This window comes from Semicossyphus pulcher, unplaced genomic scaffold (assembly GCF_022749685.1).
Source record: "Semicossyphus pulcher isolate SPU_LCO1_2020_fin unplaced genomic scaffold, fSemPul1.0.p SCAF_12, whole genome shotgun sequence".
Taxonomy (NCBI): domain Eukaryota; kingdom Metazoa; phylum Chordata; class Actinopteri; order Labriformes; family Labridae; genus Semicossyphus; species Semicossyphus pulcher.
The window spans coordinates 21,428,073-21,500,161 of record NW_027211626.1 but is presented as its reverse complement, the minus strand read 5'-3'; the positions used below and the strand labels follow the sequence as shown (position 1 = coordinate 21,500,161).

Genomic DNA, 72,089 nt, shown 5'->3' with positions numbered 1-72,089 from the left:
CCTGATGGCAGAGAACCAACGCCTGACGGCAGAGAACCAGTACTTGAGAGCAAAGAACCAGCTTACTACAGATATCACGACCACGCAATACCCGGAGTGGTATACACAGTGGCCGACGGTACAGAGATACAGAACCAGACAAGCGCACCCAACAATAGACCGGTGGACTGAGCCTTTCTTTACAACCTATCCATTCCGTTACAGAAAAAGTGTGTCAATATCTCTCCATTCTGTTCCATAATTACCATAAATGTCACAATACAGTAATCATATGCTATGGTCAGTTGGTTACTGTTTTTTTTTTTTTTTCAGAGAGACAAAGTGAGCCTTGTCAGACAGGCTGGCTTTACTTCCAGTCCAGCTGCTACGCGATCAGTCACCGTGACCCTCCTGATCAGAGGACCTGGGAGGAGGCTCGAGATGATTGCAGAGAAAAGAATGCAGATTTGGTTGTTATCGAAAGTCCAGAGGAACAGGTATCAAAAACATGGGGAATATGGGAATTGGTGACCACAATATGGGCAGTTTCGTCACTACACTTAGTGCGAATGTGTTGACAAAAAACATACTAACCACATACCAACTCTAACCAATATGATCATATAGGTAATTTGTTCCCACCCTTTCTACCACACACTGACCCAAAGGAGAGGTAACATTGCATGTGAGACGTAAATGGTGTTATGTCAGTAATGTTACGTACACAAGTGAAGTTACACATGTACCTTAAAGAAGTGCACACAGGACTCCAACTACAGTATCCTCCGTATCCTTTTTGTTTGTTCGCCCACACATCACCTGTAACTGTCACCCGCCACTACATCGCCTGACTTTTGTCATAATGTAATAATTTCTATGCCAACTATAAACATGAGTAGGGGTTGTTATATGCATAGACAACCTAAAGAGTATTGTTTTTGGTATGGATCCAAGCTTCTGTTTTTATCTAAAATTCTGAAAAGTGTAGTTAAAAAACATATTCTATTTTTTTTTTTTTTCTCAGCAAGATTTAGATATTTCTAGCATTTCAATCTGGTTTTAGGGAGCACTATAGCACTGAATCAGTTCTTGAAGTTATTAATTAACAAAGGGAACTGTGCTTTTTAAATACTTTTAGACCTTAGCGCTGCATTTGACACAGTCGATCACAACCTGCTTATTACCAGGCTTAAAGATTGGGTTGGGATCCAGCTCTAAGTCTTACCTGGGAAAACAGAAGTTTTAACGTGAGCTTGAGGGATACCTTATCCTTATTGCCCCCCTATACCTGTGGGGTGCCCAGGGTTCTGTTTTGGCACCTCTTCTCTGTACTCCCACTGGGTCTACTTATAAAGAAGCACGGCATCTCATTTTACTGTTTCGCAGATGATACCTAGTTATATCTTACTAAAATGCCACAGCCCTTACTCTTTACAACCGCTGCTCAACTGCTTCCCAGACATTTAAACCGGATGGCCCAAACTTCCTGAAGTTAAATGAACAAAAAACTGAATTCCTTATTCCCTAGCACAAGCAATTTTATCTCATATTTTACTGTGACTATTGTTAGCAGAGTGAGGTTTGGGGAATGCAGCTTTGGTAGAACAAATGTGACTGATAAAAACATTCATGTTCATTACGTTTTCATTTTAATATAGTGTTAAAAGTACTTATCTCTTTTGGTAATCATCAGGGATTCATCTCAAACAGCAGCTTGGCCAGTTTGGCAGGCGATGACTTCTGGATTGGTCTCAGAGTTGATGGGGACGGCTGGAAGTGGGTCAGCGGTTATCATCTGACCGAAGAGTAAGACATGAATCTTAAAACCATGAATCATAAACTCTGAGTCAAGATCTAACCACCATGTTCTTCTCTCAGCTACTGGATGCATCAACCTGCTGACAACCATCACTGTGTGATTTCTGTCCAAGAAACCAAGGGATGGAAAGCTGTGGAGTGTGAGGTCAAAAACAGATGGATCTGTGAAATGGGTGCTACATCTCTTTAAGAAGGCTATTGCAGGTAAAATAGTTAGAACTATACTTGCTTGATTGCACTGCTTATGATAATGTGAAATAACAAAGCTCCCAGTGAGAATAATCTGACATCAGAATTTTCAATCAAAATTGTTTGTTTTGTCACTTTTCTTTTTACTTGCTTTTATACTTGTTGACCTTTGGTGTTTGACATGAGTTCTTGACTTTTGTTGAAACTTCTTGAATACTCTCTGTTTGGCCACATTGTTGAAAGTTATTTAATCTGTTTTGTATTCTGTAATCTTCCCAAGTTCCTGCCTTTGCTTTGTCTGTCAAAGCACTTAGTAAACATTCTGTATTTAAAGGTGCAAAATAAATGAAGTTATTATTATGGTATCCAGTAAATTTTTTGTGTCAACTCCACGAGGTTACAAGTGTGCTGATTAACTAAAGTATAAACATTGCAGACCACTGACTGGTAGGAGCTAAACAACCCTTGCGCTACAGGCACATCCTGTGCAAGAGTTGATATCAGCTCGAAATATCAAAGCTATCGGGCCGTTTCCTTTTTTTTTTTTTAATTATCACATCAACATTCCGGAACGTATCAACATTCTAGAACGTATCAACTTTCCGGAACATGACATTCCAGAACATATAAACATTCCAGAACATGTCAACATTCTACAATGTATCAACATTACGGAACATATCAAGATTCTAGAACTTTAACATTCTAGAATGTTGCGGAATGTTGATACCTTGTACATATTCCGGAAAAAGCAAAACCTTTTAATAGTCTCATGTCAGCATGTTTTCACCGGTCTGTAAATGCCAACCCGCTTCCAAATGACGCCATTACGCAACCACCAACATCAAGCCGTGATGTCTGTGCTGCTGATAAAGGAACAGTCAATCAACATCCTCCAGTTAAAAGAAAGCACAATTGCAACAACAAATGGAAAATCGGAGATCAGCCAGAAAAAAAACACAAGGGCTTCAGCTACCACCTTCAATCAAGATTCAACTCAATTGCTTAGTTCAGACAGAGCACTCATAACAGAAATTCTGGAGCCCTGCACCTCCAACCAAGTCTTGCAACATCAGCACCGCCAGCTTACATCAACCAGGGGAATTGACATCAGGATATCAGTGCCCCCCAGCATTCAATACCAGCAATCTCTTATACCAGCTCTAGCAGAGGAGCCCAGCACCGGAATGACAGTTCCCCCTGCTGCCTACCACCAGCAACCACCACAGGGTCCCTTGGCTTACTCCACTGAGTGTGATTATGCCTTCTCTCTCTACACCGATTTTCTTTGGGAATGGACGATTATATGGCCCTCTGTTGGGAGACAATGGTTTTTACCAATATCATATCCATTTTGCTTTAGAAGACGCTGCCTGTCTCTAGCAGTTTAATGAGGACACAAAATTGGACACTTTTGACAATGAAATCTACTGCCGCATGTTGGCCGCCCATGCAGCTCTATCCGATGCGGTGCCCTGTCTTACCACTAAACCATATCGCACTTGCTATCAATCTCGTCCTCTGTCCCATCACTCCTGAATTTCATTTCCGACGCCAACAAGAAGTTCAACAACAATTTCAGGATTATCAATTCATATTATAAATATAAATATATATAGTTCTTGCTAATGAACACTCGTACACGTGGTTTTAAAACATGGTCAAGAAAAGTAACATGAAATTATTGAAATATCTAAAAACTGTGTTTTTGCAGTTCTGCCTGTGTGTCTGATGTGTGTGTTGTGTGTCACAGACAGAAACAGAGATTCAACATGAACACACACACACACACACACACACACACACACACTCACTCACTCACTCACTGGGTCATGCTGGGGTCTGTGGCCGAGTCAAGCAGGCCTCAGCTGCATTCCTGTATGGAGGTTTGTGTTGATACGTGCGTCGCAGCACAGCGCTGCTGTCTGGGCTCCCAGCCTGTGAATCCAAACAGGGAGAGGTCAGGACCTTGCAGCATTTGTTTAATGCCGAGATAGGTGTCACCACGGCGGGGTTACAGCGAGGCAGCACCAGGCATAACTGGCTCCGGAATGACAACAAACACAGCCTGAGAGTTGTTCCGGCTAATTTGCTGGTGTTTTCCCAAATCCAGGGCTTAGTTAACAACACAAGACGTTTAACTCGATCAGTGTTCCGTTTTTTATCTGTTTTATTTTTCACATAACATGTTTTTGTTGCCCTCGCTGTCCCTTCCCCCAGAACTTAACCCAGTCCAGCCGAACCCGGTCGGGCCCTGGTTCTGTTTTAATAGCCTCCTTTCATCGGCTTTAAATTGTTATGATTGGCTGTCATAACTCAGCAGCCTCTGAATTAGATAACAGATAACAATGAACCAACATGAAAACAAAAGAGGACATGAACTGAGAACCACCCATCCAACGATTTTATCAGGCTTTAATGGAAATTTTATTTCAATGTTATCTTTATTGTCTTGTGCTTTTTGTTACCCTTTCTTACAACATTTGTGTGCAAATCATTTTAACATTAAGTTCTAGTTACCACTAACATAGAGATACAAGCACAGGCTGTATCTGTGTCAACACAGTTTGTCTTTACACCTGCTACTATGCCTATTTTTTATAACAAGGTTTAATTTAATTGTATTTTAACAGTAGACAAAGTAAAGACAAATCAGATTACTCTGAGAAAAGGGTGACAACCTCTTACAGGTCTTTTGTGAGATGGTTTATGCAACCCATGTTTATGTTTTATTCTTTGAAGGCGAACACTAATGGATGAGACTTTCATCTGTGTCCATGTGCTGTGTGTAAACCAATAGTCAGTGTTACAGTAATAATCTCGAAGATTTTGTTTTAAATAAATGTCTGTTAAGTCACTATCTATCGCTGAATGAGGTAACACAATGGTGATTGAGCCTATGGCCAATTGATGAAAACCTTTGCATTTGCAGTATATAGTATTACTGCAGACTGGCTGTCTGTGGCGACAATTGCGGAAAAAATCACAAGCAGCGCCCAGTTAGTGACGCGTTTTCCATCAGCCAGCAGTGGTTGGTCTGCCAGAGAGGGTAGGCGGAGCTAAGCGACTGCTTTTCCAGTCTCTGCAAGTGTTGCAAGTAAACAGTAATCTACTATGGCTGAACAAACAAAGAAAAGATCGATGACTGCAGATACAATTTCAAAAATAAGTGAAAATCCAAGGAAAAAGAAACAAATTTGACGCTCAGATGAAGGCAAACAGTCTAAAAAGCGAGGAAAATCAAGAGTTACAACCGGAGCCAACCGTGGACATCTGGTTGAAGTGGCAAGTGTACTCCTGCAATTACCGTTTATCGTCAAAGGCGTCGCCAAAGAGTACGAAACTGATATCTTTGAGATAACATCTTCACGAGTGTAACATAACTTACATAACTCATCTGTCAAAACTTGCACACTAATGTTTGACCCAGAGCCTGATCTCTTATTTCCTAACCAAGTTATTTTGTGTTTTAATCTAGCAAAGCTCTTGGTTCTGCTGTTCTCTGATATTTTGGGTTGGAACTGAAACACACTCTTCCACACCCGACTAATGATATCATGTCACAGAAGGTGCCGGTGCTTGAACTTTGACAGCTGATGAGAAACACCTGCTGAGACACTGAAATGATGCGTTGGCAAACATGCAACATACTTGAGGATTTTCACTGCTGTAGGGGATTGAGTACGATTCAAAAGTGATCTGAAAAGTGTGAATTCTGTGTGATATGTTTGAAAACAGATGTGACCCATTCTGAACCTGCTGCCTGTCTGAACAGAGCTTACATGAGCGCTTCAGTGTATCTGTCTGTCCCTGCTGTAAAAGCAGAGTAGGCTGTCTGTGTGTCTTTGTGTCAGTGTTGTTGCTGAGTGCAGTGACCTGGGGTTACACTCTCTCTGTTCCCGTTAGGGTAAATGTCCCTCTATTAGCATCAAGTGGTCTGAAAGCTCGGATCCTCTCTGAGCTGCTGGAACATTTTAGCCGGAGATAAGGAGAGCAGCTCCGTCTGTTTAACCCTTGCAGTGCTGGGCCAAAGAACAAAGGCAACGACTGGACGAGCACGTATTTTTTGCTTTATGGAACTAATGCTTGCAGTCACTTAAAATCAACACACAAGTGACGGGTGTTACAACAAAGGCTTTCAATTCTATTTCTACCTGTTTGAAAAAACAATACCATCCACAATCGATTTATAAATGAACAAGTCACTCTCTACCACCACGCAGCGGTTTTGAGTACACATGCTCTGCAGAGAAACACAAACACATGGTAGTCCTGTGGTACCTCTTTCTTCAAAATGCATTGATTGAGGTGCAGACTCTCCTGTTTAATATGGACCTACTTATGCTGTTGTTTAAGAGATTTCAAAGTGTCGTAGATGTCATTCAGTCTGGTTTTGACTTTTTGGATCCCCCACGAGCCTCCACACATGGCTCAGCTTCTGCTGTAAAAACTGAATTGTGCGGAACAAACTGAAATCACGAGTTGAGTATTCGGAAGAAGAAAGTGCACAAAGAAGAGACATACAGGGAGAGGGAAACAGAAAGAGGGGAAACGCGCCGTTGTGAGCACAGAGAAAGCGTAGGTGGAAAAAGGGTGAGCAGATAAAAGTAGTTTGTGAATTATGACTACCGCAATGCGTCTCACAAACAATATTGATAAACGCAAAAGACAGCGGCACCCCAGCTAGCAGGGAACGTTCCCATAACGTTGGCTAACATTACCTACAAGTTCTAATTAGGTTTCAAAGAAAATGTTTTAATCTAATATTTAAAGAACGTTTTAAGGATGTTTATCATTTCAAATAAAGTTCTTATAACGTTAAAACTGAAACAGGACAAAAAGTTTTAACTGCAACATTGTGAAAATATTTTCAGGATGGTATTGAGGCCTGGGATGTCAGAACGCCTTTTGTGAGCCATTTGCTCAATGTTACATAAAAACAAAGGTAGGACATGCTTACTGCAACATTCTGAGGATCTTTTCAGGATGTCAGTACAGCCTGAACTATCAGAACGTGATTTATAAAACATTCCTGAAATGTGATTTGAACATTCTCACTGCAACATTCTGAGGATCTTTTCAGAGAACGTTCTCCTGCTATTAAAAGGAACATTCGGGGAACCAAATAAAAACTTCCCGCTCAAAACATTACCAGATCATCGCACGTAACATTCTCATAACGTTCGTAGAACAATACATTTTCAGCTGGGACACCAGCACACATTTAGTGTAATCTATGAGAGAGGTTTCAGTCTTCCTATGAAATTGCATTAACTCACTATTTTAAATGTAGTGTGTAGTATCCTAACATACCGTATTGGTCTGAATATAAGATGACCCTGATTATCGAAAAAGACATTTTGAAGACCAAATTTGTTTTCATAAAGAAAACATTTTTATTTTACCTTTTAAATAAAATCACATTTTCAGTATCTTTTAAATTAAGTTATCACATTGAAATTAAATTAAATGCCTTTCAAATTGTGAAGGTGTATTTGTAAAGCATCTTGAAACAGATGGATGACAGTTCTGGTAATGTGCAGACCTTCGTTTTGTTTTTCAGTAACACACTAACACTCTCCTGTCGATCACTTGGAAGCGGCCGCTTTGAGGACCACGGTATATTACGACTTTATTCACGTAATACTACGACTTTATTCTTGTAATATTATGACTTTATTCTCATAATACAATTACTTTATTCTCGTAATAATACGACTTTATTCTCGTAATCTCTCTTTTTTTTTTTCTTTAATGTGACCCTAATACTCTGTCGTACAAATGTTCATATCTATCACATAAGAAAAAAATCTTCAATACATAAATCTTCATACAAACGTCGCATTCCCAGTGTGGTTTCAAAGAAATACTTTAAATGACCACGACTGTTTACAATGCTTGACGTTTTAGTGGTTTAAATCAAGTGGCACCAAACAAAGTAGCTGAATAAGACTTCACCCAGTTGTACTTTCTTTGACCCTTTGCTCCATGTGACAAAAACACAACCACAGATCCAAAATGGCTCCTGTCTGTTCTTACTGTAAATATTTATGACTGTGATGTCCTCATCTTCCTGTAGCTCAGTCATTCTCAAAGCGTCACTGTCAGACCTAAAAGCTCTGTGAACACTCCAGTCTGACACTCACACAGTTCACTTCCTGTCTCCTTTACTTGGTCTTTATGTCAGGTGTCCATCTCACCCAATGACTGTATGGACTCTCTCTCATTGTTCAAAAATGAAGCCAAGCCAAGCCATGAACCTAGATGCTGGAGCTGCCATCTTGCACATTTGGAATCTGCACAGTAGAGATCGGCTGATGGAACAGCGGTATTGAAGTCCCGCCCCTTCCGCTTTATGACCGATACTGCAGCCAGATAGCAGGGGGCGATGGAGATGTTCTGGCTTCACTTTTAGGGAGCTGTTCATCTTTTCATACAGTCTGTGGTCTCACCCTGCTGTTTGTCATTGTGAAAAGCTGTAAGCGGATTTGATGTTGAACTCACAGGATGAGACACCACAGATTTCAAAGAGACTTCTTTCAGCAGCCTGGGTGTACAGACAACCTGTGTGTATGTGTGTGTGTGTGTGTGTGTGTGTGTGTGTGTGTGTGTGTGTGTGTGTGTGTGTGTGTGAAAGAATGTGAGTGTGACCCTGCTGTGTGTTTGCTGTCAAATGAAAGGATTTATGGCCAGACCCCTCGCTCTCTCTCCCTCTCTCTCTATGGGAATCATGGAGGCAAAACAGACTACATATACTTTGATGAACACTAACAGAAACTGAATGTAAATTACCTTTGCCATTTTTTTACAGTCTGATTAAAATCATCCCGATTGAAGATTGTGTCCGACTGTTTTCATGGGATTTGATCAAAGTTGCGTTTGCCTTCCTCAGCAGCTCCCTTTCAGCACCAACACATTCAACAATATCTCTTGGGCTATTTGTGGTGATTATTTGGAGAGTTTTTATTCCTTTTGTTCTTTTCTAATGATTATAACCAGAGAAGTAACATTAAAGCTCATGTGAGGAGTTATGAAACGGACTGAAATGAACTCTGATTACTCTATATGAGCGACAAAAGCAGATCAGATCTTCAGTGACAAGATTGATTATTTCTATATAGTTATTTTTAATGCTGGCGGGGGATAGGTGTCAGGTGTAAGATGAAGCTGCGACGAATTCAGTGGGAACCGCAGTAAGGAGCCTGTTAGTGAGATATCGATCAAATCACTTCCTGGACAAGTTACAAATAAAGTAAAAAAAATAATAACAACAATGGCCTGGGAAACACTTCAAAATAAAAGCATTGTGTACATACTAGAGGAGTCAGAATTCCAGATCAGGCTTTTACTAAAGCATACCGGAAGTGTTGACCTACTTTACTCTCCATGCCTGTGACTTTTACTACAGGAAGAGATGTTAATTTTGCTGTCAGAGATCAATAGGACTCATCACAGTTCATTTTCACCGTGTATTTTGGCCGAGAACCGCATGTGGCTCAGTGTAAAAATAGACGAGCCTCCTATTCTCTACATTTTCGGTGCGTGAGTCGCGCGAGATACGCGTGTGTCACGCCAGCAGCGTGAAGACTCTCATCTGTTTTCATGCATTTCAAATGAAAATTAATAATGTCCCGCAGCCGTCACACAAACGGCTGTTTTTCTAAGTTGTCATAGAGGTATTAATTCAATGATATTTCAGGGTCAAGGTCATAATTGGTGGTTATCGTTAGCCTAACCCTAACCCTTCAAATCAAGATTTATTACATTATTATTATAAACAATAAGACAAGAACTCAAACATGTCTGCTGAACAGCTACATTTTTTTGGGCTCCTGAATTCTTTTCAACCTGAGAAGGAAACACGAAATCCCCTAAAATCTATAAATACCCTGACAGTGAAGCGTTTACAAAGCTTGGAGCCAACACGGCCGATAAAAACCATTAACTCCAAAAGACATGAACCCTGAAAACTAGGATAAGATCTAAAACAAGCATGGCAGACGTGATAACATTTCCAACACTCTCACACACTTGTTCTCCTGGGTCATTATTCTTCCGCGGTTCAGCAGTGGGTCACCATCGACCATTTTTTCTTCTCTTTCTACTTCTGGTCTCCCTGCACTTGTCTCTTACTCTCCTTTTGCCCACTTTTTTAACACCTTAAACCCTCACCTATGGCAAAAAAAAAACCTGAAACCTTTTGACCTGACATCTTAACTTTCTTAACCTTTTTTTTAATTTTTTTTTTTTTACAAATTTGGGTGTTGAAATGACTGGAGGGCATCTACTGGACCGATTGTAAAAGTTTTAGTTCCTATGAGTCATTTTGACACCCAAATTTGTAAAAATAAATAAATAAATAAATAAATAAAAATATATAAATAAAATAAGGCCCAGGTTTAAAAATAAAGAAAGTTATCCTTTAAGGGAAAATAAGGATTTATTTTTATTCATTTTGAAATGACAATCCTGGGTCACATTGTCCTCGTTCCTGCTTCAGTCTGCTATAATCTGACTGCTAAGTTTTACCTGGAAGACTTTCTGGAAGAATTCAAATCTTATTTTATAGTTACAGTCACTTTTTATTCTGCTACATGCCACATTTCTTTCTGTTTTAAACCTTGCATGTCTTAGTGAGCTAAAGTGTCATCTCCCTCATTCCTAGTGTGCCTGCTGTTTTCCCTTTCCCTGTGCGTGTTGTTGGTCCCATGTTTCTCCTCCGTGTGTGTGTCTGGGCATGGTGAGCATTACCACCAGCACAGCTGTGACAATCCATTCATCAAGCTCCTGCAGGATAAATACCCAGCTCTATTCACCAGTCTTCTCCAGATCGTTCAGTTCACTTATGTGGTATCGACGCTGCGGCCTCTTGAAGCTTTTTCTAGTTTAGCTGACTGTATTTTTGAAAGAATCCATCTCTGCTTCTGGCTCTGTCTTAGGATCATCCTCCAGTTGGATCTCTGTCTGCCAGCCATGCTCCAGTTAGTCTGCCTTTCTGCCCTCCGCTCAGCACCCTCTGCCTGCCCCGCTCCACCAACTACCTTCATTGCACATTTCAAGTAAACTGTAAGGTAAACTGTTACCAGCCGAGTCCGAGCCTGTGGTGGACCATGACCATGACATTGCAGAGGAAGCTGTCCTCTTCTTTCCATTTGCATGCAAGAGTTACTTCATCTCTACACTCATTTTTATTCATTAACTCTCATGGTGTTAAAGGAGTGGGAACGAAGGTAACACAGTTTGACAGAATATTCACTTATGCAGTTCTTTTTAGATAAACGGAGATGTCTGATGGTTTAGGTGGTGCCAATTTTTTATTCATTCAACAGTTAAAGAACAGTTTAATTTGCAACTGATTGGTTCATCTTGAACGTGCTGTTACTGTATTTGCACAAACAATTTTTCCATGTGAAAACTGATAATACAGTTTTCAGGCGGGTGTGGCTCAGTGAGAGAGGGTTGTGAACTAATTGGCGAGTGGGTGGTGTGGGTGGTGCAGACAGCTTTGGTCCTGACTTTCACACGAAACAAACTCTGATCTCCTGTGTAAAACTCGTGTGTTCACTGCAACCCCAAGTAGTCATGTTAGTGTTTATACTCTGTCATACGGCAGTTGGAGCTGTAAATCTCACCGTCTAATACTGACTGTGCAAAACCCTGCTGTTACAGAGCCTGATACGTCAGCATCAAAACACCTCGGGTAAGAGCTCTTAATTCTCATTTACAGAGGTTACATACAAATTATAGTGCATTGCTTTTCAGCCTTGCTCAACTGACCACTCATGTTCCTGCCCTAGATATCATCAGTTGGAAATTTTATGACACATTCTTGTTAATGTTTAGTCCATGTTAATGATAAATGTACGGTTGTCGACAAGGGCAATGGCGCTGCAAAAGACCAAACGGACTGCAAATTCTGAAACAATGTAAATTCCAAAACACATGCAAAAGTCAAAAACAAATGCAACAACGGAAACGTGCTGCAAATGGAAAAAATGTGCTGCAAAAAGCCAAACCAAAATTGAATGCACTAACATCAAACGCGCTACAAAAACAGAAACGATACAGAAATGATGCAAACCCAGAAAACGTGCACAAGAAAAACGCTGCAAATCCGGTCCACACAACGGGAGGGGGGCCTGCTCGGTGTGACAGGTTTATTATTAACGGGATGTAGAGCGGGAGACGAGACAATGAATTTATTACTTATCAGACTTTGTAATGTCAGATGCTGCTGGAGTGTCTCTGTTGTTCATGTACCACTGACTGCTGTGCAAAAACACAACTTTTTAACATGAGCAAAGAAATCACACAGCTTTTGTTGAGGAACAGCTCCCGATCACCAGATAGCTTTGCTTAAGTAACCACTGCTAACTGTAGCTTCTGTTATGATGACTCTGCCCGGCTTGGCTTAACAGGTTATTAGTGACGAGAGAGAGAGAGAGGGAAACGACAATAAAACATTGATTATCTCGTTACAATGGCACCTGTCAGTGGTTGAGATATGTTTTCTTTTACGTCACGTGGATGGCCAGGTGTGTGTGCGTCGCTTACCTGGGGAAGACATGGCACCAGGATGCATTATGGGAAGAAGGCAAGCCGGTGGAGGCAGTGTGATGCTTTGGGCAATGTTCTGCTGGGAAACCTTAGTAGGAAAACCTTACTTTGACACATACCAACTTCCTAAACATTGTTGCAGACCACGTACACCCCATGGAAACAGTATTCCTTAATGGCAGTGGCCTCTTTCAGCAGGATAATGCGCCCTGCCACACTGCAGAAATAGTTCAGGAATGGTTTGAGGAACACAACGAAGTTCAAGGTGTTGACTTGGCCTCCAAACTCCCCAGATCTCAATCCAATCGAGCATCTGTGGGATGTGCTGGGCAAATAAGTCCGAACCATGGAGGCCCCACCTCGCAACTTACAGGACTTAAAGGATCTGCTGCGAACGTGTTGGTGGACGTGGTTGTTCGGTGTTGGTAGCATAGCTTTGTAGCTAGTTTGCAGCACAGTACTAGCAATACAGGCCAACTAAGTCAAATGACAGCGCTGTTGCACGGAGCAGAGAACAGAGTACAAGAGTAGACATTACACTATACCTAATTAAAGCCCGTACTCTCTAAAAGTAAGGCTCAGTTGGTAATAATATTAATTATTAAGTGCCATTGTACTTAATTTACAAACAAGTGACAAAGTGATGGATTGGCCTCCTGATGTCAAACACATTTCAAGTCTCGACAAGTTGCTTTGTACGGAAATCAACAAAAACTTTGCTGCCTGAAAGGAAGAAAGTTCATCAACAAGAAAAGTCAGCAGTGATTTAAAGCAAGGTGTAGCCAATGGGTTAAACATGCAAAACTAGCTTGTAGGCTTATATATTAAATTAATAACAGGTTTATTTAACTGTCAGATGACCCAGTTCTTCTAACTGTGTAATCAATCCCTTCCTTTCTCTGCATAGTTTACACAGACATCAAACCTAGTTTCTCTTTTGCTACTTTTTAATTATCCAGATTAGCTGCAGGTGACCCACGCCCTGCCAGCCGCGACACTCTGTTTATGTTAGCGAGACGCCTCCGACAGAGAGAGACGCTCACCTTTGGTTGAAGCTGCACCGTCGAGTTCACGCAAGTTCAAATTCATTGCATACACACTCAATGCAGATCACAAATATCAGCCTTCAATTAAACAGCAGGCACAAGCTCAACACATTTGATTTAGCCAACAATTTGATGAGGAAATTGTAGATTGTTTATGATCTCACTCACAGTTTTGCACATTCATGCATACACACAAAAGTATACACACGCTGGTGCATGTGTGCTCACACAAAAACAAAAGCTACACTTATTTAAAGACACAGAAACTTAAAATTATATACACAAAACGACTGAGAAAAATGTATACACACACACACACACTTGCTTTAAATATCACACTCACACACTCAGCAGCAGGCCCCGCCCCTCAACACTCCAAAACAGTGATTAGAGCTTCAACTCTTCACCTCGGCATTGAACCGCGTGCAGCTGCCAGATCTGCCAGCGGGCATAACGACAGGTGAGGAGGAGACGGGCCGCGGTCCAGCCCGCCTGCGTCAGAGATGACTGCCTTCACCTCGCCGCAAAGTGCACGGCAACACACACACACGGTGCATACAGGTAGATATTAAATTAGCACATGTAAGAACTAAGTGTACAGTAGCGACCACAGAGAAGTTGAGCTGTTAAAAAAAGGGAAGCATAATGTTCAGGTATGTGCAGGTATGCAATCAGACACACACATTGTTCAGACAAACACATGACCTGGGAACACCCCCAAACATTCACACACACACACACACACACACACATACAAACTGAAATGACTTTGATCTCAGGCAGACAAACACTGATTCCTGTTTATAGAAGTTCACTTCGTGAAAGTTCATCTGAGGACAGATTCATTCCAAAGCTCGAGGGCGGCTTTGTTATCAATGTTTTGATGCCTTCAGAGAACATGAAATTGTGCCAAAAGTAGAGCTTCCTCTAAATATTTTCCACTCAGTGACTCTCAGTTTTGGCACGCAGGTTAAATTACATGAAAAATAAGAGCAGAGCAAAATCTGCTGGATGTAAAGTAATCTGGAAGATTTTCATTTAAATAAATGTCTGTTAAGTCACTCTATCGTCGAATGAGGTACCACAATGGTGATTGAGCCTATATCCCACCGATGAAAGCCTTTGCATTTGCAGCATATAGTATTATAATGGACTGAGTGTCTGTGGAGACTATCGCAGAAAAAATCACAAGCTTTTTCTTTTTTTACAGCTTCATGTTTTTTAGTACGGCACTCCTATGACTCCATACTCAAGAATATCTGCTTAAAAACAACCATTTTACACCCCCAGTAGTAAAAAGTAGCTCTAGTTTATTATACACCACGATGGCCTCAACAACAGAATTGAGGAACTTTGAACACCAGTACAGCTGTCTTGGCGCATCAAGACACAAAAGCAGACATATGGCGCCATCTGGTGGTTGCATCATGCTATGACAAGTTAAAATGTCTGCTGTTTAATAGGACTATGTCAAGTCCCAAATGACCTTTAAAGGCCTTGAATCGAGACTTTCAGTTGTTGTAGCACCGTAGTTAAAATAAATTGGCATTGGATTTAAATGAAGCTAAACCCGCACTTTTGATATATATAACATGGAACCTTTTGCACCTGAAACCAATTCACATCATTCCGATAATGGTGATGATTGAGGACAGAGGTAATATGAAGTTGTTCATCCAGTAGTGGAAACTTTACTGGGCCTAAGTCAAGTGTACAGAATATGACTTTCTTGTACAGAAGTGGCACCGAGGTCAGTGTTTGAAAAGGGCTTTTATTTTTGAGGCTAATCAAAATATTAACCTCACATTTGCCGTCAGTTTGGAGCATGAAGACAAACCCTTTGGCTTAGTTTGGTTTAAAGCAGGCTCTGTCCTTGACTTTAATAAATGTTGATTTCTTGAACGTCTGCTTTGAGCCCTTTGGAAAGTGCTCTGTTAAATACAAAGAGTCTCCTTTCAGACTCTCAGAACACTGAACGAGCTTCATCAGTGCTCGCTGAGGCTGATGAATGAAAATATTTTATTTTCTCTGAATGCTGTAAACCTTGTTTTGACAAAATCACCTCTTTTTTTCGGAACAATTGACACCTCAGACAGATTTGAATCGTTTACTGATGAACTCTTTTAAGCTCTGTTTTGAGAATATTTGATTTGACCTCTGATGGTCCTGCAGAACGTGTTCTGGTATTCTCTCTTTTAGATTAAAAGAGGCTCACCTGAACCTGTGGAGACAGATACTGAATATATTAGCAGCTCTAATCAAAGAGAGAAAAAAGGTCAGTCTTAGCTGCTCAGTATAAAACCTCTCCATCCAGCAGAGGGCCTATTGATAACCACAGAATGATCTGCTGTTGGCTTAAAAAAAACTCTTAAAAAAGTCTTATAAAAATTCTTTATCGATTCAATGGTTGTTTTCTTGTCTCTTTTATGTGAACAAGCTTTAAGTCATTCATTGAATATGGCAATCATTAACACAATATTGTCAAATAAATCTTGGTCTTAAAGCGATGCTTCCACATGACTGCATTTATCTGCAAAGTACAATCAAACTGGAGCTGCAGGCAACAGGCAGAGAGACCTGACGATTTATGTCGTTAAGGAGGCTGTGTTTTACTGAACTGTCCGTGGTGCTGAACGCAGTGTGCTTGTGTCTATTTATGTCCTTGTTCTGAACTGTGAATTCATACATATGTTTGTATAAATAATTACTGCATTTCAAAAATATATTTCCCTTTACACACATCATTTTGTATTGAAAGGAGGAGCTGGGGATCGAATCTCGACTCTTACTACTGTCTGTTCATCTGAGTTGAATAAGGCACTCCAACAAAACAAAAATATTGTCACTTATGAGAAATTACTTCAATAATAGACATGCAAACACAGAATAAATGAATCATTTTGTAAGAGGAGATTGATTCTGTACGGATGATTGTGGACATTATTACAAAATTGCAGAACTTTCATTGCTTCTTGTCGAACAGAATCACAAATGTTGACTCAAAAAGTAGTTTTAATCATCTAATTTTTCTTCTTCTCTTTCTATTCTGTCAAATACAATAAAACCACACCAGCACAAATAGAAAACTACCATTAAGAAGATTTAGGAGAAAATCAAATGTGTGTTTGCTTGTAATTCAGCCACATGCTGATTTAAATTATGTAATATTTGTCTGGATAAGTGAGACGTTCCCTGAAGAGTTCAATCAATAAAATATCAGCGCAATAATCTCTGGTTATCAGTCTGGTTTGGAAATATTGTCTAATAAAGAAAAACTCACTGTTTCTTGTTAATGACAAGTTCCTGTTTATGACTTCAAGATCAAATGAAACAGACTAAAAATGCATGTTTATGTCCAAATCTTTCTTCTATCTTTAATGAGTCCTTTGTTTATTTCCCACAGAAACGCACGAGAGCAACGATGCGCCATTAACACACATCACGTTGCCAAACCTTTATTTTCTCGCACATAAATTGTGATTTCAGTGTGTCTTCTTCATTCAGGCTATTTTTCTTAAAGTTAAAAGATAAAACGTCTACACTTTGAGTGATGATGATAATCTAGTACCTGTGCTGACGGATAATGAGCCCCGCGTTGGCTCCAGCTGGCAGCGAGTCTGAGCGCGTCACAGTGAGAGAAGTGAGTCCACCAGGAGTCACGCTGGGACGAAGGACCGGGACAGAGACCCTTTACCCCCTATAGAGACGTTGGACTTCGTCAGGATTCACTGTTTATAATTTATTATCAGTTATTTATTTATCTTTCTGATTTGAATATCTGGATAAATGCTCGCGGAGCGCTTATTCTTGGTGATGATTTACGCCTCGTCAGTCCGGTGATAAGGATTTCATTTTAAAAGACGCAGCAAATGAAGATTAACCATCCATTTTTGTTGTGGACACTCACCTTTTCCCTGATTGTTTTTATTCATAGAGAACAGAGGATGATTGGTGAGTCAGCTGCCTGTGGAAAGAACAGCAGCTGTTTTACGCGCGGATTTTAATCCCCTTTGTACACTTTTAAACACTCTTCAAGTGAAGAAAATGGAAAACTACACGACGTGGACTAATTTCACTCAAGTTCTGTCGGAGCTGGACGGGACAGGCGGCGGGGAAGAGGAAGACGATGACGAGGAGGACGGCGGGAGCGCTGGAGGAAGCGGCGGACTGCGTGTCCTGGTCGGCTGCGTCCTCTTCCTGCTCATCGTGTCCACGCTGCTCGGGAACACGCTGGTGTGCGCCGCCGTGGTCCGGTTCCGCCACCTGCGCTCCAAAGTCACTAACTTCTTCGTCATCTCTCTGGCTGTGTCTGACCTGTTTGTGGCCGTGTTAGTGATGCCATGGGAGGCCATCACGGAGGTGACCGGCACATGGCTGTTCGGACGGTTTTGTGGGGTTTGGATCGCCTTTGACATCATGTGCTCCACGGCCTCCATCTTGAACTTGTGCATCATTAGCGTTGACCGCTACTGGGCCATTGCCAGCCCGTTTAAGTATGAGCGGAAGATGACTCACCGGGTGGCGTTTGTCATGATCGGGGTGGCGTGGACGCTCTCGATCCTGATCTCCTTCATTCCGGTGCAGCTTAACTGGCACCAGGCCGGAGAGGAGGACGAAGAAGCGCTGTTGGAGGTTGTGGAGATGCTGGCTTCCGGCGGCAGGAACTTCACGAACATCAGCAACAACCTCAACGCCAGCTCGATCGCCAAGAGCTGTGTGGCCAACCTAAACAAAACCTACGCCATCTCCTCCTCCCTCATCAGCTTCTATATCCCGGTGGTGATTATGATCGCAACCTACACAAGGATCTACAGGATTGCTCAGACCCAAATCCGCCGGATCACGTCTTTGGAGAGGGCGGCGGAGCAAGCGCAGAACCAAGGCCACGGTGTGAACAGGAACCAGCAGCAGCATCACAGGCCCAACGATGAAGCCTCGTTGAAGTCATCCTTTAAGAAGGAAACTAAAGTCCTGAAGACGCTCTCCATCATCATGGGGGTGTTTGTCTGCTGCTGGCTGCCATTCTTCGTCCTCAACTGCACGGTCCCGTTCTGTGACCCTCCCTGTGTCAGCGACACCACCTTCACAGTCTTCGTCTGGTTCGGCTGGGCCAACTCCTCCCTTAACCCGGTCATCTACGCATTCAACGCAGACTTCCGCCGAGCCTTCTCCACCATATTAGGTTGCAACCAGATCTGCTCGAACAACACGGTGGAAGCTGTGAACTTCAGCGACGAGCTTGTTTCTTATCACCATGACACAACGCTTCACAAGGAGCAGCTGGTCCCCGCGCAGCCGCAGCAGCTTCCTCGCACGATTGACGCCGAGTCGGACCGCCTGGAGGACATGAGCGCTCAGTTTGACGAGGAGTCGATCATCTCCAACGGCTCCCGGAGCCACAACAGACTGCTGCTGCTTCCTGCCACCGTCCAGCTCGAGGACGACCCAGAACTGTCTCTGGAAACGATCACGCCGTTCACTTCGGCGGCAGGACTTGAGAGTGAAGCTCTAATACCAGGACAAGTCCACCAGGATGGATAGGACAGGGGCTACATTAAGCAGACTAAACAGGAAGTTAGGCCGTGCTACATCAAGCATAAACTTCAGTTGAACTGTAATAAAACTTCACAAACCTCACAATGTTTTCTGTGGATTAATTCAAAATAATGGACTGAATGTCAGAATTGTGACTTTAATTTTGTGTTTGCGTTCGACATTAAACCTTATTTATTACACTGAACCACTGAATGCTTCATTCATTCAGTTTCTGCACCAATGTAAAATATGGTATCTGCTCTCTTCATGACAGAGGTTGTTTAAATGAATCAAGGTGAAGTTTTGAGTTGAAGCAGTAAATCTTTAAAACAAGAGAGACATCAAGCTGTGTCGTTCAGGCTCAGCGTCGTCTGGAGGCGTCCAGTGAAGGTCGAGTAATTTGGGTGAAAAAGGGCTTGTCAAACTGTGATGTTCATGAATAAATACACAGTGTGAAAATGTGACAGGGCTGTCAAAGTACACAGTTTATATCTGCAAGAAAGGGAATTAAAAAGAGGAAACTGAAAATTCAGGACTTGGCCTCTTTCAGCCTTTTACTAGAAATTGACTGTATTTCAAGTTATAGATGACTATTCATTAGCTTCTCGGCTCTCCAGATGGAAGGTCAATGAACAATTAGATTTGCAGAAACTCTCATCAGGGTTGTCCAGGGTTACCGGGTATTATATTGTATTTAACATTGTTTAACATCCTGTAGAATTATAGACAGGGACTGTCACTGCTCGGTGCATTCAAGGACAATCCAGCATGGGAGAACTGACAGATGACTGCTGCAGCAGCAAAACTTTTTCCACCGAATTAACATCATACTTTGCACACGAGTGTTTCTTCTGAGAGTTGACAGAGTTGACAGTCATTTATGGAGGCAGCTGATTGTCCAAGTTAAGATCTGGGATGTATTTTACAGTTGCCCTTCATTATGCTCTTAGTTACTCTGTTACTGTCCTGTCTTTGGATGTATCTGCTAAGAGGTTCAGGGGTGACATTGTTCATACATTTGAAAGCTAATTTGAGAAAACATAAATGCCTGAAGCTTTCAAAACTTAATAAGCTGTATCTTTTTAGTATGTGACAGTGATGCCACGGATGGGTTTTTTTCCCATTATTTTCAGGGCCTGATTGTATAAAGATGACAGGTTTCTGGTTGTAGAGGGTGACGCTTTAGCACATACTGGCATACAATATGAATAATGAGAAAAGGCATGGAATTCATGAATACCTGCTGCCTGAGTTGGTATATAGTGCCTCGGTTTTTAGTATTTTTGAGATTTTCTTTACATGTTTATTACATTTAAGCTGTGGATCCAAAATTATTCAGAAGAACTCAAAATCATTAACCTCCTCTATTTCTTCATTCTTCTATCTTGATATTAAATCTTTCAGGTGAGCACCGTTTTCCCAGATTCAACACCGGATTATTTTGTTCCAGCCACTGATGGACCTTACCCAAGTATCCAGTTAGGACCTCAGCTGCCTTGCTAGGTGACTTAGCAGGAGAATATACAACAGCGTCATCTGCATAAAGCCGGAAGCTGGCCTCAGGGCAAGTTGTAGGTGAATCATTTATAAACAGGCTAAGAAGCAGAGGGCCAAGGATTGAGCCTTGGGGAATGCCCATTTTATTGTTTAAAAGGGATTGTCTTGGTTTACCATTCTAATTTTAATAAGTAAAAGCTAGCTTTTCCTAGGGTTAAGTGGGGTAGCACACTGATACTTGTGGCGTTAAAGAGGTTTTAAGTTGTTTTTTATCCTTTATTTGTTGGTGTTCAAGACTTCTTGAACGTCAGTTGTTGTGTAGGTGTAGTGTAAAATATTAAAAAACAGGTGTAAAATGTTGGTATTTGTTAGGTGTAAATGATCCTGGACATTTAATCTAATGCACAAATCATGCAGTAATAAGTTTGATTCAATAATTCAGAGACTCTCTCTCAACACCCTAATTATGACCAACTGTCAGCGTATTTAAAAAAAGATTGAGATATTTTTTGGAAGAGTTGTTCATGGAGTTTCAGTTTCAGAATTTCTGGTCACAGGCTGAAGTGCAGAGTCATTGATATGGTTCTTTTAAAATATGGAACAAGGTCTGTAGTTATAGCTTGTGCAGTATTTCTACTGAAGCTTCGAAATGTTTGAAAGGGCTGTTGAGGTTGTTCATAAAGACTGAATCCAAAACAAACTGTTTAACTGCTGATGAGGCTGTGGTCCATTCTCAGCTGCCCTATCACCTCACAGCCGCCCTCACTGGATAAATTGAAGTCATTAATAAGGATTAAGTGTGAAAGCAGAGAGCAATAATAGTTGATAAACTGGTTAATATGTGCTGTGAGAACCAGTAGAGTCATCAGGCAGTTTTTAAAAGTACAACAAACCAGAGGAAATTAAAGCTGTTTGTTATTCAGGTGATAATTGCAGCCACACTGCAGCTCTGCCAGAACTATTATGTAGTGTGGCACCAGGATGGGCCTGATCCATTTGACCCCAGCAGGAAGAGAGCTAGACCACTGGCTCTGCTCTGGATCAAAGTGGACACTAATGGAATCAGACGGAGGTTTTACAACCTCCAATAATCTGCAATGATTGTTGTTGTTTAAATATCTGCATTTAGAATAGAATGTTGGGGATAAATAACCAAATGCTTCGATCCAAGGACTGTGGACAACAGGGATGAGTCACACCTCTGACCCCTGGGGAGTGAAAGAATGTGTGGGACACTTATCTCCATCTTCACCCCCACACCTCTCCCTCACACAGAGAGGAGAAGGGAGGGGTGAAACATAGCTAACCCAGGACAGAGAAAATGTTGATTCATCAATGTGGCTTTTTTATTTGGTTTAATAGTCTGTAAACACACACATATATATATATGCACACACATATCCACACATATACATTCACATATAAATGTTAGTTCAGAGTCTAGAAGTATCGAATATGAGGGTGTTATATAGATTAGATTGACTACTTTAAGTTTAGGAAGATATAATTTATTTGATAAGAAAGTTTCAGACAAAGGAGTGTTCAAATTCACGCCGTCGCACCGGACACGGTCCTCGGGAGAAGAGACCCTTTAAATAAGAGACGACACACCAAGTTTGCTCTTTTGCCCTTTTCTGTCTTTTCACTCTATGCGTTCCTGCATCCTCTTTGACCCGGCAGTTGACGAGCGCCACACCCTGCCTCCGGACTTTCTACACTACTCCTATACTTCTTAAGTTTTGCAACGCAATAAGGCCCAGAGCCTGTGTGCGCCTTGCTGCGCTGAAGACCTCGCAAGTAGACATTGCTCCAGTTAAATTGTTCTAGCCCTGTGTTCCAAGAACTGAAGACAACAGCTTCTTTTTGCTCCAATCCTTGCGCTCTGACAAGCCTTAAACTCAGAGCCCAGACGACGCACTCAGCCTCCATCTAGCACCGGTCACAACATGGAGTGACCTGCACATCGTCATCTAGAGAGACCGAACCGGCAGTGCGGCGCCGCTCCGAGGGATGTAACCCGGGTCAAAGCCCAGGGCACCTGAAGCTCCAGGCCATGCCGGTCCGCCGGCATCCACACGCCTCACCTACAGCGCGACTGACCCTCTCCTTCCTCAGAGTAGGTCTATCTTTGCTTTACTGTATGTCGGAGTTTCTGTGGTAGTATTAAGGGTATTATGGGGTAGAGTTGAACTTAAGCAAGATACCTTCCAGTATCTCAGCTGCTGTACACTGCGAAACGAACTAAATTCTAGACTGTAGCAACCTTCAGATTATGAGATTGAATTAAAATAATTTGGTAACTAATTATAAGTTTTCCCTGTTTTATCAAAATTGGGTGGTGCCCCGATAAATACCTACCATAGGTTAAATATTTAAATTAAAGTTAAACTTTAATTTCCAATAGTCAAAATAGAGTGCAGGCAACGACTAATTAATTATTAAATAATTAATGACCGATTTACGCTACAATTAAAATCTAGTACTTGGTGATATTGAATATAAGGAGGTCAAACCTCAGAGGTTTGACTACAGGTATAAAGTGCTGTATTTGTTCAGGGAAACATTCAGGCTGATGGGAGAGAAAAGGAAACTTTTTCTTTTGTTCCTGCAGAGCTGGTGGGAACCACAGGGGAGTTCAGGAAGTCTGGTCAGGTAATCTCTGAGTCATCAGATGACAACCTGCCAACCTCCTGCAGGCACACTCTGCTGATTTTCTGCAGTTGTTGCAAGTGAAGCCTGTCGTCTTCTGTCACACCTCACAATTAAGGGACTTGAGATGGTTAAGTTCTTACCTGTAACAGAAGAAATATGTCTGTGTTTTCTTTGATCCATTTTAGTTTTATATGCTGAGACTGATGCTGTTCAATAGTGCAAAGAAAAACTGTTCAGATCCATCACTGGGAGATGAGAAGCATGGCGAAGTGAGGAGGATCCCCTTTTGCTTTTGTAAGGTGTTCACAAATGCAGCATTATCATTATATCCCTACTACTTGCAATATTATATAATGATAACATTTAAGTATATTACATTTCAAAGACTATGTTTCAATGCAGCTGAAGCTTAATGTATCATCCATCCATCCAATATCTATGGTGAGTGGCAGGGCACAAAATGGACTGATTGCCTGTCAGTCACTGGCTGACACACACACCTTTTACGGTCACATTCACACCTACGGGCAATTTAGAGTCACCAATGAACCTAACGAGCACGTCTTTGGACTGTGGGAGGAAGCTGGAGGGAACCCACGCATGCACGGGATGAACATGCAAACTCCACACAGAAAGGCCCCCTATTTCCGACCCAGGATTTGAACCAGGAACCTTCAAGCTGTTAGGTGACATCGCCAACCACTGCACCACCCTCTAAAACAACTGAAGAACATTCTTAAAATTGTGTTTTTATGTTGACTTTTCATGACTTGGCAAATGCGTGACTGATTAAGAGTTGATGACATGTTTCAGAAAATGATATTACTTTGACCTTGCCTCAAACAGGCAGTTTGACCGCTTTGAGGTCAAAGTGACCCCAAGTGAGTTACCATGTATGTGAACATAATTTGCCTGTGAATTGCACAAAAATGAATTCATAAAAGATTAAATTTGTTGTAATAACATTTTATGGTCATCTCAGCATTTTGTCAAAGGGAATAGGAACCGCTTAAGTACTTTTAAAATGAAAATAAGCTGTGCAGTTTGCAACCAAACATCTATCTCAAATGAACCACCAGAACATGATTCGGCACTGGTCTCATCCTGAGTAGCTAACGGTGAGTTCAACAACATAATGGGCTTTTAGCGCTTACATAATAATAAAAAGAAGCTTTTAAGGAGACTAATGGCCCAGACATAAGAACCTTTCAAAATATTTGAAAATGAAATAACATCATCATCAGGGAATCTTGTGTTGCTTTTCACCTCAGTGTGTTTTTTTTCTGTGTCTTTTTAAGTAGCTCTCTTCCTGCTCCTTTCATCTTCAGGCACATGTGGAGTTGAAACAGAGTGGAGGCTCCCAGGGGCCACAGAGGGCACGGCGACCCTGAACCCCACAGGTGTCTCCAACAAGCTCAGCTGTTTACACTCAAGCACATCATCACAGTGTTTCTGTGGTAGTGTATGTGACGGAGAGATGAGTTTGGGTTTAGGCTGTGGGCCTGGAACAGTGGAGCCCTTTATTAATGTTGGAAACATTGTACCTAAGCAATTTCTTACAACATAAAGAGTGTTGAGGTCGAGGTAGTAAGCTTTAAGTAACCTTATTTTTTTTTTTTTTTCGATATTCTTAATACTACTGCTGTCACCTGGTCTGATCCCAATGAAGAATTCACAGCAAATAGTTTAAAGGGAGTAAGAGGACATTTTTCTTGGCATGCACATAAAGAGCTGGACAAAAAAAAGAGAAAATAAAGAATATAAAAAGCTAAACTTTCCCATTTCGCCTAGACAGTGTAAACTGTCATGGTAATATGTTTATGTTTTATTAAACACATAATGAGGCATGACTGTGTACATGTGTCTATGGAGGTCATGATGGGCATTACTGTAAAACAGCTGCCTTATGAAGTAACACTCCTGTTGACCTTATTTTTTTATGAAGAAATAACATCACGGGTGAATCTTAAAGGTGGTATATGTAACTAAAAATCCTCATTCCTAGTGACACAGTTGGCCTAACTGGCAAATCGTCTGCAATAGCAGACAAGCTAATGGTAGCTTGTTGCCGGCTTACAGCTGCCTGGCTAACCTTAGCCCAGGCAGGTAATGCAATGATATTGGCTAATAGAAAACAATTGGTAGTTATACACATTTGCTTTGTTCTGCTACATAATTTACAAAATCAACACCGTTTGTCATGTTCGCTAGGGGAAGTTATTTGTCAAGCTAGATAACTGACATACACACTCAGATAGTATTTTGGTAGTCATAACGTTAGCGAGCATGCTAGGGTTAGCCAACTAGCTCTAACATAAATACACTGCATGACTCAGGCATTGTGCTTCGTAACCAAACAGTAAATTACGCCGGCGAACCAGCAAATCATTACAAGCATTAGCGAACATTAGCCAGGCAGGGCAGGGCGGCTGGAGAGAGCTGGGATGAAGCACTTGTGCTGTGAGAGAAAAAAACGCTGCACCCGGTGAGAGAATGCTGCACGCTGGTTTTGTTTCTATGACAACAATAAGTTGTGGGTCTGTTTTGATCCCCAAAAGCAATCGAAGGTCTCCACGATTCGCATGCCCTGCCGATGTTGACTTTTATTTAAATGAAAATCTTCAAGATTACATCTTTAAATAACATTTTTCTCTCTCTGACAGACTCTGCTGAGGTAAACAGCAGAATAAACCTCAGCTGGCCAAGGAGGTCAAAGGTCAGAGGTCACAGTCAGATCTACTCAGAGTTTAGTTTGTCAGAGACCGGAAAAGCAGCCGCTTAGCTCCGCCTACCCTCTCTGGCAGACCAACCACTGCTGGGTGATGGAAAACGTGTCACTAACTGGGCGCCGCTTGTGATTTTTTCCATGAAAGTCGCCACAGACACCCAGTCAGTAATACTGCAAATGCAAAGGCTTTCATCAGTGGGCCATAGGCTCAATCACTGTTATGTTACCTCATTCAGTGATAGATAGAGACTTAAAAGACATTAATCTAAATAAAAATCTTCAAGATGATTACTTAATAATTAGCACAACAGAGCAGACTTAAAGCAAAGTCTACAGTTTTACTTCAGTCATATTACAGTTATTAGGCACCACATCACGATTTATCCTTCAAGCACCTTCACTCCCTTAAAGAAAAAAAGCCACAAGGCAGATCTATAAGACACCAGACATATTGTTTTGTCCACAGGGGCTTCTTGAATGGACACAAAATGAAAGTTTATTATAGCTGCTTTCTCCAGATTTAAATAGAGATACCAACCCATGCATAACCAAACCTTAACAATCTTAATCTTGAAGGAATTATGTTAGTTAACAAATAGACTCAGAAATATGTAGATGTACTGCAGGATTATCATATAATAATATACAATAACCAATCAATTACAACAGATAACAAAAGTAGGCAGACACAATCTGGGGAAGCAGGGAAAAGACTGGATATCTATGGTTACAAGATAATTGCCAAATGTGGGCAGAGGCAAGCTGGTAGGTACATTCACTTCAAGAATAATGATCTATTAGGGAGCAGGTGTGTGAGCAGGTGACAGGTCAGGTGGGGATCTGTGGCAGGAAGCAGAATAAGAAAAAATTGTCGGCAGGATACAGACAGGAGAGGCTGTTTTTGCTTCAAATACACGGGCCAGATGTGACCAACAAACAAGCCAGGGGGTCTGGCACTGCATAGCTCTGAGAGCACTTCCTGTTTTCGTGTTATTTGTATGGCATAGAAATAAAGTAACTCCAGGTCTGTAGACGTACAGCAAAAAATAAACAAACTATACAACGGTCCACCTCCTTACTGTCAGAATTCTCAGTATCCTGAGTGTTATAGACGCCATAGGACTTTTCGTACTTCAACAGGTTGTCCCACCACTTGAGATTGTACCCAGAGCAGTAGGTCCAGAACAGTAATGACATTGTACTGATTAAAACCATCCATACCTACTTTAATCTGATCAAAGGCCTTAAAAAGTCATCCTGATGCTGATCCAGTTGGAAATGCTCTTGATCAGTTAGACTGGATTTTTGTTTTGGAAGTGTTCAACTTTCTGTTTGTGGTATGCTTGTTGTCTGAGTAACATTGACCAATCATGTATCAACAGGCTGCGCATATGCAGGAAAAACAGTCTGTAAGGAGAGCAAAAGCAGGTGAAATGTGATCTGCTGTAACGACATCCCGGCTCCCATCGGCGGTCATTCTGTCCGTGATTCAGCTTCTTATTAATCTCTATAAACAGACATCTGCATGTAAATTCAGCTAATAATCCGCTCTAGATCAAAAATGTAAACTTGAGCAATAAATTCATTTGACACCGTGTCGAGAAAGCACATCAGCGTTTAGGTTTCCCGACTTCCTTGAATGCACCAGAAATTATCGATCTGACCTCCGTTCAACAAACGAGCATTTTAAAAGTTGTTTTCTTCTCCTCTTGAGGACAGACCTGACAAAACTTGCATTTTTACTTTTTACAAATCTGCATCATGATTTTGTGGTTTCTTTTTTGGGTTCATACCACTGAAGTAAGCCAGAGTGAAGCCTTTGTGTAACTTATTATTTACAGTGAAACTGAGACTCACCTAAAATTGGCTTCACTTTTGATTTGAACACGGTTGCTTCTCAAGTTGCTAACTGGACTGTAAACAATGCAGCGCATGGAAAAGGAAGTATTAGCTGTAGGTATCGCTAAATGCTGGCTAAACCGGAATGCCCATATTCACTGTTGTCCCCAGAGGCCATATCATCATCAGAAATAGCCGATTGGTTCGAGGATTGGTTGTTAATGCCGCAGATACCGATGTGATGATGTTTTGGATGGTTAAAGCTTGTAGAAAAGTGACTGACAGCTCGAAATGTCAAACACAAGGAAAAATGAAGAACATCCACTATGAAATTGTCAAGATAAAAATAAATTACGTGTACTATTAATTACACATAGTGTATATTTACACGAACATATCCTGCTTTAAATTACACTATCATTCTTTGCCTTAATTCAAGATCTGGAGGCTTTTCTTTGTCTCTGTCTCTGAATTAAATGTTTTTCACACTTCCCTGTCTTCATCCTTTTTTTCTTTTTATGTCTGCACATAGAGAATAGTTTCAATAAGAAGGTCAATGTGTCCTCAGGCTGTCTCTCTGTCTGTCTGTTAACAGGACAGAAAATTAAATGTCATGGCTGTAACTGTAGGACGTGTGCTGTTGTTCCAGAGGCTCAGTGGTATTTAAACCACATTAATCTCTGCCCTCACATTGCTACACACAAAGCAATTACTTCACAAGCACTCACACATGTGCTTTGATATGCACACATGAACAACACTTACACTCCAGCACACATTATTATCACTGAGAGCGCTGGTTTAAAAGGCTGCTGTCTGTGCTATGCAGATTTCTTGTGTGACTTTCCTGCAGGCCTCGTTGTTTGTGAGCTAAGACAGAAGTTTTTTTTACTAGCAAGGACCACGCCACAGCATTATGTCATTTAAATGTTTACTGGAAGTTCAGGATGTATTGATGTTGAAGAGGAAAAGGGTGAAGGTTGTAATGGGTTTGACTATATATAAAACTCCGAGGTGCCAGTCAGAATCAAGCCTGACAAATAATAATAATAAAGAACAGAAATAGTTTTGTCCAACCATACAAACAATAAGTAAGCAGACAGTAATTAAATGCAAAAGCAACAGCCAGGCACAAGTAATAAGACAAAACAAAACAAAACAGCTTTTCAAAATGTATTTCAGAAGCAAACAAACAAACAATGCAGCAATATGAATACTAGCGGGTGGTGTGTCTAAATGTCCCCCAGTCCCAGTTCAATCCGCTCAGTTAGTCCGTTACGGGGTTTCCCAGTTTTCCAGTAAAACGGAAACCAAACACAACTCAAGCCGGTCCAGGTTTTACCGTGGTACCGTGTCAGTAAAGAGTAGTCAGGTTAAAGTGTCGGTCTTGGCTCGCTCCGGTGAGACCAAGAACGACACTTCCACTCCTCCACTGACCAACATCACACTAGCCTCTGATATACATGAATAGGTGTTTCCGGGTTTTGGTTTCCGACTGTGCGGGTTATTTTGAAGGTTGTGATTGGGTTATTTAATGATTGTGGGTGAGAAATGAATGAACACAAGGAATAGTCGGCGGTGATGTTACTCGGACCAGATTGCTACAAGGTGGAAGAGGGATGTTAGGCTTGGAAAACCTGGCAGAGGGAGACTCAGAGTTTTGGTTCTGTCTGATTACGCCTGAGTTGATTCAGTCCCCAAATGATTAAGTGTTAAATAGAGCTGAGTTGAGTGTGGGCTTGATGCAGATCATTAAGAATATTGGGAATGTAGGAATGATATGCCTGAGAAGAACACTGACTAAGGAACTTAGATTTACTGAACGCCTTTCAAGAAACCCAAGGTCACTTTATAAAGGAATTCAAACAAAAACAAGCACATGGAAAGAAAGCAAAGCTGGCTAATAGTTGTGATTGAATGTAGATCTTGTTGAAAAGGAAGGTTTTGAACAGTTCAGTTGAATGAGTTGCGGATCTTAATAGGGAGAGAATTCCAGAGGGTGGGGCTGCCATACTGAAGGCTATCTCCCCCAAAGTCTGCAGGCAGGTGTGGGTAATGATGAGCAGGCCTGTGTCTGAGGACCGCAGATTTTGGGATGGGATATAGGGGTGGAGGAGGTCAGAAAGGTACTGTGGAGCCAGGGCATGGGCATTTTATAGGAGATGCGGGACCTGACCGGGAGCCAGTGAAGGTAGATGAGAGTAGGAGTGATGTGTTGCCATGGCTTGGTGTCAGTAAATAACACATTCAAATCTTTAACGGCATATAATGAGGGGGTTTCACATTGGGGACTCGGGCCCGGATCCGAGTACACTTGTCATTTGATTGGTGTCAACACTGTGTACCGTACTCGGGCACGGTTTGTTGATCCGATCCCACTTGGTGCAAACATTCACTCCCATTATTTCTCATACCATTGCTATGCGGATGATACCTAGCTCTTCCTGTCATTCCCACCAGAGGACACTACAGCCTTGACACACATCTCATCACGCCTTGCCATTATCTCTAAATGATGAAAGAATGCCCCCTTCAGTTCAGCCTATCCACTGAGCTCCTTGTCATCCCAGCCAGCCCCTCTATGGAACCACAGATCAATATCCAGCTTGGACAAACTTAACTCATACCCACTAAGTCTGCCTGGAACCTGGGCGTCATAATTGATGACCAGCTAACCTTTAAGGTTCATGTGGCCTCGACTGCTCGGTCGTGTCGATTTGTCCTGTACAACATCAGGAAGATCAGACCTACCTTTCAGAGCATGCAACACAACTGCTGGTACAGGCTCTCGAGATATCACACATTGACTACTGCAACTCCCTACTGACAGGCCTTCCTGTGTGCACATTCAAACCTCTGCAGATGATCCAGAACACAGCAGCATGACTGGTCTTCAATCAACCCAAAACAGCATGTCACTCCGCTGCTCACATCCCTCCACTGGCTCCCAGTTGCAGCTCGCATCATATTCAAAACCCTGATGCTCACTTACAAAACAGCAACAAAAACAGCTCCTGCCTACCTGAACTCCCTCATCCAGGTCTACACTCCCTCCTGCCCAATACGCTCTGCCAATAAAAGGTGCCTGGTACTCCCATCACAACAGGGCCTAAGTCGCTAACTAGACTCTTCTCCTCAGTAGTCCACCGGTGGTGGAATGAGTTACAAACTCTATTCGGTCCACAGAGTAACTTTCCACGTTTAAGGAAAAGCTAAAGACCCAGCTCTTTTTTATTCTTAATGAATTTCCAGCCTCAAAAAAAAAAACTTACACACATTCATCCCTTCTGCAAAAACAGCTTTTTGTTTGGCAACATTTGGAGGTCGAGAGTAAAACTTTTCTGGTAGTTATACAACCTTGCTTCTATTTTTAAGCCCTTAATGAACAGAATAATGCTTGCAATGTTAGTTTTTCACAACCTCATAATAATCTCCTAAATCATGGGATACTGGGGGGGGGTTACAATTAACAAGAACATGTTCTTTCCTCTCTCTCAGCTATTGCAGCTCGACATCCACACAGAAACCTCCACACATACGCACACACCATCTAAGTCATTTACATTTAGAGCCCTTTAAACACCTTGTGCGATTTGCATCAGGCTCTGACCAGAGAATAAATGATCATGTCAGTGCCCTGCATTATAACCTGCTGTCTCCATCCTCCTTATTTGAATTCTGTCCAAATAGTGATTTCATTTCTTGGCGAGATGTCACTTGAAGTTGTGGACAGTGGCAAGGGGATTGCAAAAAAGTATCTAATCGATAGACAATGATTTCACCCCCCCAAATTTGTTATGACAGACGCACGGAGGATGAGGTGGATGGATGAGACAACGCAATAGTTGACTGTAACAAAGGAGCCGGATGTTTATTTCCTGTTTCCTGGCCACATGACCCTCCCCCATCCCAACTTCATCCCATTCACCTTGCTAAACTCCGCTTCCACCTCCATGAGTTCCAGAGAGTACCCTTTGACATGCACACCCAGCGTAGACACCTGTCTCTTTCCTGTTCCAGGGAACTTACACCAGTAGAGTTCGCCTTTGCCTTTTTCCAGTACTGTGACACCATTTGCACCATCTTCCCTGACCATAGGGAAGACAGAGCTCTCTATACACCATCTTGGACCTAGCCCTTTGGGTCAAGGGTGCCTTTTTTGTACTCTTACCATGTTCTTTTTGCTTTTCAGGTGGAATTGCATTGCGCCTCTAGAAGTTCAACCAGCGTACTTACTGAAATACCCTCAGATCTCTACTGCCATGTGTTTGCAGCACGCTCTTCCCTGTGTTGTGCGGAGCCCCTCCACATCCAGCCACCAGATGCGTGACTGTTGCCCCATTACCCCTTAGTGCAGGGGTCTCCAACCTTTTTTCATCCGAGAGCTACTTTGAAAAAATGAAAGAGGCCAAGAGCTACTTGCATTACATCGCTGTACATTGCATTGCTGGTGGCGCCCCATGTTGATTATTTTGTCAACCAAGACATTGGTACCACAGACGAGGCACACACACTTATCCTTCACATTTGTGAATACAAACTTGCTTTCCCATCCCCCGTGGAAATAGTATGTTTGTTGCTTTTTCTTGGCATGGCCACCTTCGTTGTCCATCATAACTATGGCCAAACAGGCTAATAGCACCGAACTCCTCACTTTAGCTCAATTAGCGTACAGCATAACTGACCCAATCTGTCGATGGAGATTGCTGCAAACTTGCCAGGAGCATCACCGTTTAATATTGTCAGCTGATAGCCTATCCTATTCTTTTGTATTGGAGGGGGTGGGACATGTATTTGATTTAATTGAAGTAAGAACTACCTGTTGGAGACCCCTGCCTTAGTGGCACCCCTTCTGTCTTTTCAAGTCCCAAGACTAAGTTGCTACTTCATACACACCTGTTCCTTCTGCTGCGGCTCACATGCCAGGTCCTGCTGCCTCCATAACCTGACTAGGCATGCACCTTAAAAACCCATGGCACCTTTAAACCCAGCATCAACAACCACATTCCCAGTCTGGACTTCCTCCTTGCATCACACAACCATCAAACATGCAATCAACCTCATCTGTCTCACTGGCCACACAGCCTGGTTAGAGCCTGGAACGGTTGTTATTTTGATGATGTTTATGTGTTTATCAGTGATGAGTGCAGCGTCAGGTTAATTGATTAAGACTGCAAGAGCATAGTTACCATCATTATTTCAAGACTCATAAGATTAGTCGTAAATTTTGGATTCAGGTATTGTATTCAGCTATGCTATAAACTGAAATTAACAAATTGTTATAGTGCATTTGAGGAAGGTTAAATAACAGTTTTCCTGGCTTGAGTCAGGAGTGTGTGATGCAAAAACTGTAGTGGAAAAATATGAACTAAGCAGAAAGACATTTGTTCTTCTTCTTTCCCTCTTTATTTGCTTCAACTGAAGGATTGACATTTATAAGGCCTGACTTTGATGTTCCCCAAAGGTGACACCAAAATGTAGCTTATAATGAATATGTGTGTATGCACTGCAGGGTGATATTTAATGCCATCAGTCTGTGTGTGCATGCGTCAGATTGAAAGTTTGTCTTATAACCTGTCTCACTACAACGTTTTATATTTAGGTGACAGTAATGATCAGTTTCAGATCAAACAGGACGAGAGAAGATCTGCAAACGCCTGATCATTTTCAGACTCAACATCCCAACAATAACCTAATGTAACATCATAGGATTGAGGTATGTTTAGGTAGGTTAACAAGGAAAGCGTGTTTAGGTTTAACTCAAGTGAACAGAATCCCCTTAGAAAACCGCGGAACTCTGCCGTTTCAGATGTCTGATTTTTACTCATTCAATCCCACACATGCACACAAACACCTTCAGCTTCAGCTACATCATTTAAACATACCATTGCTTCGTCTGTGTTATTGATTGCTGGATCTGGCAGTGAATCTTAAAGTGAATTTATAAGAATCCTTCTCAGGTGGGTTTAATGTCACACCTGTCACAGTAAAGACAAGAAAGGATTAAAACTTCTGTGAAACTCATTAATTTAAGTGATCTTTAATGGGATTCAACTTTCGAGCATCAAAGTGCTCTTTTGTTAAAAGATCTTTCTGTGCTTTCTAGATTAACTAACCTGAGAAGGATTGAATGTATGGTCATTTAAGGTCTTTTTTTTGTCTCACTCCTACACAGAAAATTGTTTGATTGAAATTATTTGATAAAGCTCTCTTAAAGATGGTATATAAAGGAGACATATCTGTTGGGTGAAATTCATGAAAGCACTTTAGAAACACTTCAGAATATCTGATTGCTGGTTTGTAACCTACAGGGACATCACAAAGCATTATATACTAACCCCGGATTCCACATTGCTCTGCTACTTCAGTATTTAGATTACGTGACATGCAGTGAACTGACACATTTAAGATTGGTTAGGCAGTCGTGAGAGTCAGACAGTTGTCATAGAAACGGCCCATCAAGATCTCAAGAAGAACAGTTAAAATACATTCACACAGTGTTTCATTCACTTCATCTCTGACCCATTAACATTTTGGTGCATGTGTCCATATCTATGAGAGATGTTATCGTCCTCTTTTTAAGAAAGTTTGCATTGCAGCAACAGACGTATTTTCAGTACGTATAGTTTATGAAACAATGACTAAGTTTGCACTATTAAAGGTGGAGTACTATGCTAATTTCAAGCTTAACTGTTCTCACACTTTTGCTCTGTGCAGGCCCTCATACAGCCTCTGCCTGAAGAAGAGAAACCCCGCCCCTACAAGCCCGCTGTCTTCTGATTGGCCAGCTCTCCGAAGCCTGCTGAGGGGCAGAACTTTGTGTGAGAGGCACGCCTCCTACCCTGTGGCCGTGTTACAGAGTTGTTGTTCACTTTTTTGATTTGAAATAAATGTCTGGTCACCAAACACCAAAGAAACACTTTCCTCAAGACATTCTGAACTAGTTTGACAAGCTAGTTCCTCCACAAAGTGAAGCATCTGGAGAAGTCTGTCTGAAACCTGGCGTTCACAGCAGCCTGCAGACTGAGACTTTTTTAGCAGGGGATTACTCCAACATACTTTTACCTACAGATTTGAAACTTCACCCACGTTTAGTCTGGACATCCAACATTGTAACATCATATATATGCCTTGAAATGGGAAACAGCATAATTCCCCCTCTTTAAGCTTCTGTTCACAAGAAATCTTCAGCTCCTCTTCAACTTTTTTTTGTCTCTTTAAGCTTGTAGTTCTGCTTTTAAAGCACATTTCCCGCTCAGTCTTAGCCTTCTCGTGGATCAAGCTGGCAGGGGGGTTCCACAAAATCAAACAGCCAAAGAACAATGTTAACAATTACCAAGTAAAGAAAGTGAAGAGCCTCATATTTCCCTTGGATATAGGTGGAGACCAAACCAGAGCAAGCAAAGTTAAGATTCGAATAACATTAGTAATATAGCCACAGAAACAACACTTATGTGGTTAGCTCTGCTTGTGAAAATAAGTGTCTGTTTTTAAACACATAAAAACATGATGACGTTCTTCTGAAGATGACCGACCCCGCAGTGGAAAAATTATATGTATAAAAAGCTCAGTATAAATAGATGAGTGTCCTCAGCATAGCAGTGGTATGAGATGCACTTATGTCTGTAGACAATAAGAAGGGCCCTATGGCTGAGGCAGGATAAGATATATTACATGTGCCTTGGATGATACATTTAAAAGGAAACCAAAGGCCACAGTCAGGACATGTTTTTCTCCCTCAAAGTTTTCAGAACAGAATTTGTTCATTTGCAAATAAAAGATAGAAAACACGCATCTCTAACTCAACAGTGATCATTATGGCTGAACAAGTAACATCCTTCTCATCATCAGCACGACGCCAACAGAGAACAGCTCTCCCTGGTTTAAATGGTCTTTCAATGACAGACATCTCTTTTCAATCTCATCCAATACTCTTCATTTCACCTTCCATGTATTGCCCTTTTGTCTCCCTAAAACACACATACGCACACACACACACACGCTCGAGGTTGTGGTTTGGTGTGATAATCATTGCAGTAATCACGGCGGAGGAGGCGATGGGGACGACGGAGCGCTGATTGCGGCCGCCTCTCAATGACCGTTGAAAAGTAGAGTGGATGCCTCTGTTTGCTGTCAAGGACTCAGAGTCATCATCAGCTCATCTCACACAAGAGAGACAAGATAGTGACCTGCCGGGGCTCTGTCAGGCTTTTAATCTTGTGGGAGACATTTAATGGTCTAGTTAAGACACGGAGACGAGATAGAGGAGAGGAGGTAAAGACGTGGCAGGTGTTGAGAGAAATCAAGCCTCAAGGAAACACGGACAGACCATGCAGAGGTATAAAAAAATCACTGTGCGTCTTAAATCTGCAGGGATATTAGCTCATTATCTGTTAATTACTGTATAGACTTAAGGTTTGTGAGTGTAACATTTACATCAGAACGTTTCATCTAATAGATAACCAGATCTTTGTAACCTTGAGTGTGTTTGTTTCTATAAAGCACCAGTAGGAGGCAACAGAGTCCCAGCTTCATATCTGCTCTCCAATGAATTGTGACATTTTTCAAACACAAAAGGACACTCTCAAACTCTCATTAGCCATGTTCCTTGTGTACACAAAGAATCTGTGACAAACACATAAATCATTCAGCAGATTAGCACAGAAACCCAAACGTTACACACACATACGCACACACTAGATCAGACCAGCGGTGTCTTCTGACAAAATCGTCACCACAGAAAAACAACAAAGTTTGAGTGTGCCTCTGAGCCAAAGCGCTGGCCACATCAGGTAGAGAGTGAACATAATATAGAATTGACAATACGATGTCTTGTACTTATTTTATCATCCATTGACTGTCAAGAGCTATAATGCACACATATGGTACCTGGAGCTCCTTCTACGTACCTGCCTATGCCTGGTGTTAAGCAGAGAGCTCTAACCATTCTGTTCTCATCCACTGGTCGTACTTGTACCAACAGAAATCCCTATAATTTGCATACAACCCCTGTAGTTGTGAGTGAAATTACAGGCCTTACCTGAGGCAAAGGGAGGTGACGAAAGTGGTGGAAGTGGTGGAAAGAACAATATAGTGTGCTTGGGGGATCTGGGTTGATGGATAGGTCACACAATGCAGGACTTTCATCCAGGAGAAGGTGGTCTCGTATAAAATGTAAACTTTCCTGCATAATACGTTTTGCAAGTGTGTACATGCAGACACAGGTTTGCAAATCCTTTCTGTGTTCTGATAGCAGTAGTGGAAGTGGGTTACAAAAACCACATTACTTTGGGGAATATGATATGGGGCACTGAATTTAAATATTTCAGTTTAAGTGAGAGTGTTTCACTGTCTATTGTGTAATTGTGTACATCTGGATCATATATGAATATATATATATATTGATTACACGGCTGTGGTAAGTACTTGATTCTGATTGGTTAATTACGGCATTCCGAGGTCTACTGTTTCTCCATAACAGACCGTTGTTATAAGGAACAGACCGTTGTTATAAAGAACAGACCGTTGCTAGGGATGCAGCTCTAATCACAGAATCTGGAGGACTTACTGTAATCATATCAACTCGCTAAAAAAAGTCTGGTAATTATGACATTGGTCTGTTTACAGAGGGAAAAACAGAGAGACAAAACAGCAATTGTCCAAAATCCAAGAATGATATCCAAATAAGCACCTCAGAGGTGCAAACTAAACTGTTGTTTACAGTACAATTCTCGTATGATAATGTAGTTTTCCCGTGACCTTGCAAATCCAGCTGCTTGGGCCAGCGCTCCTGTGGGATCCAGGCGTTAGCCTCTGCACATGGGGCGCATGATTTAAGCACACAGCTAAACCAGCACCCCCATCTGGATCATATTTTTTAGCAAAGTTCAGTTTTTTCCTACAGCTGCTCTGTCTCAACTTTGTTTGTTCATGGTTACTTTAGCAACAAATAACATTGACAGCCTACTAATTGTAGCAATTGTTGTATGCTATGTGTATTTGGCTAGCTTAGTTAGACATGGAGCTGTCTATTAGCTGACTCTGACCATTCTGGGAATTATTTGTGTTTAACTGAGGAGCTTAAATAAAGGAGAATATTGGATCTGAATCATTAGATCAACAAAATAACACAAATCCTAACAAATAACAGGTTTGGGGTTGTACTCTGAAACATAATTGTTAAATAAAAACACACCAAAGCGATGTAACAAATTGAAAGGGGATCCAAAAAAACACAATTTATTCCCACCTCCACTGATCAGCTTTTTACTAAATTGATGACTGACGCTTTTCACAGCCATGTTTTTTCCATTCAGATTGATGTTGCCTGGCTAAAAAAAAGGTGACATATTTGTTCCTGATTGACCCGGAGTGAGCAGAATGACATATTTGCTGTCATTGGCTTGTTTTTCAGAGCATCCTTCTCTCTCCAAGCAGGTTTTATTGGCAGTGTGCGCGAGGGAAACAGCTCTAAGATCTCCTCCAAGCTGAATGAGAAGGAGCTGGGCAGCCATGACAGGGTGTCGGCGGGGGGTTAAGCTGTGACCTAGATTTCTGCAGAGTCTTTGTCCTGGAGGAGAGAGAAGATTCTCCTCATTCATCTCGCTGAGGGCCGAGTTACTCACTTGTTATAAACGCAGAGACAGAGGGAGAGACAGAAATACACTTTGGCCAGTACAAAGATTTCTGAGTTCTTTCATGTGACAGTTCATGCATTATGGATTATTTGGTAAAAATATGCAAATGATCAGCACACTAGATATTTGTTTATACTGTATTTGTTTATCTCCAGTTTCAAACGAAGAAGATTATTTGCTGTAAAGGCCACAGGCTCAGCAGGAGTCCAAGCCACGTTCAGGTCCAGAGGTTCTGTCAGTATTGGTTTCCATGCAGAGTGATTCTTAAAATTACCACCTACCTTCCTCATTCTTACTTTACACTGAAATATTACCTTTTATTGTCTAGGGCTTTAGTTTTCAAAGAAATCTACCCTAGTGTAACATCAACTTTTAGATGTCTTTTGACCTGCAAATACTTAATTCAATGAACCCCACAAATAAAAATGATAAGCCATCACAGAAATGTTTTATATTTATATAAGTCTTTTGCAGTCATTACGTAGACAGAGCAGATAACAAACTAATACAGAGTGAGCAAGGACAGTACAGCACGTCATTCATTGGGTTCAATGTGGAAACATAAACTATTAGAATAAGAATTGTGTTTATAATGCACGCAGTCGGACAGTCTCGCGGCAGTTCCTAGTCATGAGAATATAATTAAAAAATGGTGTAAATATGCACATATTTGAATTTTTTAAGTGTCAGTATAGGCGCTAATTTCAAACTAAGGTATGTTAATTGAAAGTATAATTGGGCCAGCAAAGAGAACCTCCTTTCAAGTCAGAAGTACAACTGCTTCACATGGTGACAGCACAAGGTAAATGGAGTAGCCTTAAAGGACATTGTTCATGTTCCATTTGGAACCAAAAGTTAAAGTTGCCGAACATTTTAGTCCAAACCAAGATCTTTTTCTTTACTTAACCAAGACTTGTGATGCCTTAATCCAACAAAAGATTTAGGCTGCACACCTTCTAGGTTTGGAAAAACAAGTGGTGTTTTTGGTTAATATACAGTATACAAAGTATCATCACACCAACAGTAACAGAGGGACGTTGGGTCATATTATGCAGATCACGCAACTTATGTCAACTTAAATATACCCAAACTCTAGTCTCTTTAGTGTAAGTCCTGTATTTGTTTGAACCATCCATATCCCCCAGCCACCATAAGCTAACTGTTGCTCTTTATATTTGGTCACCTGACTTGCTTAAGGCTTCCATGTTACAGGCATTAAACAGACTCACAATTTGAATATATTACTTCAGAATTCATGCTGACTGAAATAAAAAAAAAAGAATATTGCTGTCCATGTATACAATTCTATATACTTAAGTTGTGTGACTATTTAATGAACTGCTGTGAGACTAGGTGTGGTATATGGTGTATAATGCACTCAAGCTTGTGCAGTTATGAAAATTAAAACATTAACACAAGCATTGAGTTATTAAAGTAATAATCTCGAAGATTTTCATTTAAATAAATGTCTGTTAAGTGGCGCCCAGTTAGTGACGTCCGTGTCCGTCAGCTAGCAGTGGTTGGTCTGCCAGAGAGGGTAGGCGGAGCTAAGCGGCTGCTTTTCCTGAGTCTGCAAGTGTTACAAGTAAAAAGTAATCTACTATGGCTGAACAAACAAAGAAAAGATCGATGACTACAGATACAACTTTTAAAAAAAAAGTGAGAATCAAAAGAAAAAGAAACAAATTCGACGCTCAGATGAAGGCAAACAGTCTAAAAAGGAAAGCAACCGTCAGCGAGGAAAATCAAGAGTTACAACTGGAGCCAACTGTGGACATCACACATGCAACACTGTCTGGATATCTTGAAGTGCAATTACTGCAATTACCGTTTATCGCCATAGGTGCCACCAAAGAGAACCAAACTGAAATCTGAGAGATTATCACTTTAACTATAAACTATTCTCATGCATTATTTTTCAATAACCATGGCTCATAGATAATATCACAGTCTTCTTTTTCTTGATCATTTTCACTTATTTTCTTTTATGTCACATTTTGTAGTCAGAATTTGTCTACAGCAGTCTGATGCTTTATAAATGGGCTGTGGACAAAAAGAATGCTGCAGTTGAGGGGTCTATAGAGTACGTAATGACAAAAAGGTTTTCAGTGATGAACAAAGAAGTGTTTTGTTTCCAAGCTGACACTCAGTCGTCATCAGTGTCACACAGATTGGGAAACCTTGGCAAGTGTGTTTGTTGTTTTGTTTTCACACACACACACACACACATGCACGCGCGCGCACACACACACACACACACACACACACACACACACACACACAGACATATACATAGGGTTTGTAATGAGGGGTGAATATGGGAGGTGTCCTTGGTTTTGGGTGGGCAGTTCTTCCTAAAGTCCTCCTCATTCCCTGAACCCCCTCCTTCCTCCCCCTCCTCCTCCTTTATCCCCATCTTCTCCCCTCTTTTATCCAAGTGTTGGCGGCCCCCACATTCTCACAGCAACTCTAAGCCGTGGAGCGTCACATGGTAAGAACACCGGGCCTCTGCTCACACTCAACAACTAAACAACAAACCTTGAACACTAAACTACTCTTATTTTTATCTTGTTCCTAAAACTGTCTCCTCAAATATTACAGCGCTGGAGACAACAAAACCAGAATTGTTTCTTTGTCATGACTTATTGATGAGGGGTGTATCTGAAGGGAGTGGGGGGTGTGCTTGGAAGGGGGATTATTTTTGTTTTGGTGCAGTGCGTCTTTGTTTTCCTTCTCCAAGAAACTCCTGTTAAAATGCTGCAGTGGAAAGGTAACTTGTGCTGCCAAAAGAGATCTGTTTGATGTGTCAATTTAGTTTGTTTGTTGTTCTTTAGAAGGATAAACTTGTGAGAGGAAATCCTGAATATGCTTAGAAGATCTAAAAGAAGAAATGATAAAACAAATTTGATATGTAAAAAGAGGAACTAAATACAGGACAATAGTGAGACTAGAATATACAAAGTTCTTGTTCTAAGTAGAACGGTAAAACTTTTCTCTTGTAAAAGATGCAGCTTGTTGTTTCCAAAATGAAGAGACATATTTCGTTTTGTTATTTCATTTGGCCAAATTGCATGTTTTATGTCAGGTGCATTACACTAACGCTGCGTATCAAAACAATAACCTCAGACCCCCTTGAAGGAGGAGTGATCTCAGTTGGCACAAAATAGTTCCCATTTTAAAACACCATAGATAGCAAGTACCTTATAATATAATCGTACTAATGGTTTATTACTGTGTGTTATTTTTTATAACTGCACAGGCCAGAGTGAGTTATCATTTTTTATCATTACAACTTATGACCATTGATAATCTATAACTTCTATACATATACCATGGCTGCTGAGAATTATCAATTCTGATTGGCTTGTAGGCGTTCATTACTTTCTTGTATTGCACATCATCGCTGTTTTTTTTTTTGTTTTTTTAAAGCAATAATCGATGTCATTGCAGATTGTGAAGTCAGCTCATGATGTGACAGGTTTCAGGACGAATTGATCCACCACAAAATGTGTGAAATACATGGACATTAGTTTGAGTATTTTATGATAATATTGATTCATATGGTATTTTGGTCACTATAAGTGGTATGTGTGCCGAATTTCAAAACTGGTCAGACCTGCCCGGATGAAGCTGTTTCCCAAAATCAGCTGATTACAGTATATGAATCTTGCCTGGTATCACGAAAAATGCAAGAGGCTGGCATTTTGTTGTGTAAGAAATGCGTTTATCTTAAAACAATGGTAGATATTAAAACTACTCGTAATGAATCAAATTAGTGTCGTTTTTAATTTAATAACATTTGGTTTGGTGGAATTATGCCACCTGAATTGTACATTCAGTACAGTGGGGGTTTCTTTTATCCGCCTCCAACACGTTTGACAGAACTGTTACTTTTCATAATCAATAGTAATTATATAACTTTTATATTCAGTACAGCTGACTAACAAATCTGGATTTTTTGGCATTTCTGGTGGTGTTGGTATAATTTAAATAACTCACCATGTGATAAAAACATTTTACTATGATTACTGCTTACTCAACGAGCTCAGCGGGGGGTGATGCAGATGACTAAAATGTCATTTTCCGACAAGACTATAAAAAATATAATTATAGAGCCCATTCAATTGTTTGTCTTTAACTGGCTTCAACTGAAACAATAACAGCTCAATGCTCTGGAGCACAGCGTACCTCTGATTTAATTTGACAAATTGTTGCAAAACAAACACAATTACATTATTGATGGGATTAATTATGGCAACACCTGTTTTGTTGTTCTCACCGTATTACATTTTTTATGACAGTACAGGGAATACAATGACTCGGGGGCACAATGGTGCACAGGATACAAACAGACTTTAATTGTTTAGAGAGCAGGTTGCAAATGCGGTTAATTAAACACACGGCAACTAATTGAGAAACAGACTGCAGGAAAAAGAGACAAAGCATTTGGATTGTTTCATTCATTTACTGACTTACTTTTTAACATTAAATGTTTTAACAACAGAGCTTAACAGGTTCGTATTGCACGCTTGTATTGTTTATAGATAGACTGTCATTAGTGATGCAGTAAACTTCAGGTACACATGGCTCATTGGCAGCATATGTATCATTTAAAGAGTGAAATAGTTTTGTTTTATGTGATCTAATCTTTAAAGCGATTCAAATTTGATGGATTCTTTTCCATTCAAATTATTCACTTGTACAACAGCATATAAATTCCACTAAATTCATGCCTTCTTGGATGAATTTCCTTTGAATTTGTGTCATTTAGTGCAATTTTATCTCAATACTTTGTGTTTATTATGACCCTTCCACCTCCCCAAAATCTTGAGAAGTTGGTCTGACTGGCAAAAACGTGAAAAAGATTGTGAAATATTTCAGCTTTAATCCTCTCCTCCACCTTCCCACCCTCCCTCCCTGCTTGTTCTTTGACAGCTACATGTCCGGCGTGGACCCTCCTTGGGGGAGTGTTTTTGACGCTTGGCTGATTTTCAATAAGCCACTGTCAGAGACTCACACCCCCGCTCTGTGTCCATTGTCCATTTTTCCAACATTTAACACTCATGTTGTGTCACTCAATGACATTCGGGCACTCTGGGATACTGATGAGGACAGCTTCCGAAATTCCAAGATTCTTAAGCTTAGTAAAGCTAAACCCCCTTCAGATGATATCAATATTTTTGAAAGTTTTTCTGGTCTTGTTGCAAATTGCTAAAAGAATGAGTGGGAAAAGTTGTGTACATACAAACACTAGTACTAAGCTTTTAAAACTGTTGTCTTCTGTGCCCTTTGGGGAACTTTCCAAAGCTTGGAAAACAACCCTGCAACCATTCACAGAAAGGAGGGTCGAACAAAAGGCTCAATGGAGTTGTAGTAGAGTTTTAGAAAATCAGGATATTTTGGGCTCCGCTGTGTTTTAGCTAAGCTGCAAGCATCGTTCAACGACTGACCGTGTTGGTGGGTTCATTGGCCTGAAAATGTCTAATTTCCGAGGATGAAGGTTAATGTGTTTGGTAGCCTGATTGTTCCAAAGTGCGCCATGAAGGTGGCTCTTTCCATCAATCTCAGCAGCATTTTTTAACATCATAATGTGCAAAACCTAGATGGCGAACAGAGGAACATAATGTTGTTGTGTTTGTGTCCACCTAATGAAAGTCAGTCCTATATTTAGAATCAGAATCAGCAATACTTTATTTATCCCCGGGGGGAATTCAGGAGTTAGTCGCTCTGATACAGAAGGAAGCATGAAGAAATTCACGCTCCTTCGACCTCTGGTTTGGTCTCCACCAACTCCTGAGAAAAACGTTGGGTTCTTTAGCCGCTAAATGTTCCAAATTGTTCACCAGCTTGTTTGATACTTTGTCTGCATTGTGGGCAGGTAACGTTCAGTGGGTTTAGCCGAGCCTGTATGCTGAAAAACAGATAAATGATGAGAGCGCTTAGCCTGACAGTAAATGCAACTCAACTTATAATTAGGAACTGCTCAAATGCCAACTGATTTTTTCTGTTCAAATGTCCCTTCCCAGCCACCATGAGTGCCCTGCCCTTCAGTTTCCTCTTCCTCCTCCTGCTCTGCCTCCCTGTCCTCACTGACGCCAAGCGACAGCTCGGTCAGGCGAGACCAGACAAACCCCGCCAGCCTCCGTCGACACCCCAGCCGGCAAAGAGACCCAGAAACCGCTCAGTGCCCGGCTCCGGAGAGCTGAGCACCAAGGAGGGCCATCGCTGCGTTTGGCAGACGTCTGGTGAGGGCTTGGTGAGCCTGCTGGTGAACTGCACCACTGAAACACTGGGAGACCCGCAGAGGTGAGGGACACATGGACAGAAATACGTCACCTGAGTCGACTCTATGAAGTACCATGACTCACGTGTGGACATTACTATGGATTGGACATTAACGTAATTAATTTCCTCTTCAATCATTTCAATAATTTAGGGATCACTTAGTGGAAAGGACACCCAATCTGGAGCTTATTATTCACATCATTAACTGTGCTGAGTAGTTTAATTTTGAACAACTGCCTAATGGGTACCATGTAGGATAAATATTTATGATTTCACTGAAACAGCTGATCCAACCAAGCTGGACAACCTGATAGAGTTTTTGGAAAAGAGGATGAAATCATATAAGTGTTCTAGGATTCAATGTCTGTGCCTATCAGTTCACTTATTTTAGTATAAAACAGGAATGCAAATATATGTATTTATTAAACACATTATACAGCGTTCCAATTTCAAGGCAATTTGTCGTGAAAATATAACATTAAAAAGGCAGCAAATGAAAATTGCAAATGAATGGTTTTCAATTGGAACCACATTCTGTGCCTGTAACACTGAAGTCTTTTCAGTGGCAGGTGATGCAGAGTCGTATACAGAGTTGGACATAAGATAAGATAGAACCAAGGATTGCCTCAGAGTTACAGTACAAAACAAGAGTGAAACAAAATAACAACTCACATATAAGTTAAAGATGAGATATAAAGTGTGTATGGGATAAATGCATAAAGACAGTGTTTAATATAATAACAAGAGTAAGATGCGTTTTTACAAAATAAGGCTAGTGATGGCAGTTACATTGACGGTAGTATTGACAATAAGTAGTAAAAATGTATATTGCATGAGATGATGAAGTTAAAGCGTGTGATATAAAATGTAAATGTACATGAAAGTTATGAGAAGTTATGCTGCACAAGATGTGAAAGTTAAAGTTTAAGGATTCCCAATTTATTGTCACTTTATTCTTGCTGTCCATTGCGTCTTTCTACCTCTCTTTCTTGACTTCTTCTCACCTTCTTGTTCATATTTTGGATCTTTCCAGGTACTGGTGTCGTTACGCTGGTAAACCCGACCTCTGCCAGGCCTACGGGGTGAAGTCCAGCCAGTACTGGAAGCAGCTGGTGGGGAAGCTGAAGAAGAGGCAGAACGCCTGCGAGGGAGAGAAAGTCCTGAAGGCCAAAACCTGCAAGAAGGCTCCTGCAGAGGCCCACATGAAGCTCGCCACGCGCAGCGGAGACGACGACAGGAAAGGAGGGAAGGAAGGAGGGAAGAAGAAAGGACAGCCGGCCACGAAGAACTCAGACGGCGGGAAGGTAGAGAGGAAGAAGAAGAAGGAGGAGGAAGAAGAGGAGGAGAAGAAGAAGATGGAGGAGAGGACTGGGTTTGAGGAGGAAGGGTTGGTGAACGACATGGAGCCGGTGCAGACCTACTGCAGTGAGGGATGGCACTCCGTCTGCTCGTTCTTCGTCAAGTTTTTGGAAGGTTGATGGGAAACTATGAAGGAAACACAAATCTCGATTTTTGTTACATGACGGTGCGATTTCACAATCGGAAAACAACCTATTTTTTAAGAGTACAAAAAGCACCAGGCAGCTCTTTTCTTTTTGTAAACATATTTTGTTATTCGACCAACTTTGAGCTGCAAAATCATTCTTTTGTTCACATTTCAAATATAATTGATTTTTATGGAGTCATGGTTTTAGCAAGTTTGACTAAAGAAACACTTTGTTTATGAGTTTATATTAAATTATGAACTTGTGACAAATGGAGCCCGCTGGCATCTCATTTGTAACGTTGTAATGAGTGGCAATTCAAATTTTGCAAACTAAATTATATAAAACACTTAAATCAAAACTTTCAATACTGAATAAAAGCAACATGTCATTAAAAAACGTCCCTCCCGCTCATTACAATCACTCACCATCTGCTGAAGTAGTTCACAGCGGAGATGAAAACGTGTGTTGAATGAAACAATCTGATTATACTTCTGTTCAGTTTTTTGTAATGAGAAAAAATCATCAGTTTTGTTTTGTATGTTCTCCTGTAGTTTGGCTCTAGAAATGTTAAATCATTTAAACTATCTGACTAGCAATCAATAATCATCACTGATTATGAAGGCGATGATATTAGTGACTAGATGAATAGATGAGTTGATTATTCTTGGCTTTGTGATGTGTTACTAATGTTTTTATTCATAACTTTGTGTAACTGTGTAAAAACAATCTTTTTCATGTGAAGTTATTTGACCCTGTTTCTGTAATTCTTCAATAAAAGATCAGCGCTTAAAACAAACCATTGTTTTTCCTGTTTTAACGTGTGATTTAAAATGCCATATGTTCACCTGCACCTGATGCTCATGATAACCTATGGGTATCATGTGGTAATTTCCATATGGGTAAAGCTCATCAAACAGCTTGGTCAGTAACCAAACCCTTTGAAATATTACACTGTAGAACCCTGTAGAAGAAACTTTCTGAAGGCTCTTTTTGTTTTGAATTGTGGTTAGATTACGTAGCCTGAAGAGCACAAAGGTCCACTTGCAGGACCTTTGAAATGAAAAACCATCAGTAAATATATATCTATATATATATAGATATATATCAGTTTCAATTTGAAGCAGAGCGTTTAAATATGATTTGGAATATAAAGTACGGTGGCCGACAAGGGCAATTGACCCTTCGCTAAGCCCCTCCCTTGAACGGCCACTATACAATCCTACGTTAGCAACCGTAACTATGCACAGGAGGTCTGTCATGCTTTCAGATGTTGTTACGGCGTGCATATTGAATCTGCAAGTCCTCAAAGTTTAGAGGGGGTGTCGTATTTAATGCTTTTCCTTAGCCAAAAACTCGAGAGGAGCGATGTCGGACATGGATTATAAATTGTGGAAGACCACACTCGCAGCTTAAGCCATTGAATATCAACAAAAACTCTTTGTTTATGCTCCAAGTTATGACGCTAACAAACTTGGCTAGGTTAGCATGTTATCTAAGAAAGATTGTTGAATATTAATTATAAGTTAATCAAGATCCAGTGTTTGGATCAAGCCCACGATATGCGAGCAAAATCCTGACGCGCTTTCAACAAAATGAAAAAGTGGGATAATTTAGTTTTGCTAGCAATGAGCTAAAACATATTAGATAATGAACGTTGTAGGGAGTCATAACGAAACATTAGCTTAAAATAACACAATATATTGACTTACCCTGCTGTGCAAGAACATTGTTGTTCCTATATGACTGTCCTCAACATGAATTGTCAACACGTGGGGCGCCTGACGCTTACTGTTCTCTCACTGTTATAGTTGAAAACGGCATACTATTTACATGCCAGTGCGAAAGCTTGACGTAGGAACAGTAACCAAGGGGGGCGGGACTTAGCGAAGGATCAATTGCGCTAAGCCATCCACACATATTGGGCCGTTGCAGCACGATTGCCCTTGTCGGCCACCATTATACAGAGCTTTATGATGTTTATGTTATACAAATGACTTGTTAGATGATGGTTGACTTTTTGTGTGGGGATTTGGAAAGATTGAAAATGTTGTGAGGGTAACAAAGGCTCAGTGATAACATGTTTATAACCTACCCCGTTTGATTATATCAGGGTGATATTTCTATTTTAATATTGTTATTAAACACACACACCTCTTTATTTTTCTTGGATTTTCCTTTTTTACAAGTAGCCTTCCATCCACCAAACGTGTGTCCTTGTTAATGGTCTCAGATCTGTGGCAGCCTCAGGGAAACCTTTCAGGCGCAGCCACATTTCAGATATTTCATTGTCCTGCCTCATAAAGTCATACATTATGGATGAGGAACAGTTGTTCACAGTGCCCTAATGTGTCCTCTCGTTCTGTTTTTTCCTTTTTTATGCGTCTCTCTTTTGATTCACCTTTTCTTATCTTTCCTGTCATGTCTGACTTATTGAACCATTCACACTGACACATTGCAGCAAAATAAGAAAAATTGGATGGAAAGGAAAAGGAAGAGTTGCAGGGCACCTCTGTTCATCCACCGAGTGATTTCTGCAGCTGAGCTTTCTTACTTTCTCCCACTGAATCTCTTGCTCTGTTTTGCTCCTGCAGCTGCTGATTTGTGCTCTGTGAAATAGAAAAAAAACATTCTCTTCAGAAAAGGATAGACAGCTTCCAAGGTTAAAAAATACTAGTTCCACAGAAAACAGATCGATGCCAGGTTCAGTTACTGTACAACTGAACAGAGAATCCACCCACCAGGTCAGGACTGTAAATTCTCTTTGACTGCAGATACTCCAACAACAGAACTGTTTCATATGGTAAAGATGCTGCAGAGACATTTTCACTCCAAGTGGAGCCACTGAAATTCAGGACTGACATTTTCTTTTCCATTTCTTCTGGCCTTTAAAGCTATTTTTTCCTGCTTTTTTAGTCCCTCACTTCAGATTTCATTTTTTGGCCATCTTCATCACTGACATGAACTGTTCTCTTGAAGGGAATGGAGGAGGAGGAGAAGATGACTGTTGAAAACCCAAACCTGCCTTTCAGTATAGGTAGCCTACTGATTGATTTGGAACCATGTAGCTTCTAAACCAAATGAGCTTTTCCTACATCAAGAGCGCTACAGCCTGCAGGCCCTGCAGCCCAGTGGGTGGGCTGACCCATCTGGCATTTGCCAGAATAGCCAGATTGTCAGCCCCAGCCTGGAGTGGAGCACCCTGAGGCATGACCGAAAAAAGTTAACAAATGGGAACCCTGGTGCTCCCCTTCCAGTCACTTATGATGCTAACTTGGTGCTCACAACACAGTGTCCTAAAAAAATAAGTGTGTATAGCAGTAATGCAAAGAAGTGTTGCGAGAAACAGAAATACATAAAGAAAGAAAACATAAATCTATGAACATATATGCCTATTACAAAACATTCATACAGGATATATCTGCAAGAACAGTAAACCTGCCACTAAACATAACCCTACGGTGTCTCTAAAGGTCAAAACACAAACACATTTCAGAAAATAGTTGGCTGCAGTTCAAGGGCTGCATTTCTAGGACAGTGGTGGTTTGTGACAGTGCCACCTAGTGATTGGATGACCGGAAAAGAGGATCTGTTTACTTTTTAGGGGGGTTAGGGTTAAACTACTTAACTACTTGCAAACTCCACACAGGGAGGCCTCCTTACGCCTGCCTCGGGATTTGAACCACGGACCTTCTAGCTCTGAGGCGGCAGCGCTAACCACTGAACCTCCGAATAGTGTGTTTCAAAAAGTGCTTCAAATGGGCAAATGCAAGAGTTCATTTGAAATGAGTTTTTGAACATTTCGAAGCATTTTGACCTTCTGGGACACCATAGAATCCAACATTTTCCTGATCAATCAAAATAAAAGTTAACATAAAACAAATACACTTAAGTTAAAGGTGATTTTATCCCTTTTTTTAGCAATTGATTTGGGATCAGAGGGTGATGACAGTGTCTCTATCACTAACACTGACAAATGTAACATCAGACATGAGCTGCATCGTTTGATCCCTGAGGAAAAGAAGAGTGTAATTCTCCAGGATCATGACATAAATATAGCAGGAGGAAGTCTCGCACTTTTGTAAAAGCCTTAAGGGAGCTGGCACCAGAAGGATCAAACATGGCCTGCCGCCCGGACAGAAGTTTGGGAGCATCTCTGTGGGTTTTGATGAGACACTCGTCCTGTTTGAGTCCACTCAGTATTCCAGCTGCAGCTTTAAAAATAGAACATCTAACTTTGTGGTGGAACAATTCCCAAGGACAGAAAAAGAGAGAAAGGGACCGGGACTTTAGAGAGTCTGGACACTGCTCAGTGGTTACCATAACAACACCCCAAGAGGTGGAGTGTGTGTGTGTGTGTGTGTGTGTGTGTGCACGTGCGTGCGTGCGTGTGTGTCGAGTGGGATCTTTGGCAATTTGGCAGAATGTATAGTGTAGCCTGCAATTTGTTAAAAGGCCCTATGGTCACAAGTTTGTGTGTACTTGTTGAGACAGAAAGACTAACACACACACACACACACGCACACACACACACACACACACACACACACACACACACACACACACACACACACACACACACACACACACACAAATCAAAAGAGCCTGGAGAGCTTTTTTTTTTTTTTGCTGGGTTAGATAATAGTAATAGTGGTAGATAGTGGTAATCTTATCTTTCTTCCAGTTGTGTATCCATTCATTCATCGATCATTCATTGTAATTCAATCCTTCACTCAACATTTTTCACCATATGTTTACAGGTTTGGTGGGTTTTTACCTCACTTTAAAGCTATCGAGTGGCAGGGCAAAAAATATAAAGTTGAATCTCTTTTTGAAAGAAGTTATGATCTCAAGGACGTTTCTTGGAAAGCGGTACATCTTACCTCTTTGCTGATTTTGCCCTGTACATGTACAAGTAGTATTCTCAAATAAAAAACATCCTCCTGCTGACTTTTAACAGTCAAACGTTTCACTAACCCTGAGTCCTTTCCTCCAAAAATGTAAAAAAGGATATTTCCAGTCTGCTTACGGTGAGTCACCTTGTCTGACACTGACAGGTTGCTGCAGTTACAGGCATTTAAAAGAACTAGAAATAGTCAATCTTATGGATGATCTTGTTTGCTTTTCTAACTCATACAGAGGCATCAGTATTAAAGTCACTCTGTTTCATAACCAGGGCTGCTCGGTGGTGTAGAGGTTAGCGCTGTCGCCTCACAGATAGAAGGTTCCTGGTTCAGACGAAGAGGGCCTTTCATTGTGGAGTTTGCATGTTCCCCCCGTGCATACTCCACAGTCCAAAGACATGCTCGTTAGGTACACTGGTGACTCTAAAATTCCCCGTAGGTGTGAATGTGAGTGTAAAATGTTGTCTGGTGGGATTACTGCGCCTCTGTTACGTTTCGTCTGAATGAATTAATCCTTTAGGATGTTGTGTGTTTTCTGTAGGCAACAGGAGGTGTTGTCCAGGGCAGGTAGCTGTTGGTTTATGATGTTCTGGGCAGAATTTATGATTCTCTGCAGGGACTTTTTATCTGCTGCAGAGCTGCTACCATGCTACACCAGGATGCCATGTGTGAGGACACTCTCAATGGAACAGCGGTAGAACGACACCAAGAGCTGTTGTGACAGGTTTACCTTCCTGAGCATTCTTAGTAGTACAGTCGCTTTAGTGCCTTCTTGACGAGCGGCGTGGTGTTTGTCATCCATGAGAGGTCCTCTGAAATGTGTGTGCCCAGGAATTTGAAGCTGGAAGCTCTCCACCCTCTCCCCGTTGATGTGCAGTGGTGAATGGACATCCTGCTTCTTCCTGAAGTCAATTATGAGTTCTTTTGTTTTTTTGATATTAAGAGTCAGATTATTTTCTGTGCACCACTCTGTCAGCCTCCGTACCTAATCTCTGTAGGCAGACTCGTCGCCTTTAGTGATCAGCCCCACCACGGTCGTGTCATCTGCAAATTTAACTATGGTGTTGATGTTTCGAGAAGGAACACAGTGATGAGTGTACAGAGAGTAGAGGAACGGGCTCAGCACGCAGCCATGCGTGGCTCCTGTGCAGAGAGTTAGAGTGGAAGACAGATGCGAGCCCATTCTGACTGACTGTGGCCGGTTTGATAAGAAGTCCTTTATCCAGATTCAGATGTTGTACTGTATGCCCAGGTTGGACATCTTGGAGAACAGTCTGCTTGGTAAGATGGTGTTAAACGCAGAGCTGTAGTACACAAACAGCAGCCGTGCATATGCCCCCTGTTTTTCCAGGTGGCGCAGTACATTCTGGAGGGCAGTGGAGATGGCGTTGTCCGTCGACCTGTTGGTTCTGTATGCGTACTGGTGGGGGTCCAGGTTGGGTGGAAGAGCAGCCTTGTCAGTATCATGGGCCTCTAATGATTGAGGGATGTTATGGCAGTCTGCTTTGGAACTGGCACTATTATGGATGTCTTCAGGCAGGTGGGGACAGTGCTCTGCCTCTAAAGTGCTGCTGCTGGTCAGGCTGCCGGTGTTATTCTGCCATGCCCGGTGGGGGTCTGAGTTTCCAAAGTGGTCCTCGATCATTCGCTTGTAGGCTGCTTTAGTGTCCCTGATGCCCTTCTTCAGGTTTGCCCTGGCCGCGCTGTACTGTTGCATGTCACCAGAATGAAAAGAAGTGTTGCGGGCCTTCAGCAGAAGTTGTATGTCCTTGGTCATCCATGACTTGTTGTTAGGAAAGACGCAAAGTTGTTTGGGGTAGTGACATTGTCCATGCAGCATTTTATGTAGAATAAAACCGAGAAGGGGTAGATGTCAATATTGTCATCCTCAGCAGTTGGTTTGACCATGTTGATAAGTGGTCTGTATGCTGGAGCCAAAAACAAGGACATGTGGTCAGATTATCCCAGATGGGGGAGAGGTGATGCCTTAAACGCATGCCTCATGTTGCTATAAACATGGTCAAGTATGGCAAAGGCTGCATGAAGGCGGAGCTTTGTTACGGCGCTGAGGCAGAACCGCAGTGTACAAAAGGCTTATGTGTCAACATCCTGTGATTGAATGCTGATCAGTCCGGGATGTACCCTGCCTCTCGACAATGACAGCTGGGATAGTCTCCAGCCCTCCGCGGCCCTGAACAGAATAAGCATATAGATAATGGATGGATGGATGGATGGATGTTTCATGGCCAGTCCTTTCACAGAAGCTTTTCCTACAGTAACTTTGAAATAAAGTTGGTAAATGTTGGTAAAACAACAGTTACATGCCAAATCGCCGTCTTAATATTTAACTAAGCAAATTTAGCGCTGCAAGGACAAAGAAAATCCATTAGGTGTTTGTTAGGATTAGGGACTTATGAACACAGAACAGCTGCAACAGGGATTTCAGCAGTTATAGCACAGTCCACAGTTATTGTGAATCTTTATTAGATTGTACAATTGTTAAGGGGTTCAAAGACATGTCAAAAACAGACGTGAACACAAAGGATCTTTGTAAGGTGTTGTTGCACCATTTGACATTTACCAACGTCAGCGCTCATTGACATAGATCCTCCAAGTCTGAAAAGCCCCACTTGAGCGATGGATCGGCTTTCTTCCAAAAGATATCCCCTCATTAGGCTCAGTTGTGCTGAGAGCCGGGGACAGCTAAAGCATATGATTCACACCTCCTGAATACTAATTGCACCGTTCAGTTAGCCACTCTGTCATGTATGGAGACAACTGCACCGCTTATGTTCCCCACTCTTTTTTACCTTTCTTTAACGTTGATGACATCATGTTAAATAGGGTTTCTCTCAGTTTGTTTGTCTGAACTATATCTCAGGCTAATAATTAAGGTTATCTGCTGGATCGCTTCAGAGTGAAGGACCGTGTATCAGCCTTAGAAAATCCAAAGGTCACATGAGGGCACAATCAGGTGGATTGTCTGTTACTGTCTGTTTGCTTTTCACGTCCAGACCTCTAATACCCACATCATAATCACCTCTCCCACTTCACATCTCCTCAGTGGCCTGATTCTCTTTACAACGCTCACCCACACACACACAAATACAGCGCAGGGAGCAGCATGGGTCAAATCGCCCACAGATTCAGACACTAAGACCCCCCATGTTGGACGCTGGCCTCCTGCCTGTGAGGACTCGGGCACAGTGAGGGTCTGGCAGCTCTCAGCCTGAGTTCAGCTCAGCTTTTATTCCACAGCTTTTCTCTACCATCTTCATTTTTCCTCTCTTTGGTCACCTTCATGCATACTGCCAAACAAATCAAAGTTCCACTGAGCCACAGATGAATTTACTAAATTTATTCTACAAGAAACTTAAAGACTTGAATTCATACCACCATTCTCCAGCATTTTAGTTTAAGGCAGTTTTTGACAGTTTCTTGTCTCTCAGTTGGACTCTAAATGGGTTTTGAACCCACAAAATCATAACAGAAAAAGTAGTTGGTTAAGGTCTGATGTCTACGTCCAATGCTTGATTCACTAAATCATCAATCACTTGTGTCTTTAAACGTCGCCCGCCTCTTTTCTTTTCATCTTAATGACTGCTGTCTTCTTACAAAGAGACGCCTGTCATTTCTCCAGTTTATACATTACTTATACATTTATACATCATTACTTCATTTAATGTTTAAAGTGATAATCTTGAAGATTTTCACTCAAATAAATGTCTGTTGTCACATTCTTTCGTCGAATGAGGTAACACAATGGTGATTGAGACTATGGCCCACTGATGAAAACCTTTGCAGTGGCCTCCTGCAATTACTGTGTATTGCTATAGGTGCTGCCAAAGAGAACCAAACTGAAATCTTCAAGATTACATCTTTAAATTCAGGGGGTTGACTTTATTCAGATTCTTGAGAAGATTTTCTTTACAAGATTCTCAGGGAGCCCCGGGTTGTGTACCTGGGCCTGATTCCCAGCGACATGATTCAATAGAAGGACATCTACCTCTTCAAATTTCTGATACCTGCATGTAAAAAGGCCATCTCAGGAATTTGGTTAAAAAGGGGTTGGACACAATAGAGGAACTATATTTAATGGAATATGGCACCGACCCATGAACAACGCTGGGGGAAATGGACTGAATATCAAAAAGAGGATGGGACGTGACCTCAGCAGGCCAGAAAAGACCGGATAAAAGCATGTAGAGAGAGGATACCCCAGTCACATTTATGTGTGTATGTATTTGTTGTTTGCGTTGTGTTTTACGTTGTTTACATTGAAAAAATTAATTAATTAATTAAAAAAAAGAAAAAATGTGTGGTTTGATACTTGGACATTTGAAATGCAGACATCTGAAGAACTTGCAGCTTGCAACCTGTCTGTGTTATCATTATTATTAGAGCATTTATTTATTCAGGTAATCTCATCAACAGCAATATCTCCTGTGTAACAGACCTAAGACCTAAAACAGCAGAGGGAATAAGAACAGCAATAAGACACACACCATATCCACCATAACACCATCAGGGCAAATACACACACATCTCTAACAAGGTCAAAACTGAAGGTTTGAATGCATCTCATGGTGCTCCATCCATCTGTGTTTTCATGAATAAAATCAGTTGCTGCTGCTTCTTCTATCCTGTTGGATTGGAAAGATAAAACACTCCAGACTCTCGTCCCTCCTCAGCTGATGTTTGAGCAACCCTGGTTTGAATTTGCAAGCAGCTGCATTAGTTTTAATCCTCACCTCAGCGGGTCTCTGCTGCTCTCTGCAGGAACATGCTTACAACTGCAAAATAACAGGGGGTTTTATTCGGTTAATCCAAAACATAGCCATGATATTTACCACAATGAAGAAAGACACAACAAATGTGACAGATAAAACATTAAATATTGAATATTCATTTTGTGTAATGTTGTGTGTTCTGTTTTCCAAATCTTGCAAAAGTTATTAATAGGTTTAAATGTTGCAGTAGAACTTTTTTGAGATGTACAATTGTTGCACATTGAAGGACACATAAGCACTTAGAATTTTACCACCAGATGTCACCATTTGTTCACTGATGTAAAAGCATCACATCATGCTCATGAGTGAGTAGAGAGAACATACACTCATGGGTGTACCGAAGGATCTGTGCAATATGAAGGAAACTACATGTGAACTTTTGTGCATGTGAAAATACAGTTCCACTCTTTTCACCTGCAGTCTTATCTCTGTCCTGACAGCTGACTTCGTCCTGTTGGACTGTGACGCTTCAGCTGATAGCAGCGTGTGCACTTAAACTGAAGAGAACGCGTTTCACACAGCTGCAGCTGCTTACATCAGAACCGGTTTTCTTCATCCAAAGGTGCATGTGTTAAACAGGTGGTTGATTCTGGCCTCATTCTCATCACCACCTGTGAGGTAAATGAGTTGAACAAGTCTGGTAACTTATTAACCGTAGAGCAGATCGCTCCCATCCCCCAGTCGCCTTTACCAGCACAGTGTCAGAGCAGGAGGTAAAGTAATGTGTGCTGTCTACATGGGCTACATGGATACAGCACTTTAACAGTCAAATTCTTGATAATATTAGTCTGACTGTTTGCCTGAAAACAATTTATGTTATTTACAAAATGTTCTTTTTTTGTTGAAACTTTGCACCTCACAGCAAGCTGAGTTTTTCTGCAAGCACTGCCCAAAAAACAAAACCAAACACATCAGACATTTGTACAGTATTCCCCTAGGGGCCTGTTTTTATTTCTTTCCATTTTGGAATCTTTGCATACCTTTGCTCCAACGAAGCCTTTGGAAAATTTCATGCTATGTGACTACAGTCTTAATTAGTAAATTCGAGTCGTAACCAGTCTAACTACACAATGCTCGCCAACAACATCAGTTGTAACGTCATCAATTTCATTTCTTTTTATCACCAGAAAACAAAATGATCAAATAATGAAATAATTGCTGTTTGAGGACATTTCAGATTTATCTTAACTTAACTTTCATCAAAGTCAAATGTTTACTTCATCAGCCTCAGCTGACAAAGGCTTAGTTTAATTATTTAAATAAGCCCTTAGTAAAATGCTAATATTAGCATGCTAACAAGTCCTGCTAATAGTTAGTATATAATGTGTTTAATAAATATTGGATTTCATCATGCTGTTTTCATTAACTATTAAGTATTTTAGCATTTAGCATTTAGCATGCTAGGCATCGAGCTAAGCTAACCCTGCTTGGATCTGGCTGTTCTTCTTACCAGCCTATTTCTGGCTAATTTCTTGCCACAGTCAAATTTCACTGGCAAACTGTATTTCGGGCTAACACAACGTGAAACCCCGGCTAGACAAGAAGAGAAGTCTCTGTTTTTCCATCAATGACCATAAGGGGTTAAATTTAGTCAAAGTTGATTGCTGGAGTTTTCCAGATGTTGAGTGCTTGGTGTTGAGATGCAGAACATACTATAAAAACTAAATCAATATTTCATATATGTGTTTAAATATGAATTACTCTATTGTCCTATTCTGAAGGTTAATATTTTGGTGTGATAGTAAATGAAACCAATACAACTAAATGATCAGCTCCCGCATCTTAGTCTGAGCTACGGAGTCATCATGTTAAATCAGTATATTATCAGCATGGAAGATTCTAAAAACAGGATTAAGGATTATCTAACCAGTGAATGCAGGTCTTGTTGCTGGACGCAGCTATTATTTGTTTGTTTGATGTATTTTTCTGCTTGTTATGGTCTGACTTGGCCAGGACTCTCTTGTAAAAGAGGTTCATATCTCAATGGGATAATTCCTGCTAATATAAAAGTTAAATAAAAACTATAATTATTATATTGATATTAAGAAAGATTTAGATTTATATGGGATGACCATCATTTCCCTTGGATTTAATTCAATGAACAGTATAAATAACATAATAATCTCCAAGATTTTCATGTAATAATAAATGTCTGTTAAATCACTATTTATCGCAGAATGAGATAACACAATGGTGATTGAGCCTATGGCCCACTGATGAAAGCCTTTGCATTTGCAGTATATAGTATTATTATGGACTGGGTGTCTGGTGTTACATTCGTGGAGAAAATCACAAGCAGCTCCCAGTTAATGGCGTTATCCATCACCCAGCAGTGGTTGGTCTGCCAGAGAGAGTAGGTGGAGCTAGGCGGCTACTTTTCCGGTCTCTGCAAGTGTTGCAAGTAAACAGTAATCTACTATGGCTGAACAAACAAAGAAAAGATTGATGACTACTGTACAGATACAACTTCAAAAATAAGAGAAATCCAAAGATAAAGAAACAAATTCGACGCTCAGATGAAGGCAAACAGTCTGAAAAAGAAAGTGACCGTCAGCGAGGAAAATCAAGAGTTACAACCGGAACAAAGGGAGCTAACCGTGGATGTATGCTTAAATTGAGAAGTGTCCTCTCACAGTTACCATGTATCGCCGTTAGGTGAAGCCCAAGGGAACAAGATTGAAATCTTTGAAATTGTCAGTTTAAATATAACATATTTTTCAATTCACGGGGCAAAGTCATGGGCAAAGATGTTAACAAGACAACACAAAGGATAATGCAGCCATAGATAAAAGTCACTCTGTGGAGTCTTGAATAAGTTTGTATATAAAGTGATTTAAAAATTCTCATAAACATAGTCACAAAAAGACCCTCTTTACACTCCTGTTCAGCAACACAGACAGTCTTATGGACCCGGCACTGTCCTGCTCTGTTGGACTGAAATAGCCGCTGGACTCTTTCGTGCACTGTGAGTCTGCTTTCCTTTTTATCAGGATATTTACACACAATTGAGAATCAGTCAGATCAGTGTACCTGTGTGTGTGTGTGTGTGTGTGTGTGTGTGTGTGTGTGTTTGTGTGTGTGTGTGTGTGTGTCTGTGTGTGTTAATGTGGCTCTCATGAGGAGGTGTGTCTGAAATGTTTCAACAAAGTCCATATTTAACTAGACAACAGATAATACAGCATACGTGTCTCACTCCACATGCTGTGAGTGTGTGTACGTGTTGGGAGGGCTGACCTCATTTCCCCGCCTTGCTTCAGCCAGTCAGTCTGCAAGGTTAAAGAGGGATACACACCTCAGCACGCAGGGACAGCATGACTAACTGACTCTGACTGGCCTTTTTTCTACTTTTAACTTTATTTAAAATATTTTTCAGACACAGAAAAGTTAACAAGCTATATAAAAATAACCCTTCTCCCCCAATAAACTTTTGGACACTGGAATTAAAGTCCACTATCCACGGCTTGTTTATTAGTTTAATTTAAACACTAATGTTTTTGTTGTTATGGCCTTCACAATGACCTCAAAGAACACTGGACATATGTTGTGCTCTGCAGTGAAATATAACTCCTGTCGGCTGCTGGTATGTCACGTAAAACATTCTTATGAGTGCTGCATATGGTTCTGATTCTCTCTTTTCCTGTGCTTTTATTTTGAAAAGGCAGCATGCATTTATTATACAGTATAAAGCTGTGAATCAGCGAGGAGCCTCTAAACTCCTGCTCAGGTGTTTTCAGTTATTCCAGCTGATTAGATCTTTTCAGGAGTGACACATGAATTACACCAGCCTTATGCGTCTATGCTTGTTGGTTGCATGGGGTGGGACAGGTTACACCTTGATGATCTTTTGAGTAAACAAGGTTTGATGGCTTTAGAATATTATTAACGGTAATCACAGATTAACGTTGGCTAGACAGAGAGGCAGAGAGAGAGAGGAGGTGTACAAGGCCCCGGCAGTTTAAGCATTTAGAGCACCATATCTATAGACAATAATAGCATAACTGTTTAGGTACAAGCAGACCTACATCCTGGGAGCGCAATGTTCTAGAGGGGTAATATGGAAATAAAAGTTCTTTAGATACGGTGGTGCCTGACCACAGGGCAGAGAAGCTAATAAGAGAGATATATCATCTATTTTCAGAGATGTGGACTTGAGACTCGGTGACCCGGACTCGAGTCAACTCGAGTCACTGTTTTGATGACTTGCGACTTGACAAAAAATAAATGACTTGAGACTCGACTTGGACTTGCAAGTTAATGACTTGAGACTTGACTTGACTTGAGGCGTGATGACTTGGATGACTTGCGTGTGTTCATAAATTGTTGAATGTTAGCTGTTAAATATAAAATTAATAAATAAAATGTTGTCAAGTTTCTGTCTAACTATCAAGTATGTTAACTGGGGATCGTGCTTGGACGACTCAAAAAGCTCCCCGGTATGTGATTGTCATGATTGGATGACTGTCAGTCAAACTCCTCGCTATGGCAACATGCAACATCAAAGCCCCCCACTACCTGATGTTTTTTCCACAAAGAGAAGCCTCATCAGTCGTACTCGTTACTACCCAATACGGTCTCAGACCAGACCATCATCATGGCTGCGTCTGTGCCAAGATAATACAGATACAATTCATTGTCATACTTTTTGAACATGTTGTATAAAGTAACTAATAATATCATTATTAGACGAGCTACTATACCTTGTCTTTTCTCTTTATAAAGACCAGATACTACAGGTAAGAGTGCTGTATCTTGGATGTAAAAAAAGTGACTTGACTTGCCTTAACTTAGGACTCGACTTGATTTGACTTGACATAACCTGTGACTTGACTTGACTTGACTTGCCCTAGAAAAACTGACTCGAGACTTGCTTGAGACTTGGACCAAATGACTTGAGACTTACTTGGGACTCAAAGATGACTGTCTATTATCCTACTTCTTGTCAGAAGCCAAAGCAAATTACAGTGAATATCAAACTCCTTCTTAGTCATAGCAATTATCCATAATCTCCAGTTATACTAATTATGTCATATTTGAAATAATTGCACATGCTGGTAAAACACTTTCTTCCTCACAATATGAAACAAGAGCCTCCTGCAACCTGCAACAACCAATCCAAAAGAGGGTTAACCCTTACCTTAACCCTGGAGACAAACATTCATAATTAATTTAAACATAGAGCCATGCACTATAAGAGAAGAGTTAAATTGGATGAACAGTGAAATATAAGTATCATTTAACAACAAGCTAGAGCTGCTAACGCTTTAGGCGGTAAGAACAGAAATGGGCGTTGTGCAGTGTCAGGGTGGCGTGACCAGGGTTACATGAGGTTGTCTTGTAACCCAGATTCTCTACAGTCCATTGTTAATGGAAGAGAAGCAAAACAAACATTTACAGAGGTCATAAAATGCCAGAGAAATAAATTCCTGGAGCATGCACACTGCATGCAGGATCATGCAGATATGCAAGTTTGTTGCAGACACACTTTGTCCACCTCTCTCAGCACGAACGCTAACTCAGTGAGATGTGTGTTATCTGGCTGCTAATATTTACATGTGGGGGGAAAGGCAACAAAAACATGAGTTTGATAAATTCAAAAGGTGTAAATGATGAAAAAAGTGAGTGTAAGTCAAGGCTTAACTTGCTTTTTGTTTTTAAATGTTATTCTTTCTCAAGGTAGACATACTGATCCATCAAACAAGTGTGACTGTGAACAATAGTGTCTGTATTCTATTTAGTAGTTTTACTTAGTGTTGGGATTGGGGTTTAGTGTTGGGATGATATCAAGTAATACTCAGTCTTTCAGTTATAATTGCGTCGTGGGCATCTGTCAAAAAGCTAAGGCCTAAGTTTGGCCGTCATGCCTCGAGAGACTACACGGAATCATGAGCTCAAGTTTTCTTGACAGAACAACAGAAGAGGATGAAGATGGAGAGGAACTGATCCTGAGGGCGTTGGCATGGCTGTACCTTGACCTTGAATTTATTTATTTGGTCATCCAGGGTCATCTGTGGTCACACAGCTTTTTGGGTAGTGATTGAAAGAATGAGGCTCCGTATACAAGCGTCTGAAACGAGTTTCCTTTGAAGGGTGTCTGGGCTCAGCCTTAGAGATAGGGTAAGGAGCTCAGACATCTGGAGGGAGCTCGGAATAGAGCCACTACTTCTTTGCATTGAAAGGAGCCAGCTGAGGTGGTTTGGGCATCTGATTTGGATGCCTCCTGGGCGCTTCCCTTTGGAGGTTTTCCAGGTACGTCCAACTGGGAGGAGACCCCGGGTCATCTTGCTTAGCCTGCTGCCAGCGTGACCTGGCCTGACATCCCTCTCCCCAGCAACACTTTTCACTCAGAGATCCCAAGGGGTTTCCGTGTCAGGATATATATAATCCCCCCCAGCAAGCTCTTGGTCGACCCAGAGGTCACTACCCAGTGGGATGTACCCGGAAAACTCCAAAGAGTCAGAGTCCCAAACCACCTCAACTGCCTCCAAAAGTGAAACACGTTTCCACTTGATATTGACCTTGGCCAGGGTTGTCCCTTGTTACAAATCTGTTTGTTATGTTCATGGATGGGTTCTGTAGGTGCAGTCAGGGGGAGGAGAGTGTCTGAGTTGGGACCTCAGAATGTTATCTCTGAGACGATTTGCAGCCAAGTGTGAAGCAGTTGTAGTAAGCACCTCAAGGTCTGATGACATGGGTCTCTGCAGGATGATGTTGACAGGTTGCAGCATCAGTAATAATGCAGGCGTTGCACAAAACTACTGTGATGAAGAAGGAGCTGTGCGGTAAGGCAAAGCTTTCAATTTACCCATCAATCTATGTCCCAACCCTCACCTTTGGTCACAAGCTTTGGCTAGTGTCCGAAAGAATTACATTATGGATAAAAGCAGAAAGAGTTTGCTCCTCAGGGTGGCTGGGGTCAGTCTTAGAGATAGGATAAGGAGCTCAAACATTTGGAGGGGGCTTGATGTAGAGGTGATACTCCTTTGCATCGGAAGGAGCCAATTGTACCACCACCATAAAATATTAAAAACTATGAGGAAGGTAAAATAATCAAATTTAATTAAAGGTGAATTATACACAATAAATAAAAATACTAATTCAAATAGAAAAAAAATGTAATATCTAAAACTTTAATAGAAACTAGAGAACTGTTACCACGATGATTTTGGTTCAACTAGTTGCTAAATACGTCTGTCCACATGAGAACCCAAAAATGTCCACACATCAATTAAGCATGCTGGGCCAGTAGGTGGCTACAAAGTGTCCGTCAACAATTTGTCAAATATGGGCTTAATTTTTTTGTCGTATTAATTTAAAAACAACAAAAGCTAATTCCTTATTAATATATTTAAAGTCCCTGACACTGCAGATGAAGTGAAGAAGCAAAATTAGTTTAATATAATTTGCTGTAGCAGTCCTAAACAAACCGAAACAGGGTGTTTTCCAATGTGACTGTTTCAAGGGCGTCTCATGACACAAAGCAACACTGGGAGGGGCAAAATGAAGCAATGAGGTTTTGCAAACGTCCAGTTTAACATGTCCACACTGACACCAGAGTTTTGAAAAACTGTCACCTTAAAAGGTGTTTTAAAAAAAAAAAAAAAACACCTTTTCTTGACCTTAAACTCAGTTTGCTTTGTCAAAGTGTGCAGGAAAATACTTTCATACAATTCTCTCTGTGTATGTTTGGACAAGGCCTAAAGGAGTTTTTCACATTCCATTCGTCCTTTCAAAACCAAACCTGTGCCCTCACAGGTGTTTGGTTAATAAGACTCCTCCCCAGGAGCTGTTGGTGCCAATCAATGTGGTTAAGAGGTTGGTTTGTTTTGTTGGCTCAATGGTTGGTTACATCACAGCATGATTAATGGCAATTTCTTTAAGATTAGTCATTTAAATGTGAAATCCAGTTTCTCCTCCCTTCCCGAAAGGCTTGTTACTTCCTCCTGTGATATTTCTGTCATCAAAAGCCGACCATAAACACCTCGTCTCCCGAAGGTATCCACTAATGTCGGGCGTGTTGCTATCTGACCCACTTACTCTGCCTGTACTGCCTGATCCCTGCGCTGAAAGCTAATTCTATATCTGTAGTTATGGTATGTGGTGTTAGGACACAATGTATTGTTTGAAGCGCATCAAAGCATCTCTGACCGACTGACCAGCCACTCTGAGCACAATATATGTAGATCCTAAACCCGGGATATTTTATTACATAATCCAGATGCTCAGCATGTACGGACTTCTGTACGGATACATGTAAGCAAATACAAGAGATTCAAAGTTACCTTTAACAACCAGTTTGGCTGTTTCTGGTGCAAGATTGTCCAAAACTTAACCATCACAGTACACTAACTTAAAGACCCCTCCAGTGAAAATCAGGTGTTTAAACTTGTAAACATCTCCATGTGGTGTTCTTCATGTGCTACAAGACATATCAGGGACAACATAAGCAATCATCTCCATGGCTCTGCTTTTAAACTGCAGTGTACCAAGGACAGGCTGAACAGAAGTCACAAACCGAAGGAGCAAATCCCGTTAATGGACGGGGCGACGCTATGCATATCGTTATGTGTAACCTATGGCAACCACTTCGGCGATGTTACTCAAGGACAAATACTACTGGCCTAAAGCAAATGCACACAAGGACAATCCTGACACTTACAGAGATTGTGTGTTGGACATTATACCGGGTAATAAATCAGACTGATTGGACGAATATGAGTAAAGATGTCTGTCATATGGGCAGACTTTTTTGAGAATAGACACCGTATATTAAAAAATAAATAAAACTCTTTGGTGTAAAAAGGGCATAGGTGGCACCATTCTGCGGTCAGTGGAGCATGTTTTAGCCAGCCCTGATTGAATATCAGACCATGAACTCTTACTGAGTTCCACAGCCACTGAAGGCAGCTGACAAATGCCAGGCAGCAGCCAGTGAGGTGACCAGATCCAGAGGACAGGCTCGACACACTCACTATGTGTGTTTTTGGCAGTACCGAGAAACAGACTGGTAGACCTGGTATTTGTCTTCTGTGCGTGCGTGTGGCTGTTCAATCTTTTCCAAGAAAAAATATTGATAGACTTTCAGCTGAAAGGATTTATCGGGAAAGTGTTTGAGGTCAGAGGTCAGATTTAGAGCCAGGAGGTTTTCATGCATACCAATTTAGAATTAACATAAATTAACTAGTTAACAACTCCTCTTATCACTTTTCAAGATGACTTGTATCTGGTTACCCACCCTGTCCTGTTTGTGTCACATATCTTCCTTCACCCTTCATCCTCTCTTTCCTATTTTCATCCCCTCTTATCTATCCTTGCATACCACTTAGATCCTGCTCTTTTAGGTACTGACGGCAGCTCAAAAGCAGCATGGATGATGTGCCTAGTCCAGAGTGGCCTTAAGTGTATGTTCTAGACCAGCCCGAACTACCTCTTCCACTTTCTTCACCTCATATCCACTCTTCTATAACAACGTAACACTTTCTCAGAAAGAAACAGAGGCAAAGCTGCGGAAGTCCCTACAACTGGATATACTTTTTTTAAACTATTTCTGTGTCAGCCCTCACAGCCAGAAGCTCCCGAATCTCTTCATCTCTCCAATTTGCAGACATCTTTGAAACTGTCTTTTTAACGTTCCTTCTTCTTCAACCTCGGATGTTTTAAATCATCCTTTTATGTGCTGCTCTTCTGGTTTCGCATTGGTCGCATGACATCATCACCACGGCCACTAGCTTGCAGTGAATGTTCACCGATAGGCTCACCTGTACTTCTTGTGGACATTTTACTAGGAGGCAGGAAAAAATTCACATAAAGTTGAGGTAAAGAATTCAGCCATTTGCTTTAAAGGCTTAATATGTGACATTTTACACACCGAAATCGAGTATGTCCTTTGTAAATATCCTCGAAAAATTACTTCCTAAAAAGAGAGTGTACGCGTACTAGAGTACCATTAGGGACGATAGCTAACTCACTGTTTATTTGAATGTTACCCTTGCTTTCTTAATGTTCTGTAGCGTTATCATATCACGGTCATTCTGTGTTATTAACCAAGCTAGCGAGAGGCTGTAGTAACATGCATAGTAAACTAAAATGTGCTAATGTTAGCCCCGACAGTACAATGCTGGCTGCAGTCTACTGCAGCTCGAGCTGTAACATGCATTCTGCCTAGATGAGCCTGTACAGGCCTACCAACCAATTTCGATTGTTTGCTCTGTTACGTTCACTTGGTGCTACATAGTAGAATATAACACTTAGAAATGTCTCGAAAACAGTACCGCAGAATAGGCCAGGCGGAAAAAGTAGCAGGGGCTGCTGTATGGGGTTTGTTTTGGTTTTATGCTGGTACTCAAGTACGACATCTACTCGACATAAGAGTCTCATAGTAATCCTTTAACACATGCAGCCCACCCGCACAATGTTGGGAATTTTTCAGGAGTGCAGTGCATGTGTGAAAGGAGCTAAGGTCTGGTTTTCTTAAGATCTACATTTGTTTGCAGATGACGTTGTATTATATGCAAATAAAGATACAATTGAAAATGCACATACTGCTTTACCACACAGTTCACTATTGAGATTGTTTATGTCCATAAGACAACATATTACTTGTTTGTTTTTTTTAAACTATGCAGTACCAATAAAGGACAGCTGTCCAAGTGTAACTCATGAGTTTATTTGGTTGTTTGTGCAGGTTTTCCTGCCATCCAATGATCATCTTAAGCAGTGGTGTAGTGCAGGGTATACGCGGGAATATGGCGTATACCCACTTATTTTTCAGTCAGCATTGCGTATACCCACTTCTCAATCCCCTCTGATGCGCAACATTCATGTATGCAAGCCAAATTATCTTTCATAGGAAGGTGGCATGCATGACCCACCCTACGCTGCCTCTCATTGGCCAGTACTCATTATGCAGGACTGATGAGCCAATCAGAGGCAGAGTAGGGCGGGTGATACCTGGGAAAAGAATTATTGCCTAACGTCAACGTTAATTTTGTTAGTTCACTTTTAAACTATTCGCCGTTACAATACGCTTTGTAACGTTTATGAACAGCCAGGTAAGATGAAGCGAGCTATTCAAACAAAAATTTCCTTTCTCAATTGCAAATGTCCTCGCGAATCTACACCAGCCAGCAGCTCAGCTAATCTTAGCGATGCTAGCCGTTAGCCCGGACTCTGGGAGCGCGCTGTCCGTCCCCCAACCCCGTCGCACAATATGCCCATGCCGCCTCTTCACCCACATCTAAAGATGCCGGTACAACGGCTGATGAAGACATCAACTACTGTGGGTGGGCGCTTTTTTATTGCTGAAGCTTAAGATTACTGGGGTGACTTTCCACATTTGAATAGCTTGTGGTCATTGTGTACCTTGTTACATTTAGGCTATAGCCTGTCAGTCAATCACGTTTGTTGTTTTTCTGTCGACATCTCTCACTAGTCTGGGGGGCAGTATTGGGTCTGTAATTTCATAATTTCATAATCCTTATTCCCTGAGGTCAAGCAGCAGAAATTATGTGACAATGTGCAAATACTACTGGCCCATTTTTGGGTAAACTAAATAGAGTAGTCTTACATGTCACTGTTTATAAAACAGGGCGTTTATCCTTTGCTGAATGGGCTGCTCAAAAACAGGGCATGAATTAAGAGTATACCCACTTCTCCAGGGACCACTACACCACTGATCTTAAGTCAAGAATATATTAACCATCTGACCTAATTTGTCTCTATTTGCTTTCATTTCAGTTTATGCTATTTAACCCCTCCCCCATGCCACCTCTTTACTTTTTCATTCATTTTGAAACAGCTATAAAGAAAGGAAATTTTGAACTGACACTGTCTGCTCTTCATTACTGTTGACATCTTCACTACTCTTGTTGTAATGACCTGAAGATTAAATGTTACAAGACATGGAATTAATCATAGCTATTTTGATCCTGGCTTTCATACAGATATGCCTGATATTACACTCTGCTCTGCTACATTGAGGTGCTTGTCAGGTCAAACATAACTTCAGAGCTGTCAACCTCTTAAGTCATGAAACAGCTGTCAGCCAATCAGGGCCTCTGATCCTCCCCTGATCCCTTCTTTCTGCAGGCAGGGTGGTTACTATGTGAATGTAACCGTGCCAACAGGCTGCGCAGAAATCAAACAAGAGTCAACTGTGTCACAAGGTCTCTCTCTCACCGTCTCTCTCTTTGGGTTACCAACAATGTCACAACCTTTCTGTCATCTTCGGATCAGGTCAGGTTCCTGTTGTAATGCTGACATTTTCAAACAGACTACAAAGGACAAAACACCAGTCACGTTTGCACAGGTAGAGTGGATTCCCGGATTAGACTTTTGCCAGGAAGAAAAGTTTGCATCTGAAACCAATGTTGCACAAGAAGGCAAATAAAGTGGCTTAGATAAAGTGAATGGTAGCAATACCACTGTGTAAATATATAAACAAAAGAGTACAGAAATAGAAAATGTACTGAAGTAGAAGTACAAAGGTATCATTAGCTAATTTGAGTATGAAAATGACACATATGGAAATGTTTTTATTTGAGTTTTTATAATTGTATTTGGTCTGCATGGTGGTACAGTGGTTAGCCCTGTTGCCTCAAAGCTAGAAGGTTCCTGGTTTGAATCCCAGCTGGACAAAGGGGGATTTTCTCTATGGAGTTTGCATGCCGCCCCGTGCATGCGCAGGTTCCTTCCGAGTACCCCCGCTTCCTCCAACAGTCCAAAGACACGCTCATTGGAATTGACTCCTGCATCATATAATCTTTTTAAACAGCCCCCTTAGTTTTCTGATATAACCATATATCATAAATGTATGCATATTATTATATAATTGTATATAGTGGAAAATTATATCCCTTGGAAATGACATCAAGTGTAAAGTACAGCATAATAGAAAGTATTAAAGTACTATAAAACTGCGGCTGTGGCTCGGTGGTAGAGTCGGGCTTCTCTCAATCGGAAGGTAAAAATGTGCACGTCTGTTTTAATGTTTAAAAATAGATTTAGTTTGACATGCTGTAGTTTGATCTTAACCCAGTATGGCTTATGAGTTCACTGTTTGCTCGTTCTGAATTTCTAGTTTAGCAATATTTGCATAAGCAGCATGAGTTTGCCGGTAAAGGTTGATTTGCATTGCAAAACAGTAAGAACGCTGGAATAAGATGTAAAAATCTGCCACAGAGCTCAACGCTGCAATGTTTTTTCTTCTACTGGCTGGCTTTCATACAACATATTCATTATTCATTTAAAAATGTGTGAGTATTAAATAAATAATATCATTAATAATTGTTATTTTGCCTGTGATGACATGTCAGCCGAAGACAGATGTTTACCTGCTTTTTGCCCAGTGCATGCTGGGACTCAGGCCAAGTCTGACCCCAGCTTAAATACATGAGTTCAGAATATTGTTGAAATAATAACCTGTTTCTTTATTGGTTGATAACTTTAATATTTATCTCAGCACAAAATCTAATGTTCTTTTGTTCCAGCTATTTAAATATAATAATTGTAAACTGTATTTAGGAAATAGTGTTGAGACTGTTACAGACGTAACAGGTTTGCGCTGATTTGTAAAAGACAATCAGACATAGTGAAGGTAAACTGGAGTGTATGCATTGTGTTATCTTATTGTGGAATGACAATCAGCTGCTAATGTTTGTTGGTTTTAGATAATTCCCTTTTTGTTCTTGAGTAACAGTGTTTCTGATAAACAGCCACGACCACAAAACTGCAACAAACGGTGAGGTAACATCTTCTGAGTGTGGAATGTGACTGTTTTCACTGCAGTGAAACCTGAGTATTGTCATCCCCTCTCTCCTGTTTCATCTGATTTCACCTTTGTTTCATAAGCTCGCACAGCTGTTGCCTCAGTATGGTCTTAGTTTGTTTAACCTTTGTGTCCTTGATTTATTTAGAAATCCCAGACTTCTAACTTTGGAATGATCACCTGAACAGTGCATGATAGTTAAAGCTCAAAGAGAGTAAACATCCCAGAATGGGATATCTCGCGTGCATCACCAACATCTACATTAACAGCTGATGCATGCAAATACAGCCACTGTATGTCCACTGCTTTCAGCCAAAAAGAGATTTCTACACAATTTTGCAAACAAAAGTATGCACGAACAAAAAAAACCCTTCTTTGCTAGAATTAAAATAAAAGTTGCCGAAAAAAAACCCCAGTTTGTCCAAATCTTTAGGTTTAAGTTTTGCTTCTAAAAGCTGCTGTATAAAGAATTGTCTAAAAAAAGATATATAATGAAATATATTAAGAAAAGCTTCTTTAGGATGCAATCCTGAGGCCCCTCAGCGAGGGGAATTCTGACCTCTGACCTCATGTTTGCAAAGGTCTGACTGCAGGTTCTCTATTTGTCTAAACTTAAAGAAAACTCCAAACAAAGACGCTGAAATTACTTGACTTTTGGTTTAGAAAATATACCCCCTCACTGGATGGAACAGGGATTTCTCCCAAAGAGTCTTCATATATAGTTTAAGGGGATGTGACTGAATAAAGATACTAAAACTAAATGTCTGTGAATATTTCATTCCACTTGTTAGAGAGAGCACAGAGGACACACTCAGTAGTCCCTCAGTTCAAACCTCAGTGTAGCAGCTCATCCTCCAGGGGGCACAAACAGAGCTTTCAACTCAGCTCTGTTACCAAATGATGACGGTGATCAAGGAATTTAATCACAAGACCTTTTACTAAGGCTTCCCAGAGTACTTAAGTGAACTGTATTCAAATACACAAATTAAAAATAGAAAGGGAGAGTTAAGTTTATCCATTCCTGTCGTGTTTGAAATCCTCCCTGACCGGCCTCCCTTCTCCAAATAAAGTCAGTCCTGTTCCGTAGATAATATTTAACCATGACAATCAATGAAGCAAATTATTTAAAATAGCATCTATGTCAACATGTGAGGAGGACAAAACAGCAACAACTGTGCCCACGAGAAGGAACCTGAAAACCCTGAAAAACTTTCACTTCTTCAACTTAAAGTGAAGCTTTTCATCTTTTGGTCTGATACTGAAAATCATTAGAACACATGCTGTAATTAGAACAATGTTTTGTCTATAAAGTGTTGTCTGTGTTGATCTCCTTTTCACACAAAGGGAACAAAAGCCTGTGAGTTCACAATGATCATCCTCATTGATTAATATATTAACACCTAAGGCATTAAAAGGCATATCATCAATCGTGATGACATCATCAAAAAATCGTCATAGCTTAATCACACCAGATCAACTCATCCTCACTATGAACACTTAAAATGTCTTAATGTTTGTTTGTTGGGACATTAAATTGTTGGTCCAAAAGTTATTTTTTATTCCTTATTTGTGAATTCTTTGGTATAAAATGAAAAGAAATGACAAAAGTCATCAGATAGGTGACCTTCTTTTCTCCCTGAACCCCTTCAAAAAAGTTTATGTTAGACTTTCTTTCTCCCAAGTCACTGTGACTACATTATGGGAATCCCAGTCATGCCACATGAAGAGCCCTTTATGCAACCGTCTGTCTGCCGTGACTCATCTGAAGATTATCTCTCACACCAGCAGGGGTCCATCATGTTTCTCAAATAGCAGCTGAAGCAACAGGCAGAGGCATCCCAGCCATGAGGCCCATGCAGGCGACACTCCCCTATCAGCTGGCCGGCAGCCAGCAGTTCAAGTTTGTGCTCATTGGTTGGCGACGAATTCCACTCAATTTTCATTGGCTGCTAGAGGAAACATATGACAGCATATGCAAATAGCCTCTATGTGGCAGTTGAAATCCCTGAGTGCTGAGCAACCCCAGCACTGAAAGGAAGGAAGAGAGCGAGAAGAGAGAAGGAAGAAAAAGGGGGAGTGACGACAGCATGCACTTTTAGAGACGCTGCTCGATAGATTTCTGAGAGTCAAAGGGACTAAAACGTTCTTCTCAACTTGGAACTGTTGACTTCTTTAATGAGTGCTACAAGGTAAGGATCTTTGGAAGAGTTTAAGGTTCTGCAAAAGTGATGCATGTTAAAGCAAAATGTAGATAAGATTGAACATCTGTATGACTGTATGATTTGGATTCAGAGTTTAAGTTTGATACGCAAAGTTTAACCACTCAGATTTTCATTTATTTTTGATTGGAGAAGGGACGAGTTCTATCAAAGCAGAAGTTTTGTAAA

The 72,089-nt window shown here is 41.0% G+C and overlaps 4 protein-coding genes across 5 annotated transcripts in view; all 4 read left to right on the top strand.

The window, feature by feature from the left end:
• The window catches only part of LOC138588980 (CD209 antigen-like), a 5,986-nt gene extending 3,651 nt beyond the window's left edge, over positions 1-2,335 (top strand). For both annotated transcript variants that reach the window (XM_069659240.1, XM_069659239.1), the window contains 4 exons: positions 1-209; positions 313-476; positions 1,673-1,785; positions 1,858-2,335. The exon at positions 1-209 is cut by the window's left edge and continues 685 nt beyond it. In XM_069659240.1, coding sequence (XP_069515341.1) covers positions 1-209; positions 313-476; positions 1,673-1,785; positions 1,858-1,987 — 616 coding nt within the window. In that variant the 3' untranslated portion in view covers positions 1,988-2,335. The remainder of the gene's footprint in view (positions 210-312; positions 477-1,672; positions 1,786-1,857) is intronic.
• Positions 2,336-17,633: 15,298 nt separating this feature from the next.
• Positions 17,634-19,206, top strand: LOC138588628 (D(1)-like dopamine receptor). Its single transcript, XM_069658853.1, has one exon. The coding sequence runs from the start codon at positions 17,634-17,636 to the stop codon at positions 19,128-19,130; it is 1,497 nt and encodes a 498-aa protein (XP_069514954.1). The 3' UTR covers positions 19,131-19,206.
• Positions 19,207-40,926: 21,720 nt separating this feature from the next.
• fgfbp3 (fibroblast growth factor binding protein 3) lies at positions 40,927-47,030 on the top strand. The gene is made up of 3 exons (XM_069658836.1): positions 40,927-40,968; positions 44,504-44,783; positions 45,796-47,030. The coding sequence occupies exons 2-3, from the start codon at positions 44,509-44,511 to the stop codon at positions 46,238-46,240; spliced, it is 720 nt and encodes a 239-aa protein (XP_069514937.1). The 5' UTR covers positions 40,927-40,968; positions 44,504-44,508; the 3' UTR covers positions 46,241-47,030.
• A 24,674-nt stretch (positions 47,031-71,704) lies between these two features.
• LOC138588467 (protein phosphatase 1 regulatory subunit 3C-B-like) overlaps positions 71,705-72,089 on the top strand; it is a 2,568-nt gene continuing 2,183 nt past the window's right edge. Inside the window, exon 1 of the mRNA XM_069658606.1 lies at positions 71,705-71,891. Within this exon, the coding sequence (XP_069514707.1) occupies positions 71,878-71,891 (14 nt within the window). The 5' untranslated portion in view covers positions 71,705-71,877. The remainder of the gene's footprint in view (positions 71,892-72,089) is intronic.

What these genes read in the sequence shown, in the direction of transcription:
- LOC138588628 (XM_069658853.1), top strand. Translation starts at nt 17,634, where the DNA reads ATGGAAAACTACACGACGTGGACTAATTTCACTCAAGTTCTGTCGGAG.
- fgfbp3 (XM_069658836.1), top strand. Translation starts at nt 44,509, where the DNA reads ATGAGTGCCCTGCCCTTCAGTTTCCTCTTCCTCCTCCTGCTCTGCCTC. An exon ending in ACACTGGGAGACCCGCAGAG is followed by an intron (nt 44,784 to 45,795) that starts GTGAGGGACACA and finishes GGATCTTTCCAG; the next exon opens with GTACTGGTGTCGTTACGCTG.